At 43.9% G+C, this 72,089-nt stretch overlaps 1 protein-coding gene across 1 annotated transcript; it reads left to right on the forward strand.

The window, feature by feature from the left end:
* Window positions 1-27,214: 27,214 nt before the first annotated feature.
* Window positions 27,215-44,226, forward strand: LOC121540417 (beta-1,3-galactosyltransferase 2-like). The gene is made up of 2 exons (XM_041849271.2): window positions 27,215-27,932; window positions 41,708-44,226. Exon 2 carries the CDS (start codon window positions 42,187-42,189, stop codon window positions 43,486-43,488), a length of 1,302 nt encoding a protein of 433 aa, XP_041705205.1. The 5' UTR covers window positions 27,215-27,932; window positions 41,708-42,186; the 3' UTR covers window positions 43,489-44,226.
* Window positions 44,227-72,089: the final 27,863 nt, after the last annotated feature.

A 72,089-nucleotide genomic window follows, 5' to 3' on the forward strand; every position in this document is an offset into this window, starting at 1 on the left:
TACTAATTATTTTAAAACATTCCCTATCTTGAATGGTATAGTGTATTTGTAGTTTATTTCTTTATCAATTGTTGTATTTTTTGCAAATGTCTTCAATACTATTCTAGAAAATAATGCCTTTTTCAAAACTCTGAGAGGTAAAGGTAGATCGAATGACTGGTTCATTCCTGAATTATTCATAAGAGAAATGTTGCCTGGGTCAATGCCAGGAACGCATGCTTACGCCTTGCTTGGCAATCTATTAGGCAACTGAAGAATCAATGTGTAAGACTGATAAAAAAGGCTAAATCGGATTATTATGTAACCACTCTTCTGGAAAACTGTCAAATCTCTAAAGGGTTGCACTTCCTCCTCTCTGCCCCAACAAATTAATTCAGACTCTGGCCCCATTACGGACAATTGATGCACTTAATGATCATTTTACTTTAACTAGCTATCTTTTTGACAGTTTAACCCTTCAATCTTTAAGTGTGGGCTAAACGCTGATTTGGGAATTTTGCAGATTGACTCAGAAATTGGTAGTTAAGGTTTTGCATATTGGCAATTCGCAGAAAAATAAGTCCTTGATATTTAACTTGCTATAGATATGAAGAAATCCACAGGGGCTGACCAATTGGAGCCGGGTCTGCTCAAGTTTGCTGCCCCTCTCATTGCTGGCTCAGTAACCCATATCTTAAATCAAACGTTGTTTTCAGGAAATATTCAAAAAGTGTGGAAAACAGCTTCTGTGCTGCCACTCGGCGGTGACAGTAGTGATCTTGATAATTATTGTCCCATCTCCAGGCTTCCATGTCTACCCAACATTCTCAAATCTTTAGTAAATTAGCACCTTTGCTCTTTTTTATCTGAGCATGATTTTTTGAATATAAATCAAGTCCGAATTTCTTGAAGTACAGTGCATTCGGAAAGTATTCAGACCCCTGGACTTTTTCCACATTTTGTTACGTTACAGCCTTATTCTAAAGTTGATTAAATTGTTTTCTCCCCTCATTATTCTACACACTAATTTATATAAAATAAAACAACTGAAATATCACATTTACGTAAGTATTCAGACCCTTTACTCAGTACTTTGTTGAAGCACCTTTCACAGTGATTACAGCATCAAGTCTTCTTGGGTATGACGCTACAAGCTTGGCACACCTGTACTTGGGGAGTTTCTCCCATTCTTCTCTGCAGATCCTCTCAAGCTCTGTCAGGTTGGATGGGGAGCGTCGTTGTACAGCTATTTTCAGGCCTCTCCAGAGATGTTCGACCGGGTTCAAGTCCGGGCTCTAGCTATGCCATTCAAGGACATTCAGAGACTTGTCCTGAAGCCACTACTGTGTTGTCTTGGCTGTGTGCTTAGGGTCGTTGTCCTGTTGGAATGTGAACCTTCGCCCCAGTCTGAGGTCCTGAGCGCTCTGGAGCAGGTTTTCATCAAGGATCTCGCTGTGCTTTGCTCCATTCATCTTTGCCTCAAATCGTGACTAGTCTCCCAGTCCCTACTGCTGAAAAACATCCCCACAGCATGATGCCGCCACCACCATGCTTCACCGTAGGGATGGAGCTACGTTTCCTCCAGACGTGATGCTTGGCATTCAGGCCAAATAGTTAAATCTTGGTTTCGTCAGACCAGAGAATCTTATTTCTCATGAGAGTCTTTAGGTGCCTTTTGGCAAACTGCAAACGAGCTGTCATGTGCCTTTTACTGAGGAGTGGTTTCCGTCTGGCCACTCTATCATGAAGGCCTGCTTGGTGGAGTGATGCAGAGATGGTTGTCCTTCTGGAAGGTTCTCCCATCTCCACAGAGGAACTCTAGAGCTCTGTCAGAGTGACCATCCAGCTCTAGGAAGAGTCTTGATCGTTCCAAACTACATCCATTTAAGAATGATGGAGGCCAATGTGTTCTTGGGGACCTTCAATGCTGCAGAAATTATTTGGTACCATTCCCAAGATCTGTGCCTCGACACAATCCTGTCTCGGAGCTCTACAGACAATTTCTTCGACCTCATGGCTTGGTTTTTGCTCTGACATGCACTGTCAAATGTGGGACCTTATATAGAATTTACCACAGGTGGACTCCTATTAAGTTGTAGAAACATCTCAAGGACGATAAATGGAAACAGGATGCACCTGACCTCAATTTTGAGTCTAATAGGAAAGGGTCTGAATACTTATGTAAATAAGGCATTTCTGTTTTGATTTGTAATACATTTGCAAACATTTCTAAAAACCTGTTTTTGCTTTGTCATTATGGGGTATTGTGTGTAGATTTCTGATATATAAAAAAAAATACATTTTAGAATAAGGCAGTAATGTAACAAAATGTGAAAAAAGTCAAGGGGTCTGAATACTTTCCGAAGGCACTGTACGTAAAAGTATCGGCAGGGGTAGATACAAGGACCTGTTCTTTTCACTATTTATATAAATGCTATTGGTCAATCTGTCAAAATGTTTTAATTTAATCTGTATGAGGTTGACACTATTATGTACACAATTGCCCCAACTGCTGACCTGGCTGTGACATTGCTACAGTCCAATTTTGCAGTTGTGCAGGAAGTCCTTACTGATTTAAAACTCTTGCTTAACACGGGCAAAACTAAATACATGTTCTCGTAAGATTGACTTAGATGGATTATATCTTCACTCATCGGATGGTTCTATAATTGAGTCCCTGCATAAAAATACCTTGGTATTTGGATTGACAATGATTTATCATGTAAAAAAGATACGAATGATCTTGTTAAGAAACTAAGATTTAAAGTGGGCTTTTTTTTTTTACAGAAACAGATCTTGTCTCTCTCTAGTCAGCAGGAAGCAGATTGTGCAGTCAATCTTTCTACCTGTTCTTGATTACGGTGATACTATTTATCAAAGTGCAGCTGCCTCTACTCTTAAACCACTGGATGCCATTTTTCATAACACCCTTCGTTTTATTACAGAAGACAGTTTTAGTACACATTACTGTATTCTTTACCAAAAGGTGGGCTGGACCTCTTTGAAGTCACATAGATCACATCATTAACCTACTTTTGTTTACAAAGCCCTGCTCCACAAGCTTCCGACTGTTAAGATTTACAAGTTATCAAACCAGTTAACAGGGTTGGTTAACTCTGGAGACTCCTTTTGTGTCTAAACAGTTCGGTACGTCAGCCAAATGCATTTTCAATAGATGCGTTAGTGTCCCTAGGGCAGTTCAGGCAGAGGACAGAGGATTTGTATAATGAAGAATGTGTTTGTTTTAGTTGACTGTGTTTTGTGTATATTATGTATATTTATGTTTGCTGTGAAATATGTGTTGTGCTGGTGACTCCCTGATTAAATAAAGTTTTGAACGCTTTTTGGTTCCACATACAACCATTTTGGGTTCCATGTAGAACCCTGTGGAAACGGTCCTACATTGAACCCAAAAGGGTTTTACCTGGAACCCCCCCCAAAAAAATTCAAAGGGTTCTCCTATTTAGGTCTTAGATACCACTTTTTGAGTAGAATGTGTGACACCTAAAACATTTATGAATGCATGTTTTTTAATTAAGAACTCTTTAATTCGGACTATTGTTAGGTTCTGAACATACAGTGTAAAAACTCAAACGGACAACTAGAAAAAGCTCAAACCAAGTTCATTCACCCACTGGGTCATACAGCTGCAAAGACAAGGTATGATTACACAAGCACATATATTTATAACCTTCTAATAGGTGGGGTCAACTCCTTACACATCTAGCCAGCCGCATTCCACGCTCCTCCCTAGTTCCGCAGCTGGCCTGCCTTATCAGATACTACCTATTGTCATCTTCTTCCATGGCTTATGGGCCTGAAACTTATACTCACACTATACATACTCTTACTCCCCCCGACCCTATCTGCCATTACCCCTCCTGTTGTACAACTGATGATGACATTTCAGCTGGAACTTTTGACTTTCTCTTCGTCCTTCGGGTTCCTAAAGAGTGATAACAAAAGACTTGAAAAGCAAAAGAAAACAACAAAATATGACAAGTATTAGTAATGCGTTAAGCTATGCATAATGATATATGGCAAAAACCGAAGTTTGATAACATGACGATTCCCACTCTCCCTTAGACTGACTCTATACTTTTGGGATACTGTTCTGCTGGGGTCCACAAAAATGAAGGCTCTAAAAACACCAACTCATGCTTTTACCCAGACTTCCCCGTCAGGCTACAGGTGTACAAGAGGTGTTCCCACACCATATCATCCTCACTCCGCCCCCCGTCTCTTCCTTCTCCCTCCACAGCCACCCGATATACACGTGTAGTGGCCTTAATCAACTGTACCTCATCTTGAGGTAAAATAGGCACTGTATACACGTTTCAACAACAACGCCTTCAGGAGGTGATATCCCAGCAACGCTAACAAGGTAACCCCTGCTACCACTAACACTGCCCATGCTGCATACTTCAAAATACTCCTAATTTGCACCGTAGTCCAGTTCCATGCTGTTACTATAGCATCCTTTACCACTCCTACCGCTCCTTCAGTGGCTTTTCCTACAGCTACTGCCGTGAGAATAGCTATTGCATTGAATCTGTCTCCTGCGCCTGATCCCCCATTACCATAGTGGTTCGATAGATCTAAGACTGAATCTTTCAGATACTCCCTACCGGTTTCTCAACAGTCGATATCTGTGGATAATACTTCCCTGTGCTCAAGTTGGGTAACATCTCTCATCCCAAGGCCGAGATTAGTGGCGTGGGGAGAGTGTCCAACCGTACAAAACTCTGAGACACATGTTTCTTAATGACACTCTGCAGCAGATGTGCTGCGACTACCACAGCGAACTTCCCTTCCAGTGAGGTGGCTTCCTGTATACTAGGATCTGTGGCTAGTCTCTCAATAGTTGTGCCTTCTTCGCTGAACCCATTTACATTACATTTTATTCATTTGCAGACGCTCTTATCCAGAGTGACTTAAAGTTAGTGAGTGCATACATTATTTTTATTTTTCATACTGGCCCCCCGTGGGAATCGAACCCACAACCCTGCCGGACATTCCCTCCCCTCCCCTACCCTGGACATCGCTGGATTCGAACCAGGATCTCTAGTGGCACAGCTAGCACTGCGATGCAGTGCCTTAGACCACTGCACCACTGAACCCCTCACTTATCGTGGTATCCAACTGGTAGTTACAGTCTTGTCTCATCGCTGCATCTCCCGTACGGACTCGGGAGAGGCGAAAGTCGAGAGCAGTGCATCCTCCGGAACACAACCCAGCTGAGCCGCACTGCTTCTTGACACAATGCCCGCTTAACCCGGAAGCCAGCTGCACCAATGTGTTGGAGGAAACACTGTACACGAGGCGACCGTGTCAGCGTGCACTGCGCCCGGCCCACCACAGGAGTCGGTAGTGCGCGATGGGACAAGAACATCCCTGCCGGCCAAACCCTTCCCTAACCTGGACGATGCTGGGCTAATCGTGCGCCGCCCCATGGGTCTCTCGGTCGTGACCGGCTGCGACAGAGCCTGGACACGAACCAGGATCTCTAGTGGCACAGCTAGTTTGGTTAGGCCCCTATATCACACATTTTTTGACCCAGTGCCGGAATGTTCCCAACACCCCCTTTCCCCACCACATCGTGTTGAACTGAAAGTACATGTTCACCGCCGATTGATGTGTTGGTCCATGATACATTTCAGAGAGCGTAACATGTATCCCGCTTGGTGCTACGGGCCATCCAGTGGTAGTATTATACCACAAACCCTCAGTGTCTACTTGGCACCCATGTTCTAACCACTTTTTTAGACTTAGAATCCCAGCCTTGGTATTTACAATATTTACATGCGGTTCCTTAACACCTTCTCTTAACAAGGCTGCCGCCTTGGCCGCGTCATCTGCTCGGTGATTCCCTATGGCTATTTCATCTATACCACTCATTTGAGCTTCACATTTCACTACTGCTTATTATCTGGGTAACTGACATGCTTCTAATAATGCTTCTACTTCTTGTCAACATTATTTGGGTGTTCCTGTCGCCGTTAACATACCCCGCTGTGACCACAATGTACCGAAATTATGAACCACTCCAAATGCGTAACGAGAGTCCGTGTATATGGTAACATTTTCCCCTTCCGACAACCTACAAGCCTCTGCTAATGCATGTAACTCTGCCCCCCGGGCTGATACAGAGGCTGGCAGTGGGCCAGCATTCACTACTCCCCTGTCGTCACACACAGCGTACCCCGTTACTCTCTTCTCTTCTGTGGTCATGTAGCTAGAGTCATCTGTGTACAATACTTGTCCCGTTTTCAATTATGTCTCTTGCAAATCGGGCCGAGGCTTTGGAGTAATTTGATCTGGGTCACATATGTGCGATTCACCCTCCCCAGGCAACAGCATTAACGACATAGGATTCAAAGCACCAATTTTATGGAATTGTAGATTTTCCCCATTTAACGTTAATCCCATTTCGTCCATATCGTACTAGTAACATGTTGTGCTTTTGTGCTGTTAACTATGGTTGACCCATTGTATTCGAAGCAGTGTTATGCAAAACCATTTATCTCGCCTGTACTGCCCTTAGACACCATTCCTCTCGCCTCCGAGTCTAATGTTTTACTCCAATACATTACTGGTCTCTCTTTTCCCCCATGATTTTGCGTAACCACCGCACTACAATGCACATGAACAAAACATTTAAATGGTAATTTTAGGTTTGGCAACCCCAATGCTGGCACTTGACACAATTGCTTCTTTAGCTCGACAAACGCTTCCACTCCACTCTATTCTTTCATGGGGACCCTTCCCTCCTTTCGTCAATTCTGTAAGTGGCTCAGCAATTTCAGAATACGACTGAATAAAATGTCTCACAAAATGTAACATCCCTAGTGTTTTCCTGTGTGCGGGGAGTGTTTGGTCGTGCCATAGAATGCATTTTTTTCTACTCGATCGCGTGTAATGTGCTTCGCACCTTTTGAAATCGAAACCCCAAAATATGTTACTTCCTGTTTTGCAGTTGTGCTTTCTCATATGATGCTTTTGTGACCCTGCTCTGCCAAATAGTTTACTAATGTGGTAAGATCTTGCATATGAGTTTCTTCGTCTTTTGACACCAATAACAAATCATCCACGTACTGTACCAACACGGAGCATTCAAATGTACACCCTTTTAGCGATTATTTTAATGCGCCGTGATATATATTTATAAATCCCATTGGTGCCCTCGCCCACATATACTGCTCCCCCTGGCAACAAAACCAAACCAGTGTCGTGACTCTTCAGCCACCGGCACAGACCAAAATCTGTTTTTCATGTCAAGCACGCTGTACCATTCTGAGTATGAAGGTATAGATGCCAAAAGGTCTGCCAAATACGCTACCACGGTTGAGATTTTCACAGCATGTTTGTTTATGCCACAAAAATCCACCATAATACGCCATTTTAGCTCCTTTTTCACTGGGAATAAAGAGCTGTTGCACCGATCTGGTCCTCGTACCAATATGGCTCGTTCAAGTAATATTGGAAGATCCTCCGCCACTGACTTCTCAGCCTCCGGTTTAGTAGGGTATTGCTTCATCGGTGGCGGCTCTCCCTCCACCACAACAGGCTTGCAAACTTTAATCAGACCGCAATCTAATATGTCTTTTGCCCATAGTGGACGATCCTGAAACAACAATTGCTCGGCTTTCGCCGTTCGTACTGCCAATTTTAATTTGTTACCTTTTAAAATCCACTCCCCTGGCATTTCGCATAGATTATCCAACCCCAAAATTGATTCCACACCCGTCGCCATGTAAAATTATCTGGGTATTGTTATTGGTCCTATGGTCAAAGACATGGGTAGCAGTTGTATCGATTTGGATTCTAACCCTGTTACCCCGTTAAATGTAATACTTTTTCCTGTCACAAATGTAGCCAATTTCTCGTCATAAAGAATCAGTGATATTTGAGTGCCGGTATCTACAAATAAGTTGTGTGAGACGTGGCCTCCTACGTCTCCTTCCACATAGAAACCTTCATCTTGCCAAACCACAATCAACCGCACAGAGGCCAGAAACTCCTATGTTGAGCTCCCCTGCCCCCGCTGCCCTCAATAGGTCTGCTGCTGCTCTTTCGTTAGTGCGGCAAAAGCCTGCATCGCAGCATTCTCTCCAGAGGGAGCGGGTGCAGTAGGCTCCAGTGCAGCCATACACTTACTCCTCCAATGACCGATGGCCTCACACCTAAAACAGGGCTCTATCGCCCTGCGCCTTAGCATAGGTTCGTACTTGGGGCTGCACGCCATCGGGAATAGGATTGTCCTCCCCTGGTACTATTTGTCCCGGATAATATATAACTGGGGTCGCATGCGTTCACACTGGACGCACATCTCTATGATTACCTGGATCATGCTGATCCAATATCCAGCCCGGGACTACTATGTCCGAGCTCGTAATGTGTCCGTCCTCCCCATATCGCTCTTTTTCCTTTTTAAGAGAGGGGTATAATGGTGGTACATTAGATGTGACCTGTTTCACTTTGTAGCCTGGGGCGTATGGGAGAGGGGTGGCAATGGCATATACTCCTCCACAAGTATTTTGATACTGTTGAAGCGCAGCCATGAGTTGTTTTATTTGCTTTTGTCTATCCTCAAGGGCTCCCTCTAATTCCTGGTTTAGTTTTTGACTCTTTTCTAACACAATAGCCAATTCCTCTTTCTGTTCATCTGATCTATGCGCACCCACTTTGGATATGCCTAGTTTTTTATTTGTCACCTCGTTCTTGTCTACTGCCTGCTCAATTTTACCTCGCAGCTCTTTATATTTGGCCTTTTTCATCTTTATCCTTTACTGATAAAATGCTGTGGTTAGGATTCCTGCGTATTGTGGTCTGGACCGTTCTTTGATTTCAGTGTTCCATAATATGATGGCATCCATACACTCTTGGCTGGATTTAAACTGTCCATCTAGGGGATAATGAATAGCAATTTTGTCCATTTTGGATCATTTTCCCCACCACTTATTTGGTTCTTGGTGCTGTTCATATGCCTTTTTTTAGGGCCTCTAATGCTTTGGTAACATTTTCCTCTTCCACCCCACCAGCTCCGGGAGTCTCCTGGCCTCCTGAAGCCATATTAGTTATTATTGGCTCGGCGCCACCCCCGAAGGCATTTATGTTTCTGAACCCACGGTTCTACCACTCGCCCTCTATTAACAACTTTCCCCAGGTGTTGATACCCACTCCCCCGGAGAGTAGTAACAGTGTAAGCACTCAATAATTTTGTCAGTCGTCCATACACTTTTGGTGCTGGACCACACTGTAGTGTATGCCAATTCACCACAGGCGATTATGGACGACTAATGTGTAGCACGGGAAGAGGTTTTAGTCCAGTGTCTCGGCGTAAATCTCACTGTTGCCGACGACGCTCATTACCAAAATTACTCATAGTTGTCTTCCTATTTCCACATAATCTGTAACGGTTCCCCGTCCCAATAGGGCACAAACCAACCTCTCTCCTTATTGCTACTGCTAATACACACAAATCATTTTCAAACAACATTCTAATACCCTTTCGCTTCTCCAACCATGGAGAGGGCCTTCCTCCAGAACTTACAGGCAACCTTCTATCACTATCCACATTCCCACTCAATGTTTAATCTTTAAGCACAGATATTCTCAGATATCTCCTATTCTCCACAGTATGCACTTCCTTCCTTTGTCCTTCTACATGGACTACTTCTCTACAACCTATCGTACTAGTACACAAGCATGCCAATTTCTCCATACACTATGCAGGTAATAACAAATGATTAAACAGACATGTCGTAGGTGTGGCCACTTCCCCCTACCCTCCTAAGGGACTTCCACCCCCTAGTCTAACATTCTAATGGCTAAACCCCTCCTAGGCACAATGTGCCTAGTCAAACCTTCTGGTGGCTTAACCCCCTAGGGGCCCTCAACCCTTAGGTCTACCAGTAGTATTTACAGTGGGCCTACTGAATAACCTCAGGCTTTCCAGATCCGTATCCTTTAATTTGTATTCAACCTACGACTCTCGTCTCCCCAAGATGTCAGAATGAGTAGTAACAAGGGTAGGAACTTTGCCTACCTTGTTTTTATGTGCTGGCTCCAGTCCCACTGATTCAAACTCTCCAGTTCAACTATAAATTGTGGTAAATCCTGCCGACAATGCCAACTGTTAGGTTCTGAACAAACAGAGTAAAAACTCAAACGGACGACTAGAAAAATCTCAAACCAAGTTTATTCACCCACTGGGTCATACAGCTGCAAAGACAAGGTATGATTACACAAGCACATATATTTATGACCTTCTTTCTAATAGGCGGGGTTAACTCCTTACATATCTAGACAGCCAATACATCTCTGTTTTAATTGGTTTCCCTCAGTCATGGCCCTGCCTGATGCTAGAACCTTTGTGGGCATGGAAGTGTATGTGAGTGAGAGGACTGTAGTAGGAGGATCGTTGTGGTGGGCCCCTCTGGCCCCCCTCCCAGAGGTTTCTTCTCACTTCATCTTTTGACTTGACCTCGAGCCACATTCCTCGCTCCTCCCTAGTTCCGCAGCTGGCCTGCCTTATCAGAGACTAACTATTGTCCTTCGCCTCCCTCCTTAGAAACATGGAACAGAATATGAACTTTCTGCACTCAGTAACTTTCCATACACCCAGTCCATATCTACCCTTCAATGACCCCATCATATACACTCCTTATACATGTAAAGTAATCAATAAGTTCTAGTATGGTAACAGGAAGAAGTATATTTCAAGCTAGAATCCAACAAGAGGAAGAGGAAAATATAGCTGTTGATTACTTTTGAATAATATAGCACTTCTGTTAATGAAATAATTTTACTGTTGTATAACAAATGTATTATTTGAGTCTGCTTTGATGCTTGCTTTGCACTGCATTTATTCACTGCAGGTATTTCATCTCATCCAGTAATAAAAGACCAGAACCGGCAGCAGTGTGTCCAGTCAATCTATTTGCACCACAACACAATGCAGAACTGAAGCCAGAGTGCAGTAGCCAGCGCATTCACACACAGGTCCAGACCGGCTACACTAACAATAAATTAAGTTCCATTAACCCTCGGAAGACTGCTGGCCCAGACGGCATCCCTAGCCACCTCCTCAGAGCATGTGCAGACCAGCTGGCTGGAGTGTTTACAGACATATTCAATCTCTCCCTATCCCAGTCGGTTGTCCTCACTTGCTTCAAGATCTCCACCATTGTTCGTGTACTAATGAAAGCAAAGGTAACTAAACTAAATGACTATCACCCATAGCTCTCACTTCTGTTGTCATGAAGTGATTTAAGAGGCTAGTTAAGGATCATATCACCTCCACCTTACCCGACACCCTAGACCCAATATAATTCACATACTGCCCCAACAGATCTACGGACGATGCAATTGCCATTGCACTGCACACTGCCCTATCCAATCTGGACAAGAGGAATACCTATGTAAGAATTCAGTTCATCGACTACAGCTCAGCCTTCAACTCCATAGTGCCCTCCAAGCTCATGAATAAGGTCGGGGCCCTGGATATGAACCTCGCCCTGTGCAACTGGGTCCTAGTCTTCATAACAAGCCAACCCCAGGTGGTGAAGATAGGCAACAACACCTCCACTATGCTGATCCTCAACATGGGGGCCCCACAAGGGTGCGTGCTTAGCCCCCTCCTGTACTACTTATTCACCCATGACTGCATGGCCACGCACATCTCCAACTCAATCATCAAGTTTACAGACGACACAACAGTGGTAGGCCTGATTACCAACAATGACGAGACAGCCTACATGAAGGAGGTGAGGGCCCTGGCGGAGTGGTGCCAGGAAAATAACCTCTTCCTCAGGAGGCTGAAGATATTCGGCTTGGCCCCTAAGACCCTCACAAACTTCTACAGATGCACCATTGAGAGCATCATGTCGGGCTGGGACCGAGAGACTGAAAAACAGCTTCTACACTATATATGTGACCCGTTTCAGGAAACTAGGCGTATGTCGCAAGTCACGACTTCACAGGAGAGCCATTTGAACATTTATTGTTTTTTTTCAAAATGCGTTTTTTGGCAGAAATGCGTTCTGGAACACTTGAACTTTCATGTGCCTTAATAACAAACATGTATGCCATCTGTAAATTACGAATAAAGTTGTTAAATTAGAGCCTAGTCGGTTTAGCCACAGAAATAGACAGGAACCTTCCCTTTAAAAAAATATGTTATTTAAATTTTACCTTTATTTAACTAGGCAAGTCAGTTAAGAACAAATTCTTATTTACAATGACGGCCTAGCCATGATTAGCTGAGATAATGAGTGGGCTGGACATGCCAAGAGAGGAGTTTCAGATTGGTCTGCGGTGTAGCAGCTTGTATCTATAAAATGAGTTGCTCGTTATGCGTAGATACTCCTTTCTACTGCAGTTTAAAAAAAAAGATATATCGTTAGCCACGGAGAACCGCAAATATGTTTCTACTGCACTCAATAACATTGCTGCCCTGAATTTATCAGGCACTATCAACAAAGGTCAGTGGAGAAAATTTGTGATGGACTACTTTCTGGAGGACGATCATGCCATGCTGACTCTGACTCTGAAAATGAATCAGGTGATGAGGAAATCCCTGATTGAGGTCGAAACATTTTCATTGAAGAAGACATTGTAGTCTTCTGATGACAGTGATGGGGAAGAAATGGCAATCAACAGTGTTGTTGTCACGGAAGAAGTTGACTGAGTTTTGAAATCAGTGGAAGCAGAGTATGATAAGGAGATGAATATAATTCTGGCGTTTGATTACAAATGCAGAGGGAGTCGAAAAGAGAACACAGAAGGCTGATGATCGGATGATTCTTATGGCACTGCACACGGTCAGTGTGAACCAGAGTGACTTGACACAACGGGCCAAGCAAGCTGTACAAACAAAGCGGAAACGACACAGGACGTCTTATTGAATGGAAGGGGTTGCAGTCTGCCGTGAAGCGTTCATCCATGTATATGGGTAAGAGTCTAGCTACAGTTTCAGATATTATGCCATTTCACATTGCTCGTTATTGCCTAATGTTAGCTAGCTAACTAGCTAACATTTAACATATTTGGATAACTTTAGCTAGCTATGACAATTGGTTTGTATTGCTAGTACTCTATGGATTGGGATTATGGTTAATTGTTTAGCTAGCTAACTAGCTAGTCTAAACAAAAGACCCCAAGTTAAAGCTTACTGTTAACTAGCTAGCTGACCACCCATCAAGTTAGCCAGGTGTGTCTGGCGGGGATTACGGCCATCTATTGTATAATAATGCTAAAATATTTGTATCTGGAATTTGTCTTTCAACATCAGTAGAACACGCCTGACTCTCCTCCACCAGTCATACAAGGAGAATGGTCTAATGCCTCCCAGCAAAAAGAGAGCAGGCCCAAGCAAGCTCAGGTTACACCTGAAGCATGAGGACTTGCAGCGAGTGGTTAACTTCATCAACAACTACACAGAGGATAATGCAATAGTATTACCAGGACGCCACCCAGGACACAAACACTTTGGTGGAAAGCTCAGATCAAGCAGTACCAGCACTTCAGGTGAATATCATTTTAATTGAATTGTATGAGGTTATTCTACTTATCTAAACTTGGGAGGAGAATTGATGTTGAGCAAGGTTGTAATGTCTAATCAATTTTTATTGTTATTTCCTGTTTTACAGCTTCGACGCTCTGGAGCCTGGTGTTGTCGCCAAGGAGCGTTCGGACTCAGTCGGGACCAGGTTTCAGCTGCTGTGCAACGCTGACATCCTCCATCCCATAGATGGTCTGCCTGTACAAGCACCACCTGGACTGCACACAGCTAGACAAACTTATATTTTTGAGAAGATCAGGGAGTTTTGCGACAAAGAAGCTATGGACATCACTTGCCCTGCACCAAAGTCAAGGGCAGGACAGAAACAGGATCTCCGAGTATAGATTCCCTTGTTCATGCGTGGTTCGGACGGACCAGTCATCAGCGCCTCTATTTTTCAATTTTTCCATTTGTAGTAATTTATCAAGAGCGACTTACAGTTAGTGAGTGCATAAATTTTTCATACTTTCTATTCAAATGACTCTCTCCTAACATGCCATACATTGCTGCTACTATTATTAAATTTTTTATCCTGCTGCTCAGCCACTTTACCCCTGATTGTATGCATATAACTACCTCATCTATCACTGATATCGTTATTGATATTGTTCTTGTGAAAAACTTGACACTATTCGAAAAAAATTTCAACGCTGAATACAACAGGTGTAAAAAAAAAGAAAAGGAATAGCAAATAACTAACGAGCAGCAAAAACCTCCCCTCGATTTCCCCAACTCCACTGTCCTGTCCACCCAGTGAATGGAGAATCCATTGAGTTGGATAGCCATGGGGGGTATCTTGTCCGAGAGCCATGTTTCAGAAAATTAAATAATATTGCAATTTTGAGAGTCCTGTTGGTATCAAATCCGTGATTGGAGGTCATCCATCGTATTATCAAGTGACTGTACATTGGCCAGGAAAATGGAGGGAAGAGGTGGACGGTTTTCCCTATGAAATAATAGCGGATACATTTAGTGAAAATAAAGTAAAAATAAACTACAAAATGATCACAAAATAGCAACGTTGGGTCGGAGATTGCAAAACGGCGGCCATCCAGTACGGCGCCACTTATCAAGAATAGCCAACCAACCAAAGGACAATATTAGGAAGGTGTTCGTAATGTTTTGTACACTCAGTGTATATTTATATTCCGGACTCTGACATTGCACATTCTAATATTTATATATTTCTTAATTCCTTTCTTTTTGTCTTTGGGATTTGCATGTATTGTTTTGTATTGTTAAGTATTACTGCAATGTTGGAGCTAGGAACATAAGAATTTTGCTACACTAGCGAAAGCATCTGCAAAATATGTGTATACGACCAATAAAATATGATTTGATTTGATTTATGTGGGCCAACCTAAACACGTACCTTTTGGGTCATTGCTTTTAGCTGGGAAGTTACCTTTTCGTTGCTGTTTTGCTTCTATATTGTTTCTGATTACTTTCCTGTCGTTACCCAGTTATTTCAGCACTGTACTTAAGTAAATCATATGTACCTTACCTGTTACTTCATGTGTAGTTTTACATTTACATTTACATTTACGTCATTTAGCAGACGCTCTTATCCAGAGCGACTTACAAATTGGACCATAGTCTCAGTGTACTTATGGTGCCTTGACACTGTATTCTAAAGCAATGGTTTGTTCCTCTGATACAGTATAAATTGCCATTACTTTCTTCCTTCTTCCACCATAATTTCTGTCTAACTTCCTGTATAGTTTCAGTGTACCTATGGGGCCTTGGCACTGTATTCTAAAGCAAACATCTGTTCCACCGTTTCCATGTAAATTACTATTACTTTCTTAATAGTTTCACCATAGTTTATGTGTACCTTACTGTTACTTTCGTTATAACTTCACTTTTATGTATCATACTTAATTTCATGCAATTTCTCTCCAGACAGATGAACACAATCATAGGTAATTAAGCTACTATGTTCATTAATAAGATTAGCCTCTACCATTGAAAGTTATATACAGTGGGGAGAACAAGTATTTCATACACTACCGATTTTGCAGGTTTTCCTACTTACAAAGCATGTAGAGGTCTGTAATTTCAGAAATCCAGAAAATCACATTGTATGATTTTTAAGTAATTAATTTGCATTTTATTGCATGACATAAGTATTTGATACATCAGAAAAGCAGAACTTAATATTTGGTAATGAAACCTTTGTTTGCAATTACAGAGATCATACATTTCCTGTAGGTCTTGACCAGGTTTGCACACACTGCAGCAGGGATTTTGGCCCACTCCTCCATACAGACCTTCTCCAGATCCTTCAGGTTTCGGGGCTGTCGCTGGGCAATACGGACTTTCAGCTCCCTCCAAAGATTTTCTGTTGGGTTCAGGTCTGGAGACTGGCTAGGCCACTCCAGGACCTTGAGATGCTTCTTACGGAGCCACTCCTTACTTGCCCTGGCTGTGTGTTTCGGGTCGTTGTCATGCTGGAAGACCCAGCCACGACCCATCTTCAATGCTCTTACTGAGGGAAGGAGGTTGTTGGCCAAGATCTCGCGATACATGGCCCCATCCATCCTCCCCTTAATACGGTGCAGTCGTTCTGTCCCCTTTGCAGAAAAGCATCCCCAGACCGAGGGTGATTGACCGTCATCTTGAACTTCTTCCATTTTCTAATAATTGCACCAACAGTTGTTGCCTTCTCACCAAGCTGCTTGCCTATTGTCCTGTAGCCCATCCCAGCCTTGTGCAGGTCTACAATTTTATCCCTGATGTCCTTACACAGCTCTCTGGTCTTGGCCATTTGTGGAGAGGTTGGAGTCTGTTTGATTGAGTGTGTGGACAGGTGTCTTTTATACAGGTAACGAGTTCAAACAGGTGCAGTTAATACAGGTAATGAGTGGAGAACAGGAGGGCTTCTTAAAGAAAAACGAACAGGTCTGTGAGAGCCGGAATTCTTACTGGTTGGTAGGTGATCAAATACAATGTGATTTTCTGGATTTTTGTTTTAGATTCCGTCTCTCACAGTTGAAATGTACCTATGATAAAAATTACAGACCTCTACATGCTTTGTAAGTAGGAAAACCTGCAAAATCGGCAGTGTATCAAATACTTGTTCTCCCCACTGTATATATAGTTGTTTCTACATAACAACCATGAAAAAAAAAACATGGGAGGAGCGGACTGGAGCTTAGTGACTTCAGTGATAGAAGAATCAAGAGGAGTGGTTGCGATTGCATAGGATATTTCTAAGAGCTTCAATGAAAGCGTGTATCTTTGAAAATATGTGCTGTTTTCATTTCTAATTCATTAACACGACGTGTGTTGGCTTCAGAGCCCATACCCTTTCAAGCTAACACAAACTATTATTCTCCATCTCCCTCTCTTTCTCTCTCTCCCTCTCTTTCTCTCTCCCTTCCTTTCCCTCTCTTTCTCTCTCTCCCTCTCTTTCCCTCTCTCCCTCTCTTTCCCTCTCTCCCTCTCTTTCTCTCTCTCCCTCTCTTTCTCTCTCTCCCTCTCTTTCTCTCTCTCCCTCTCTCCCTCTCTTTCCCTCTCTTTCTCACATACAGGAGCAACTGTAGGAAAGGTGTTCTTATTTTTCCAAGCCTTGCCTCACCAACAAGCACATTTCAGATCAGAGGACCGATCTATTCGATCTGGATTACACCATGACATGACAACTAGGGGTGGGGGTTAACCTTCAGACAGGCCAAACATTGACCTTTGGTGCCAATCTTTAGGCAAAACAAACATGTTCTGCAAAATAAACATGCATAGCCCCGGGATTCAATCCAAGGCTGCAACGCCTTTGAATGAATCCCAGCCATAGATATGCAGCACAACATGAAGCACAAACTCTATACATAAACAGCAGGAATATATTTTCAAATGTCTTTAAATGTACACGGAAACATAAAAACATATAAAGTCTTAAACCTCTCAGATCCTCATTGATGCTCCACTTTCATGACCGTCTCTCTAAGAAATGCTTGGGTGACTAGATAAACCGAGATTCATTTCAACCCAGAGATTTGAAACATTTAAGGCATTTCTCTCACAACCGTAGCTTGGCAGGGCTATCCTCAGCTGTATAAAATTTCAAACGCATAAGTCTGTGTCTTTGGGTAAGATTCATTTTTTTTTTTGATTCAATATTGTCTGCTGTGAAGACTGGAATTTAAAGGGAAATAGCTGGATGTGCTAGTTTAGTCTGTCAATTGTCACATGTCGATAACAAATCGCATATAAACTAATCTCTGGCTTTTTCACTTGAACAGCTCCATTTCTTTCTTTATGTGTTTGGATAAGAGGCCATATACAAATCTATGAGTCAGTCTCTTGAATAAAATATGTGCACATGCCATGGAGTCAAACCTGTGGGGAGAAATGAAAGGCAGAAATTAAAAGGACTGTAGAGCGGTTTCAACAGTGAATTGAAAAGGGGAAATATGTGTACATTTTGCAGATATGAAAAAGAGCTTCCATCGTCAAAATGTACCATATCCCTTCAGCCTTCAAGTATCCTACTCTCTGTGGAATTTCTCTTGTAAGGGGGTTTTGAATGCGACAGTTTTGTGACTGTATTGGGTGTCTTCTTTATACACAGTTACATTCTAAATGTAATACATTGCATTGCACATATACAGTAATGATGATATGGTAATGGTGGTGATTATGTAGAATCTTCATTGCATATGATAATTATGATGGGGATGATGATGATGATGATGGTGTTGAAGATGATGATGTAATGTTGAGAGGAAAGTGTGGTGATGTTGATCAGATCTAGGCCTTGTTATCTTCACTAGTTAATGTAAGGTTAATGTAATGCTCCTTGCCAACATTATTATTTTCTCTAAACCCTGTGGATTTGAGTTAATGCAGGGAAAGTTAATTGCTAAAATCAATAAACCCCAAATTCAAGGCAAAAATGCATTCCATTTCAGCCTCTTTAACATGGTGAGTTAAATGTAATCCTTCACAGGGGAGGGGAAAAAAGCATTCCATTTGCCAGTGGAACACTTAGCGAGATGAAAAGCCTTCCTAGCAGCCTTGTTGCGGGGCTGCTCTGCCTGTATTAATGTCTTTGTAGATTACACCCAGTGAGGGGGCTGCAGGCGTCAGTGCCAGAAGCAGGTTAGTACAAGCAGCTTTCTGCCTGTGCCCTGCAGCCCAGAGCCCCGGCCCGGCCCGGCCCTGCCAAACAGCTGGCTCTACAGCGCGCCACTGGCCCTGGTGATTAAATAAAGTGCCCCTGTGCAGCTTTCGACTTCCTCAACTCTGACTGCCGTTCACAGAGCGTGTTTATGTGCCAGACAAACACTTGGCTGACGCAATAAAAAACAACCGGAAAAGAACCTGAACCTTAACCTCAACTCAGAGGTGGTGATAGATGCAAGCATGTCATCTCTCTAGTGCATCTCATCTCAGGATAGTGGAGGAGAGGGAAGAGAAAAGGAAAAGAACGTCAAGAGGAGATGAGAGGAAACGTAAGGGGCAACACTTCTCAACAACACTTTAACACTTTGCTCAGAGGTCTGATGTTATGTGGTAAGAGTGAGGCAGCTGAAAATGTTTCATTCAAGGCAAACAGGAATAACTAATTGTACATTTCGAATGCAAAGCCTTAGGCAGGGAGGGTTGCGTGTAAAAGGATTTAGACGTCTGTTCCACGGAGGGAAGCCAATGCATCGGCTTGCCAAGCCGTAGCTCTCTCTCTCTCTCTCTCATCAGACACGGAAGCAAAACAAAATGATAAAATGGGAACCATTATGTTCATCTCCCAGAGGCATGCAGAGTCTGATAATACCTAAGTGCCATGGCACGTAAGCAGCCTCATGTGAAGGGAATCGTACTGTAGCCCTTCTCACACACAGCCACGGCAGCCAAAATACTGGGAGACATTTAAATGTCACTGTATTGTCACACACACAGTGCTATATTTTTCATGCTCACTCTAAACTGGAAAAGGAACTGTAATACCCTCATTATTTTTTAGTAGTATTACAGGCTCCATTATGAGGTCATATAGAGTAGTATGGCCTGTCGCTGTCGGAAGTTATTCTCTTAGCCCCTTACTCCTAGACACTCCTGGTAGATCTGAGAGGATCAGATATTGCTGGCACTATAATTCTGTCAGGTAAAATAAATCTCCAGAACATGCTAATCTGCAGTTCTATCCAGGTCTAGGAACCAGGTCTCTGTCCTTTTTCACTCCCTGATGACGTTCAATGACGAAACGCATCAGATTGTTTATTCAGTTCATTTGAGCTTGGCTATATCAATAAAAACATGTTAACCTACAGTAGCTGTCTATTCGATTTCAGTGTTGATAGACTGAAACAGGCCAGACAGGTGCTACATCCTCTGAGACACCTTGGGTGGTAATTGGGTGCACCTGTGTGTTTTTTTCTTTGAGGAGAGCAGTCACACCTCTATGTAAACCTTTATGGTCTATCGACCAAAATGTTGGGTTTAAGATCCTTAAAATAAAACGCTGTGGAAAATAGAAAAATGCCAGTGTGTTAGTGAGTTTCTTTTTCATAACAGATGGGATCCTGTGAAACACTAGCCAGCTAGCTCAGTAGTGGATGCTGATAGACTGAGAAGGGATCAGGAGGCTGTGCTGTGTGTATACACACTACAGTATGATTGTTTTACCTTCCAGAGACGAGAACCAGATACATGGAACAGCCAGGGGATACATTCCCTTTAATATTGAAGAATTCAGTCCATGGTCTCCCTCCCTACCTCCCGCAGAATTCACACAGGGAACCTGAATTTCAAAGCCATTGGAAATTGATTAATGTATTCTCTTTGAAGGCCAGTATTAAACAAGGGCTATTTGCACCAATATCTATTTTTAGACGCAAGCCTAGCTAGCTACGGTACTGTAAAGGGCCCAGTCACCAATTTATGCAGATTGAATGGGATGGATGGATATGTAAAGCTTGCATAATTTCTGTGACAACATCAGACATGGTTTGAGAAGGAGGATGAGGAGAGAACATGAAGTACAAAGCTGCATGTGGTGACAGACACACTCCCGTCAGCATAATTATATCGTAAGTGATGAACTCTAAAGTATGGCATGTTTAGAACCATTTCAGGGCGTATGTAAATGTTCTCCTATGAATTAACCATTTCTGTTTAGTGTAAGACTGATTTGTGTTAACATACATATTCATTTTCACCTTGAATAATGTCAAAACACTTGTGTTGATTTTGTACAATATTGACAGTGCAATTTAGTGTTGGAAAAGTGGAAAAGTACAGGTACAGTACTGAATAGACAATGAGATATTTTGCTCCCCAGAGCAACAAAAGAAAAAGGAATCTCATTGGAAAAGAAAGAGCTAACATTGAACAAAAAGACAAATGAAGAAGCAAAACTGTTCAGATTAAAATAGTAGGCCATTGTATACAGTGGGGAGAACAAGTATTTGATACACTGCCGATTTTGCAGGTTGTCCTACTTACAAAGCATGTAGAGGTCTGTCATTTTTATCATAGGTACACTTCAACTGTGAGAGACGGAATCTAAAACAAAAATCCAGAACATCACATTGTATGATTTTTAAGTAATTAATTTGCATTTTATTGCATGACATAAGTATTTGATCACCTACCAACCAGTAAGAATTCCGGCTCTCACAGACCTGTTAGTTTTTCATTAAAAATACTTCCTGTTCTCCACTCATTACCTGTATTAACTGCACCCGTTTGAACTTGTTACCTGTATAAACGACACCTGTCCACACACTCAATCAAACAGACTCCAACCTCTCCACAATGGCCAAGACCAGAGAGCTGTGTAAGGACATCAGGGATAACATTGTAGACCTGCACAAGGCTGGGATGGGCTATAGGACAATAGGCAAGCAGCTTGGTGAGAAGGCAACAACTGTTGGCGCAATTATTAGAAAATGGAAGAAGTTCAAGATGACGGTCAATCACCCTCAGTCTGGGGCTCCATGCAAGATCTCACCTCGTGGGGCATCAATGATCATGAGGAAGGTGAGGGATCAGCCCAGAACTACACGGCAGGACCTGGTCAATGACCTGAAGAGAGCTGGGACCACAGTCTCAAAGAAAACCATTAGTAACACACTACGCCGTCATGGATTAAAATCCTGCAGCGCACACAAGGTCCCCCTTCTCAAGCCAGCGCATGTCCAGGCCCGTCTGAAGTTTGCCAATGACCATCTGGATGATCCAGAGGAGGAATGGGAGAAGGTCATGTGGTCTGATGAGATAAAAATAGAGCTTTTTGGTCTAAACTCCACTCGCCGTGTTTGGAGGAAGAAGAAGGATGAGTACAACCCCAAGAACACCATCCCAACCGTGAAGCATGGAGGTGGAAACATCATTCTTTGGGGATGCTTTTCTGCAAAGGGGACAGGACGACTGCACCGTATTGAGGGGAGGATGGATGGGGCCATGTATCGCGAGATCTTGGCCAACAACCTCCTTCCCTCAGTAAGAGCATTGAAGATGGGTCGTGGCTGGGTCTTCCAGCATGACAATGACCCGAAACACACAGCCAGGGCAACTAAGGAGTGGCTCCGTAAGAAGCATCTCAAGGTCCTGGAGTGGCCTAGCCAGTCTCCAGACCTGAACCCAACAGAAAATCTTTGGAGGGAGCTGAAAGTCCGTATTGCCCAGCGACAGCCCCAAAACCTGAAGGATCTGGAGAAGGTCTGTATGGAGGAGTGGGCCAAAATCCCTGCTGCAGTGTGTGCAAACCTGGTCAAGACCTACAGGAAACGTATGATCTCTGTAATTGCAAACAAAGGTTTCTGTACCAAATATTAAGTTCTGCTTTTCTGATGTATCAAATACTTATGTCATGCAATAACATGCAAATTAATTACTTAAAAATCATACAATGTGATTTTCTGGATTTTTGTTTTAGATTCCGTCTCTCACAGTTGAAGTGTACCTATGATAAAAATGACAGACCTCTACATGCTTTGTAAGTAGGAAAACCTGCAAAATCGGCAGTGTATCAAATACTTGTTCTCCCCGCTGTATTTTCACGTTGAGTGAAGTTTACCTACAGTACATTTAGCAAAGGATTATCCTTATAGTTAGAAAAATGTGAGACAAAGTCAATAATCCACCATGATATAGGTGCACCTGTGTGTTTTTTTCTTTGAGGAGAGCAGTCACACCTTGCCATCTGAGAGAACATTTAAATAAAGTATTTTTCTCTCAAGGCACAGAAGTGCCCTCCTGCCCAGCCCTGACCGTCTTAGTTGGATCCATTTCATAAATGTTGGGTAAGACCACCTCTATCCATCCTACTCCAGCCAGACACAACCCACAGACACAAAACCCCAAAACCCACCCAGACAATAGGGAGGGAAGTAAAATGCTTACTAAGGCAGTAAGTGTGGTGGGACTATAACAGTATAGATTTCACAGAGTAGCAGCGGTCCGTTCAGGAGATGCCCAAGCAGGTTTTATGTTGATTCATTACTCTATTAAGGCCCATGACAGAGATAAGGACCAGCATGTTTCAAAGTGATAGCTGACCTCTGCGTTCTTCCCATCACGCCACAACCACACCTAAGGAGAGGGCTCCGTTAGTCAGACACCCAGAACACTGCTCTGTTTATCTGCCCACCCCCCCTTCTTCTCAAGTCAATTACCAATAAAATGGATTTCCTTCATCGTCTCACAAAGAAATGGGAGAGAAAGAGATAGACTGGTTTGGAGAGTGTGGTAATGGTGAAACTGAGAAACTGAAAATATATCCTGTGAGGCCATTGCAAGTGTTATGAAGTGTAACTTCTAACACATTGTGTACCTTTCCCAATATATTGTTTTTCGGAAACATATAATGAGTGATGGGGACTGCAGTAACAGGAAACATGAGTCTGCGATTCCTCTAAAAGGAAGTTGAGAAATGGTTGAGCAAGAAATAAGAAAAAGCAAGTAAAGAAAACATAAATCCCAGTGCTGACAGATATTTAGGGATTTGTTTGATTTGAAATGAGAAAAATATGGATTCTACATTATGACTAGGGAAAAGTCAATAATAATAAAAAAATACCATTTATTTAATCATATCAACAAATACAAATGACCACGATACACTACCTCTGGGATATAGTCAAAAGTCTGAGAAAAGGGAGAAAAGGATTTGTCACATTGATACCGCCATACAATAGTGTTGTGGACGTGTTATTGTATCAGCCTGCTAACACTATGAGTTGCTGGCACCCGCCCACCCGACTAGAATCACTACTCACTACTCTCGACGGGTCTGACCTTGAGTATAAGGACAACTACAAATACCTAGGTGTTTGGTTAGACTGTAAACTCTCCTTCCGGACTCACATTAAGCACCTCCAATCCAAAGTTAAATCCAGAATCGGCTTCCTATTTCGCAACAAAGCCTCCTTCACTCATGCTGCCAAACATGCCCTCATAAAACTGACTATCCTACCGATCCTTGACTTCGGCGATGTCATTTACAAAATAGCCTCCAACACTCTACTCAGCAAATTGGATGTAGTCTATCAGAGTGCCATCTGTTTTGTCACCAAAGCCCCATATACTACCCACCATTGTGACCTGTACGCTCTTGTTGGCTGGTCCTCACTACATATTCGTCGCCAAACCCACTGGCTCCAGGCCATCTATAAATCACTGCTAGGCAAATCCCCGCCTTATCTTAGCTCATTGGTCACCATAGCAACACCCACCCATAGTCTGCGCTCCAGCAGGCATACCTCACTGGTCATCCCCAAAGCCATCACCGCCTTTGGCCGCCATTCCTTCCAGTTCTCTGCTGCCAATGACTGGAACGAACTGCAAAAATCTCTGAAGCTGGAGACTCTTATCTCCCTCACTAACTTTAAGCATCAGTTGTCAGAGCACCTTACCGATCACTGCACCTGTACACAGCCCATCTGAAATTAGCCCACCCAACTACCTCATTCCCATATTGTTATTTATTTTGCTCATTTGCACCCCAGTAGCTCTATTTACACATCATCTCTTGCACATCTATCATTCCAGTGTTAATACTAATTGTAATTATTTTGCACTATGGCCTATTTATTGCCTTACCTCCATAACTTACTACATTCGTACACACTGTATATATATTTTCTATTGTATTTTTGACTATATATTTTGTTTTACCCCATATGTAACTCTGTGTTGTTGTTTTTATCGCACTGCTTTTCTTTATCTTGGCCAGGTCGCAGTTGTAAATGACAACTTGTTCTCAACTGGCTTACCTGTTTAAATAAAGGTGAAATAAAAATGAGATGTGGTGCTGCACTGTGTTCTGTCCTGCATCTGCACATGTTTCTATTTGTATAATATAGTCTATCTGTCTTCTTTCATCTCTTCTCTTGATGTTAAAAACCCCCATGTGACAGAGACTGAAAGGAAGGTAGAGGTGGGGAATAAAAGAATGCAGTCCATAGAATTGACAGCAGATAGCTACAAATACTGATCCAATATGTTTTTCAACACTTGCTATTGATATACACATCCTATAGTACCGTTTATTTTTTAAATCAATATCCAGACAACAGTAGCAGTTTGAATGGTTCTGAAGCCAGACATATAAATCATTGTGGATTTGCTACGATAACATACATTAATTAATTTTCACCAAAGAACCCAGGTACCGAATCCACACAACGCACCTGGAAGCTTTGAAACTCCAGCCAATTAGTGTATGATTATGGTTGAAAAAGGGGTTTCTGTATAATTAAAGACTCAAATCTGGATATTTTCTAAGAATTTACATAGACTTTATTCCTCTTGAGTCACTGTATTATTTCGCAAAACAAACATTGGTTTATTGATTAGGCTAAATTAATCAAATTTACATTTTGCAAGAGAACATTTTTAAACGTTTTCTCTTGCATGGCAATGCTCAAGTAGGGTTTCTGATTAAGAATCTACAGTAAGGCATACATCTGAGGACACAGAGATTCTGAGACATCACCATACTTGAGGCTGTGCTACAGGATATTGCTTCTGCACTCAGAGGGAATAGATAACATCTCCCATTTCATCTGCAACTGCACCTCCTGAAAGCCCTAGCATGGAGATGAGATAATTGTCTTTGGTCCTTAGGCAATGTCTGACATAGAGAGAAACAAACTGAATTCATGTAAAGTTTATTTTTAAAAATACAATAAAAATAAAGGCACTTTGGAATTAAAACAAGACAACAATTGAAAAATACAAATTGGGCAAAATGTCAATGTACTGTATAAAAAAATAAATAGGTCGCTAGAAAAAAGTCATCATTCGCTGTGTCATTGGACAGTCCTTTTCAGCCTTCACCAATATGGAGAATGGGCTATGACAGAAAGCATAGAAATGAGAAATTATTCAAATGGAAAGGTGCTTTCAGATTTCTATGCTAATGTGGGGGCTATTTGAACTTATTGCTTTGCACAGAAAAGGAATGGCTGTGACTGAAACAAGTATTTAAAAAACAGATGTGTCTATATGTGAACTGTTTGTGAACTAGCTATAACATTTGGTCCCTGGCTGGCGCTACTTTTTTTTTTATTGACAGTGTGGGGCCTTATTGTCTGAACTGAGCCAAAGCACACCTACTTTTACCTTCTGTTAGTAAACACTATGTTGCTGCTTCTACACAGCAAGACACAAGGCTTAAACAGAGCTCCACAGGAAGATAACACTAAAACAAGAACTGAATCCTACTAAAAGCTATTGTATCTATGGTTCTTCATACAATCCCTCAGAGGTGCTAAAGTGGTCAGAGTTCAGTATTCAACTACATTAAGACATTTTTCAATCTAGATTAACTGTAGATTCACTTTAGCTAATTGTAGATACTGCATAATGCACATTTAAATATGTAGGCTAATGTTGATTGTAACTGAGGCAGCTTCATATGTATTTTTTATGATAAGATCAATCATTCAATCAAATCAATGACCATAGCCTCTGCAGAGTTGGTGTGTCTTCCAATCTACAATATGTGAGGGTTTATGTGAAAGACACAAGGGATAAATAAAGTGAGCGAGAGAGAGAACCTGTGAGTGAGTATACTCCCCCAGCGCCGACAATTAATGATGACAATTTTAATTTTTATATGCTAGCTGTTCCTTTGGCCAGCCAGGCCTGATGCGTCCAGGAAGTCACCTATCTAATAGATGCCACATGATATTAATGTGCCGATGCACCGCCTGTAACCTGGCAGCTGTGGGTGAATCAATCAAGTACTCAGCGTTACTTTCTACTAACATATACTCTCTCCCTGGCCTAGTAGCCGAGGTAATGGCCTCAAAAGCAGTTCTGTCAACCAGAGGCCTCCTATTAATTATGTAGTCCCTCACCTGTGCCGCGGAGATACCTTCCAATGTTTACAGTGTTCCTCTGGCCCAGCGGCTCCGCAGGAGGCTGCTCCTAGTGGCCTAATGTCCCTCTGGCAGCTCAGTCACTTTACATGGAGAGGACCCCATCTGCATCACATAGCTCTAGTCAGCTAGTAGGCTACTTTACTGAACCATAGAGTTACTGTACATGAAGAATCAGACACAGGGGTTTCATTCAAAAAATATGTGTTCATCCACTAAGCCCACACAGAGTTAAATCCCTTTAGGTGAGGAGGGGAGGATGGTAGAGGAGGAGGGGGAGTGAATCTAAATGGGTCACGTGGACCCCCCCCACTAAGTATGCAGTGACGTTTGAGAGCTCAGTCAGTGTAGCGGTGCCTGTCAGCCTGCCTGCCTCTGCCTCTGCTTCCACGCTATAGCTGCTGCTTCTCCTCCCGCTACAGAACAACGGAGCCCAGCCGAGAGGTGAGGAGCTGGACAGAGAGAGGGAGATAGAGAAAGAAAAAGAGGGATGAGTGCTTTCTCCTCGAGACTCAGGATCATGTTCCTCTGCAGCTATCCTCAGAAACCCTGAGTGGAGGGGTTTTTCTCTTTCCCTTTCCCCCTCTCTCAGTCAGACTGCCTAGCAACATGAGGGACTAGACGCAACACTACCACCACAGCTCGGCACAGTGAAGGCTTCTATTTTATTTTCGGACACATTGCATAAGGAAAGTGGGGACAGGAGGAGAGAGAGAGAGAGACCGTTGGAGAGATAGGAAATGAGAGACGGGGGGGGGGGGGGCTGTAGTGCTGAGACAAGGGTTGAAAAGAGGGGAGAAAGAAACCTGAAGTCTTGGTGAGGCAGAGGAGGAGAGGAGAAGACACAGGCTGTGGAACGCACTGTGACAGATGGACGGGTGTGACGCCAACAATAATACATCCAGACCCGGGCGAGGGGGATGTGTGTTGCGTGATTAGGCAGACAGGGTGGAAGTGGACATAACCCCAGATTTCGGAGGAGTGGAGCAGTGATGGCGTGCCGATTGTGTCGACAGACGGCACCAGTGATCACACAGTCCGTTTGCCAGCCACAGGAGGAGGTACAGTACTATATGTCTCATCAGCTCTTGCACTCAACCTCCCCCATGCTCATTATTAATTTACCCACCCCTCCATTCTCCTCTTTCCATCATCCTCCTCTCTCTCTCCCATCCTCCTCTCTTGCTTCACAGAAAATGTGTGGGTGTTAAAATCTCAGTATTGAGGTAAAAAGTGTTGTGAGCGTTATATCTGAGTGTTGATTCCAGTGGGATTGAAATTGACGCCACCTGCGGTGAATAACTGTAGCTCAGTTGGTAGAGCATGGCGCTTGCAATGCCAGGGTTGTGGGTTCGATTCCCACGGGGGGCCAGTATGAAAAAATGTGTGCACTCACTAACTGTAAGTCGCTCTGGATAAGAGTGTCTGCTAAATGACTAAAATGTAAAATGTAATAAATGAAATGTTATTTGAATCAAAGCGGAATACTCGACTGTATTGTGTTAATTTCCATTAACTCCCTGAGTGAAAAATACATGGGAGAGGCCTCATTATTATATTTGCAGGTTGCTTTTTAGAATAGTTTTTTGGTGTATGTTTCTGCTGGACATTGATTGATTAATTGATCTTATACTACACAAAGTAACACTACACCGAATAACATACACTTTTCTAAACTAATCCAATCTGTAAGTGATTGAACTTATTTCACTAATCATTGAGATGGTTTCTCCAGTTTAGATGGTTTAGGTAGTCTCATTTATCATTCCCTACCTTGGTAGTCATTCTAACTGCAGATTGCAGGTGATTAAAAGTTCCAATTGTTAGATAACCTATAGGAATTATATAACACTTTGCAAGCCAGCATTATGTGACTTGTCAATGTGGCCTGCAAACCAGGAGTTTCAGGCTACTGTGTTAGGGTAGAACTAGGCTGTCGAAGTATGGTATTGACAAAATAAGTTATGTATTGTCATAAATAATGTAACTTTAGTTGGTAAACGCTACAGGACTGAAAGCCATCAAATGCAACAAGCTTGTCTCTGTCACTAGCAAACACAGTCATGGGGTGGTACTGGTACCTCTAAAATTCACTTGAAAGGCACCCTGGCAAATAAATATGCAAATAAGGCTTTACACCCTATAATGTTAAAACAACACCCAAAAAGTAGTTACTGTAACACCCCAGGTGTTAATTCCCTGACAATGAGAAAGTGTAAGCATCAGCTCTAATAAAGTGTTAATTTAAGTCAGAATTTGCAACACCCACGTTTTGGACGAAACACTCCTGGGGTGTTAGTTTATCAACACTTTTAAAAGTTTTAGTTTAACACTATTTGAGATTGTCACATATAATTTCTAAGAAAGTGTTACATTGAAAACTGTGGGTGTTAAAATCCCGATAGCAAATTTGCTGTGTTCTATTCCTCCATCCATCTATACAGTGAGGGAAAAAAGTATTTGATCCCCTGCTGATTTAGTACGTTTGCCCACTGACAAAGAAATGATCAGTCTATAATTTTAATGGTAGGTTTATTTGAACAGTGAGAGACAGAATACCAACAAAAAAATCCAGAAAAACGCATGTCAAAAATGTTATTAATTGATTTGCATTTTAATGAAGGAAATAAGTATTTGACCCCCTCTCAATCAGAAAGATTTCTGGCTCCCAGGTGTCTTTTATACAGGTAACGAGCTGAGATTAGGAGCACACTCTTAAAGGGAGTGCTCCTAATCTCAGCTTGTTACCTGTATAAAAGACACCTGTCCACAGAAGCAATCAATCAATCAGATTCCAAACTCTCCACCATGGCCAAGACCAAAGAGCTCTCCAAGGATGTCAGGGACAATATTGTAGACCTACACAAGGCTGGAATGGGCTACAAGACCATTGCCAAGCAGCTTGGTGAGAAGGTGACAACAGTTGGTGTGATTATTCGCAAATGGAAGAAACACAAAATAACTGTAAATCTCCCTCGCCCTGGGGCTCCTTGCAAGATCTCACCTCGTGGAGTTGCAATGATCATGAGAACGGTGAGGAATCAGCCCAGAACTACACGGGAGGATCTTGTCAATGATCTCAAGGCAGCTGGGACCATAGTCACCAAGAAAACAATTGGTAACACACTATGCCGTGAAGGACTGAAATCCTGCAACGCCCGCAAGGTCCCCCTGCTCAAAAAAACACATATACAGGACCGTCTGAAGTTTGCCAATGAACATCTGAATGATTCAGAGGAGAACTGGGTGAAAGTGTTGTGATCAGATGAGATCAAAATCAAGCTCTTTGGCATCAACTCAACTCGCCGTGTTTGGAGGAGGAGGAATGCTGCCTATGACCCCAAGAACACCATCCCCACCATCAAACATGGAGGTGGAAACATTATGCTTGGGGGTGTTTTTCTGCTAAGGGGACAGGACAACTTCACCACATCAAAGGGACGATGGACGGGGCCATGTACCGTCAAATCTTGGGTGAGAACCTCCTTCCCTCAGCCAGGGCATTGAAAATGAGTCAAATAATTATTTCCCTCATAAAAATGCAAATCAATTTATAACATTTTTGACATGCGTTTTTCTGGATTTGTTGGTTGTTATTCTGTCTCTCACTGTTCAAATAAACCTACCATTAAAATGATAGACTGATCATGTCTTTGTCAGTGGGCAAACGTACAAAATCAGCAGGGGATTAAATACTTTTTTCCCTCACTGTATATCCTCTTCCCTCAGTATAGCCAGGCTCACAGCTCTGTCGTTTACAGCCCTCTCAGACCTCTCAAAAACATGACCTGCCTGATCCAGTGATTCATGCTGGCACGCCAGGCAGATCTCATTGATCCAATTCAATTAACACTGGCTCTATCCCCATGCATCATGTCCATCCCACTGACTGGGGAAATTGGCACACTGGCCCAGATGCTTAGGGACAGCTAATTGCTGAGGTGTCCATTTAAAATGCATGGGGTTTGGCTCTTCATCTGGACCTGTACTAAGAAACTTAAATAGGATCACATTTGTTAAGCACCTCATAATTTATTGCAGCAGATTAACCTGCGAGCACACACAAAACCCAACACAGCAGCTTAACCGATGAGACACACACACAACCCAGCACAATGACTTAATGCACAAGATACACACACAACCCAACATAGTGAATTCACCTACGACACACACTCAGACACAACTTAATACAGTGACTCAACTTATGACACACACACAACCCAACACAGCAGCTTCATCGTCAACAAAGATCACTTATTCTCTTTTATTGAAACTATTCTTACCAAGCTGCACCCATTCTGAGGGTTTGCTGAATATCTCACAAATACTAACACAGTATCTGAAAATGCCTCTGAGTTGCTACGCCTGAATGTGATTCGCAGGCATCAGATATGGCTGTGTGTACATCAGATATGGGTTTGTGTACAAGGGGTCTCGGGTGGCCTAAAGTTGACCAGCGCCTAGGCGATGAAATGAAGAAACACCCCGTCAATCCAGTAACATTAGCCCATACACACACAATTTTTCAAGGCCTGCCTTTCCTGCTTGTACTCAAGATTATCCAGATAGACATAGACCAAACAAGCCACAATTGAATCGAGAGAGTGAGAAAGAAAGAAAGAAAGAAAGAAAGAAAGAAAGAAAGAAAGAAAGAAAGAAAGAAAGAAAGAAAGAAAGAAAGAAAGAAAGAAAGAAAGAAAGAAAGAGAAGGTGTACGTTTACCAGAAACCAATGTACAAATAGGCTGGACACATGAAATCTTTAAAAACTCTTTTTCAGATAAAAACTAGTTAATTGCATCCGCCGTGGAGCCCAGTTTCATAATATTACCATATGTCCCAGCTGCTTGCCGTAGTTTTGAAGTAATCACGAAAAAACTGGCCTTATTTTAGGGCATTTTTCACCCTCAGCTCCTATTAGTTCTATTGAGCACCGTGGCACCAACTCGTCTTCCGAATGTTTTATTCCCAGCCCATTGTTCTACGTCACAATGCCTGCTTCGCTATTGATGGCAATGAGACCTGCCCAGGATGAACCAATTGCTGGTAGTTAAAACATCAACAACAACAAAAAATTACTCATGGAACTCTGAGGTCGTCCCATTGTTTCCTATAGGGGAAATATAGGTATGTCTCTATATTTCACCAAATATCTCGCAATGTGTATATTTTATTTTTTTCAAGTCGGGCACCATTTTAATAATGAGAATCTCCTCTTTCTAATCATGTGTCCAGCCTATTTGTATATTGGTTTCTGGTAAACGTACACCTTCCCTCCTCTTTCTTTCTTGGGAGCAATTTCCAAACGCCTGAAGGTACCACGTTCATCTGTATAAACAATATTCGCAAGTATAAACACCATGGGACCACGCAGCCATCAGGCCGCTTAGCAAGGAAGAAGCCACTGCTCCAAAACCGCCATAAAAAAACCAGACTACGGTTTGCAACTGCACATGGGGACAAAGATCATACTTTTTGGAGAAATGTTCTCTGGTGTGATTAAACAAAAATAGAACTGTTTGGCCATAATTACCATCGTTATGTTTGGAGGAAAAGGGGGACGCTTGCAAGCCGAAAAACACCATCCCAACCATGAAGCACGGGGGTGGCAGCTTCATGCTGTGGGGGTGCTTTGCTGCAGGAGGGACTGGTGCACTTCACAAAATAGATGGCATCATGAGGAAGGAAAATGATGCAGATATATTGAAGCAACATCTCAAGACATCAGTCAGGAAGTTAAAGCTTGGTCGTAAATGGGTCTTCCAAATGGACAATGACCCCAAGCATACTTCCAAAGTTGTGGCAAAATGGCATAAGGACAACAAAGTCAAGGTATTGGAGTGGCCATCACAAAGCCCTGACCTCAATCCTGTAGAAAATTTGTGGGCAGAACTGAAGAAGCGTGTGCGAGCAAGGAGGCCTACAAACCTGACTCAATTACACCAGCTCTGTCAGGAGTAATAGGCCAAAATTCACCCAACTTATTGTGGGAAGCTTGTGAAGGCTACCCAAAACGTTTGACCCAAGTTAAACAATTTAAAGGCAATGCTACCAAATAATAATTGAGTGTATGTAAACTTCTGACCAACCGGGAATGTGATGAAATAAATAAAAGCTGAAATAAATCATTCTCTCTACTATTATTCTGACATTTCACATTCTTAAAATAAAGTGGTGATCCAAACAAATTGTCAGGAATTGTGAAAAACCAAGTTTAAATGTATTTGGCAAAGGTGTATGTAAACTTCCAACTTCAACTGTGTATGTGTATATATACAGTGGGGGAAAAAGTATTTAGTCAGCCACCAATTGTGCAAGTTCTCCCACTTAAAAAGATGAGAGAGGCCTGTAATTTTCATCATAGGTACACGTCAACTATGACAGACAAATTGAGAAGAAAAAAAAATCAGAAAATCACATTATAGGATTTTTTATGAATTTATTTGCAAATTATGGTGGAAAATAAGTATTCGGTCACCTACAAACAAGCAAGATTTCTGGCTCTCACAGACCTGTAACAACTTCTTTAAGAGGCTCCTCTGTCCTCCACTCGTTACCTGTATTAATGGCACCTGTTTGAACTTGTTATCAGTATAAAAGACACCTGTCCACAACCTCAAACAGTCACACTCCAAACTCCACTATGGCCAAGACCAAAGAGCTGTCAAATGACACCAGAAACAAAATTGTAGACCTGCACCAGGCTGGGAAGACTGAATCTGCAATAGGTAAGCAGCTTGGTTTGAAGAAATCAACTGTGGGAGCAATTATTAGGAAATGGAAGACATACAAGACCACTGATAATCTCCCTCGATCTGGGGCTCCACGCAAGATCTCACCCCGTGGGGTCAAAATGATCACAAGAACGGTGAGCAAAAATCCCAGAACCACACGGGGGGACCTAGTGAATGACCTGCAGAGAGCTGGGACCAAAGTAACAAAGCCTACCATCAGTAACACACTACGCCGCCAGGGACTCAAATCCTGCAGTGCAGACGTGTCCCCCTGCTTAAGTCAGTACATGTCCAGGCCCGTCTGAAGTTTGCTAGAGTGCATTTGGATGATCCAAAAGAGGATTGGGAGAATGTCATATGGTCAGATGAAACCAAAATATAACTTTTTGGTAAAACTCAACTCGTCGTGTTTGGCGGACAAAGAATGCTGAATTGCATCCAAAGAACACCATACCTACTGTGAAGCATGGGGGTGGAAACATCATGCTTTGGGGCAGTTTTTCTGCAAAGGGACCAGGACGACTGATCAGTGTAAAGGAAAAAATGAATGGGGCCATGTGTCGTGAGATTTTGAGTAAAAAACCTCCTTCCATCAGCAAGGGCATTGAAGATGAAACGTGGCTGGGTCTTTCAGCATGACAATGATCCCAAACACACCGCCCGGGCAACGAAGGAGTGGCTTCGTAAGAAGCATTTCAAGGTCCTGGAGTGGCCTAGCCAGTCTCCAGATCTCAACCTCATAGAAAATCTTTGGAGGGAGTTGAAAGTCCGTGTTGCCCAGCGACAGCCCCAAAACATCACTGCTCTAGAGGAGATCTGCATGGAGGAATGGGCCAAAATACCAGCAACAGTGTGTGAAAACCTTGTGAAGATTTACAGAAAACGTTTGACCTGTGTCATTGCCAACAAAGGGTATATAACAAAGTATTGAGAAACTTTTGTTATTGACCAAATACTTATTTTCCACCATAATTTGCAAATAAATTCATTAAAAATCCTACAATGTGATTTTCTGGAGAAAAAAAATCTCGTTTTGTCTGTCATAGTTGACGTGTACCTATGATGAAAATTACAGGCCTCTCTCATCTTTTTAAGTGGGAGAACTTGCACAATTGGTGGCTGACTAAATACTTTTTTCCCCCTCTGTATATATATATATATATATATATATATATATATATATATATATATATACATACATACACATACATATCCTTAAAAAAAATATATTTCCCTCTATTACTTTCCAACTCCACCACCCCTTCCCTAATTGGAGTAAACTAGTGAACAACAATGCTTAGGCCTCTACTTCCAGCTTATACATACTATATACATTTTATGGACACAGTCAATTTTACAATAATTATATTTTGTTTGTATTTACTCCTGAACTTCCTCTACCCTCAACCTCTCCGCTCATTTTCATGATGTCCATCCGGTTTGCTTCTATATACCATATCTTTCTAACTGTGTTCTTTCACAAAAGCTCTCAACCTATAACCTACAGTATGTACTTATTATGGACACAGTATGCTTACATTATTAGTTAGGCAAGTTTATTGCTTCTTTAATCAGCACAATCGTTTTCAGCTGGCTAACATAAATGGTTTTCTAATGATCAATTAGCCTTTTAAAATGATACACTTGGATTAGAAACACAACGTGCCATTGGAACACAGGACTGATGGTTGCTGATAATGGGCCTTTGTACGTCTATGTAGATATTCCATGAAAAATCTGCCATTTCCAGCTACAATAGCCATTTACAACATTAACAATGTCTACACTGTATTTCTGATCAATTTTATGTTATTTTAATGGCTAACAAAATTGCTTTTCTTTCGAAAACAAGGACATTTCTAAGTGACCCCAAACTTTTGAAAGGTAGTGTATATATTGTTTAGCTGGAATTGAATGTTCTTATACTGTATATTTGACTGTGATATGTGGTTGTCTCACCTCGCTCTGGATAAGAGCAACTACTAAATGAATAAACAGAAATACTTTATTTACATAAGTATTCAGACCCTTTGCTATGACACTCAAAATTGAGCTCAGTTGCATCCTGTTTCCATTGGTCATCTTTTGAGATCTTTCTACAACTTGACTGGAGTCCACCTGTGGTAAATACAATTGATTGGACGTGATTTGGAAAGGCACAAACCTGTCTATATAAGGTCCCACAGTTGACAGTGCATGTCAGAGCAAAATACAAGCCATGAAGTCGAATGAATTGTCCTTAGAGCTCCGAGACAGGATTGTGTCGAGGCACAGATCTTGGGAAGGGTAACAAAAGATTTCTGTAGCATTGAAGGTCCCCAAGAACACAGTGGCCTCCATCATTCTTAAATGGGAGAAGTTTGGAACCACCAAGACTTTTCCTAGAGCTGGCTGCCCGGCCAAACTGAGCAATAGGGGGAGAAGGGCCTTGGTCTGGGAGGTGACCAAGAACCCGATGGTCACTCTGACAGAGCTCTAGAGTTCTGTGGAGATGGGAGAACTTCCAGAGGACAACCATCTCTGCAACACTCCACCAATCAGGCCATAATGGTAGAATGGCCAGATGGATGCCACTCCTCAGAAAAAAGCCACATGATAGCCCACTTGGAGTTTGCTAAAATGCACCTAAAGGACTTTCAGACCATGAGAAACAAGATTCTCTGGTCTGATGAAACCAAGATGCCAAGCATCACGTTTGGAGGAAACCTGGCACCATCCCTTCGGTGAAGCATGGTTGTGGCAGCATCATGCTGTGGGGATGTTTTTCAGCGGCAGGGACTGGGAGACTAGTCAGGATTGAGGGAAAGATGAACGGAGCAAAGTACAGAGAGATCCTTGATAGAAACCTGCTCCAGAGCGCTCAGGACCTAAGACTGGGGTGAAGGTTCACCTTCCAACAGGACAATGACCCAAGCATACAGCCAAGACAATGCAGGAGTGGCTTTGGGACAAGTCTCTGAATGTCCTTGAGTGGCCCAGCCAGAGCCCGCACTTGAACCCGATCGAACATCTCTAGAGATTCTGAAAAAAGCTTTGCAGCAACGCTCCCCATCCAACCTGACAGAGCTTGAGTGGATCTGCAGAGAAGAATGGGAGAAACTCCCCAAATACAGGTGGTCCAAGCTTGTAGCGTCATACAAAATAAATATTGAGGCTGTAATCGCTGCAAAAGGTGCATCAACAAAGTACTGAGTAAAGGGTCTGAATACTTATGTACAGAGGCTTGCGAAATTATTCACCGCCCTTGGTATTTTTCCCATTTTGTTGCCTTACAACCTGCCTTGAGGGGGGTTGTATCATTTGATTTACACAACATGCCTACCACTTTGAAGATGCAAAATATTTTTTATTGTGGAACAAACAAGAAATAAGACAAAAAAACATACAACTTGAGCGTGCATAACTATTTACCCCCACAAAGTCAATACTTTCTAGATCCACCTTTTGCAGCAATTACAGCTGCAAATCTCTTGGGGTATGTCGCTATAATCTTGGCACATCTAGCCACTAGGATTTTTGCCCATTCATCAAGACAACACTGCTCCAGCTCCTTCAAGTTGGATGGGTTCCGCTGGTGTACAGCAATCTTTAAGTCATACCACAGATTCTCAATTGGATTGAGGTCTGGGCTTTAACTAGGCCATTCCAAGACATTTAAATGTTTCCCCTTAAACCACTCGAGTGTTGCTTTAGCAGTATGCTTAGGGTCATTGTCCTTCTGGAAGGGGATTCTCCGTCCCAGTCTCAAATCTCTGGAAGACTGAAACAGGTTTCCCTCTTGAGAATTTCCCTGTATTTAGCGAAACAAGTTATTCTTTTCATTTCACTTCACCAATTTGGACTATTTTGTGTATGTTCATTACATGAAATCCAAATAAAAATCAATTTAAATTACAGGTTGTAATGCAACAAAATAGGAGAAATGCCAAGGGGGATGAGTACTTTTGGAAGGCACTGTAAATGTAATATTTCCGCTTTTTATTTTTAATAAATTTTAGTAAAAAATCTAAAAACCTATTTTTGCTTTGTCATTATGAGGTATTGTGTGAAGATTATTGAAGGAAAAAAATGATTTAACGCATTTTAGAATAAGGCTGTAACGTAACAAAATGTGTAAAAAGTCAAGGGGTCTGAATACTTTCCGAATGCACTGTATATAGTATTTTGCAAACATGATTATTTGTCTCTCTGAAATGAAATTATCAAGTGATAGATTTCAAACAAATACATGTCTGTCATTGAACAACCCCATGCAATGATTAGATACTGATAAAACATCACCAATCTTTAAACAATAAAAGCTAATTTACCTACATTTCAGAAAATTTAGATATAGTGGTTTGGAAAGAAACTCTTCATTGAGACATTTAGGCCTTGGTGTTCTATTAGATATCACCATTTAATGGTGTCTATCATTAGGTGTGATTTGAGGCGCATCAGTCGTTAGCTGGATTCAAATATTCTCATGCAGTCTTTGATATTTTTCACTGCGGTGGAACTACTGGGGCCTCAAATAGCACCACTGTAACTAATTGGCTGGTGTGGAAGTGACAGTGATGGGAGACAAGGAAATACATTAATGAAGCACCACGTTCGGCAGAATCACTGAAATATCAAAAGGGATGCCGGCCTGATACCTAATCCGACGGTGTGAAATTGTCACTTGATTAGACAACAGTGTAATCATACCACATACAACACGTCAACATCTCCTCTCCTGCAGATAAACTACATGTGTCTGCATGTGTGTGCGCTCCCATGTGTGCATACTGCACTAGACTTACGAGCATTGGATTTGCTCTGATGTAAAGTGTGTTAACCTTTAAAGCAAAGCCAGCCTTGGCCTCTCTCATTCTGCTGTAATTGCCTGCCCAGGGTAAGCACATTCTGCTCAAAAGGTTAGCATGCTCCCATCCAGTTGTCGTAACGAATGAGTAAACACTCTCTCCCTCTCTCTCCCCCTCTCTCACTCACTCACCAACTCACTCACAGCATTACACATCATAACACAAAATAACACACTGCATTTTTTGTTGTGCCGGAACACAACAAGCGCTAATAAACAAACAAACAAACAAACTGAAAATAAGACAGAAAGAAAGGGAAGAAGAATTTCAGGAACTGAGCTGTTTTGTCTCAATTATATGGAGAGAAATGTAGCCACCTCAGCCTGCCAATATCTGTCAGCATGTTTGTGTGTGTGAGTGTGTGTATATGCCTGTGTATTTGTGTGTACACAGAGAGAGAGAGCTGGCAGGGTGGCCTCTCTCCAGGCAGGCAGAGAGGCAGGCAGGCTAGGTATTGATAAGCTGGAGGCGCAAGGTGAATGGCGGATGAAGGCTGATATCACCGGCGGCTGGCTGGGTCTCCTGCAACAGTGCTTGCTGGGGCCTGAAAATTCATTTTGACAGATGCATCTCCGCCCCGGCTGATGAGGCATGGAGTGGCAGGGGGCTGATGGCACATGCTCACCAGAGCGGCGTAGAGCGGAGTTAGCCAACGTCATGTTGTGCTAACCTGCAATTTATACTTCCGCCCCTGGCATTAAAGCAGGCTGATGATATGCAAGAGGCGCCCCCTACCATCCTACCATCCCATTCTACCTCCATCATCACCAGCCCACAAGCCCTAAGGAGTTTACATACAGTACTAGAAACAGACATATGCTTCATTTTACTGCCCTGCTATACACGATATATACAAAAGTATGTGGACACCACTTCAATGTAGTGGAATCGGCTATTTCAGCCACACCCATTGCTGACAGGTATATAAAATTGAGCACATAGCCATGCATTCTCCATAGACAAACATTGGCAGTAGAATGGCCTTACTGAAGAGCTCAGTGACTTTCAACGTGGCACCGTCATAGGATGCCACCTTTCCAACAAGTCAGTTACTCAAATTTCTGCCCTGCTAGAGCTGACCCGGTCAACTGTAAGTGCTGTTATTGTGAAGTGGAAACGTCTAGGAGCAACAAAGGTTCAGCCGCGAAGTGGTAGGCCACATAAGATCTCAGAGCGGATCGCTGAGTGCGAAGTGCGTAGCGCGTAAAAATCGCCTGTCCTCAGTTGTAACACTCACTACCGAGTTCCAAATTGCCTCTGGAAGCAACATCAGCACAAGAACTGTTCGTCAGAAAAGATTTGCTTACAATTCCGTAGCATTATTTTATATTAATTTTATAGTATGAAGAATACCATTGAACATAGCTGAATAAAATAGAAAGGATATTTTCTCCAAACGATTTGAGGGAGTGCGCACATGCAGCTATTCTGTGTTGAGCGGTTAACAAAGAAACAGGTACTCCTATATGCTTAATTTAGAGTTATTTATGTAACTTCAGTTGTGATATAAATGTTGGGCTATATGTTTAGATTTTTAATACATTCTAAGGCTATGATGATTTGAAAAAAGTTGCGTGAAAGGCATGAGCTCTTCTTTGTTTTTTGCGCAGGCTGTACAGTCTTCATCACAATTTGACAAGCACTTGATAATGCCTCGGATTTCCCAGCAGCATCCCCTTTGTGTGGCCATAATCCCCCTAGAAAACCAATGCCTTTTGTGTCCAGCGGCCGTTATGCCCTTGGACTGAATTTATAATTCCCTTCTCCCCGCTGCATGCCGAAGCACCTCTCACTCACATGGCTCTCAGTCCCGTGATCGGGTCTTCCTCACAGGATACAAGTGAAGACAGACACATCTGCGACTCAGCTGCACACGTCCTTATCCAATTCCGAGGAGCATATTGACCATATTGGAAGAATTGTCCACATTTACTTTTCGTCAGCCAACAAGATGAGTAGGCTTAACGAACAGCAAAAGCACTATCCTATGTCAATCTACCATACCCCATAGTTAAACAATTGACCTATTCTGTGCGATAAATAAATATTCCAAACATAGTCCAGGACAGTTGTGGGATGCGATCCCAAATTAATACAACCACTAGCATCAAAAAACCTGTTTTAAGCAATAAGCCTGACGCAACAGATGAGACAGTTTAGCTTAAAATGTTGATGAACTATTAGGCTATTTCTTCACATTATACGCGTAGCAATGCACAAACGGCAGTAGGCTATAAGCCAGAATGTTCCATTAGCAGGAAAACACCATTATCAAAAGTGACCACAAATGCGATTATGCATTTAATGCTTATATTGGTGCATTTTTATGGTGAAAATGAACTGCGACGTGATTCTCCGCCCATGTAGGCAGCCTAGTGTATTTAAATGAGACAACACATACTAGGTGCACTTGAACGTTCACACCCAACTGGAGAGTAGAGGTAGGTTACTGAAGTTGATGTTGACATGCTTTTTATGCTACTGAGACAGTTTGTGGAGACAATGGCCTTGTTGGGTCGGCTGTTAATATGTAAGAGCCTCCCTACCACCTAACTCTACTTTCACCATCCCTTTTCACCAGTCTAGCTCTCTGGAGTTTTCACGCATAAAGCTATGCTTTGTTTCACAGTCCTGCTCAGTTGTTGGTTACCTAGTTATTGAGAAATTACATAATAACAAAGTAGTTGGTTCTTCAAACAATTCAGCATAATAGAGAACTAATTGATGTCGAATGGAACATAGCACTGGTTGTTTAAATGACTCCCAAAGAAAGAGGACAGCTGGTCATTACGTAATTGTTAAGTAATTACTGTTTTACCGTGCAATTTTTACTATGGGCATACCAGGAAGTAGACTGCAAAGCAAAACACAACTGACATAAAATTCTCAGAAGGCCCCTGCATAACATTATACTGTAGACATAGAAATATAATATATTCTATTGGATTCTATTTCTTTGACTGTACATTACTCATGCAGTGCAGCAGAGGGGTTTCATATTTGAATAGATTAGTCATTCTGATTTAATTTGATCATCCGCCACTAAGAATAGATGGAAAATGCAAAGAAACAACAAAACACAAATTCAAAGCTGAATAATTTTAAATAACCTTTGCTCCTCCTCATGAGGATATAGTAAAATCTCTACAATTTAAACAGTTGACATACAAATGGCTCAACGCCATACAATTCCACAGTAGTAGACAAAATTCTGAAAAATTTCCAAGCCTGTTTCTCTGTTCTGTCTTCCCAGATAAGAGAGGTGATCCACTGAGGAGGCGACTCCAGTCTCTGATCTGAAGGAGCCCGTACCTGGAGCATGATCCTTGGTGTGTCTGCAGAGCCAGTGAAGAGCCTGGGACCTGCCTCTATGGCCACTGAGTCAGCACCCTCCTAGCTCTGCCAGGGGACCCAAGAATCCCCCTGCGGGACGCAAGAATCCCCCTGCTAGCTCCGCAAGGGGGCTCACATATCACCCTACTAGCTCTGCCAGAGGGCTCAACCATCCCACTCCTAGCTCTGTGTGGGGCCTCAAGCAACCCCTTTCTAGCTCTGCCAGGGAGCCTTGTACATCCCCTACTAGGTCCGCCAGGGGGCTCACTCCCACCCGTCTGCCAGCTCAGATAACCCTCTTGCTGTTGGCAAACACATGTTTGACGTGATCGAATGTGACCGCCGCCGCACCATCCAGAGCAGCAGCAGCCCTCTGATCCCCCTGCCAGCTGATCCACCATGCAGTGGAGACGGCGACACTGCTGCCCCATCAAGATGACCTGGACCATGAAGCGCTCGCTCTTCCGGACCCATGTGGCAGGTCTCCTGTCCCTGGCCCTCCTCTTCACCCTCTTCCTCTTCTTCAGCCACCAGGACTGGCTGCCGGGCCGGACCGGGCCCCGTGACAACCCCCTGGCCTACACCGTTAGGGGCTTCCGCACGGCCAAGGCCGAGGCAAACCAGAGCCTGAGTCTGAAGAGCCTGTGGAGGGAGACAGGTTTTGTGCCTCCCAAGCCCCAGCTTAACCTCAGCTCCCAGCAGGCTGAGGGTGGCGGTGGTGGGGGAGCCATGGTGGGCGTAACGGGTCTGGAGAACTCGATGAGCGCCAACAACAGTTTACAGCAGGAGATGGGCGTGGGAGGGAGGCTCAATGCCCAGCCCTACCGCTACATCCTCAACGAGCCCTTCAAGTGCCGGGACAGCACCCCGTTCTTGGTGCTGCTGATCGCTGCAGAGCCAGGCCAGGCAGACGCCAGGAACGCCATTCGGCAGACATGGAGCAACGAGAGCGTGGCCATGGGCCTAGGTTTCGTCCGACTCTTCATGCTGGGTCTAGGGCGGAGCTCGGACAGGTACACCCAGACCGCCATCGAGGAGGAGAGCCGGGTCTACCATGACATCATCCAGCAGGACTATCAGGACACATACTACAACCTCACCATCAAAACCCTGATGGGCATGAACTGGGTGGCCTGCCACTGCCCGCAGGCACACTACGTCATGAAGACAGACAGTGACATGTTTGTCAACACAGAGTATCTCATCCAGAAGTTGCTGAAGCCCGAGCTCCCGCCCAGACAGAGCTACTTCACTGGCTATCTAATGAGGGGCTACGCGCCCAACCGCAACAAGGACAGCAAGTGGTACATGCCTCCAGAGCTGTACCCTAGTGAGAGGTACCCCATCTTCTGCTCGGGAACCGGGTATGTGTTCTCTGGGGACATGGCGGAGAGGATCTATCAGGCGTCTCTGAGCATACGGAGGCTGCACCTGGAGGACGTTTACGTGGGCATCTGCCTGGCCAAGCTCCGCATCGACCCCACGCCGCCGCCCAACGAGTTCCTCTTCAACCACTGGAGGGTGTCCTACTCCAGCTGTAAGTACAGCCACCTCATCACCTCCCACCAGTTCCAGCCCAACGAACTGGTCAAGTACTGGAACCACCTGCAGACCAACAAGCACAACGCGTGCATCAACATGGCCAAGGAAAGGAACGGGAGGTATAGACACAGGAAGTATCATGCAGAGACACCTCAGTGATGCTAACTCTACTTACTGTTGGAAGTCTGGACAGGAAGACAAAATGGAAAGGAAGCAGACTAGAGGAAGGGCTGGATCTAGAAAGGGCATGTTAAGAGAGCTCAGCACTATACACTGTCTGGGAAAGAGCACAGTGTTTTTGGTATTGTGTACAGTCGATTAAAACTATTTTTTTAATTTGAGAGAGATGTTATTTATTGTAAACCTGTTAAACTCTTTTTAAAAGGGCAGTGATGTTCCATGTTTACGTGCAATATGAAGCATGCACACAAAAAAAATCTAAAAAACAAAGTGGGGATTCTGCCACTTTCAGGTGCAAATACAATGATCAGAAGAGACATGGCCAGTGGTTGATGAGGTTTTGTTACACAACAGGTAGGTCACTAACTGTGGGGACAATTCTATCAAAGAACTATAAACAATTAATAATATAAAGACTATTTACATGGGATGGGAAAAGCGAAAGAGAAAAATGTATCACTACCTACAAAAAATTATGAATATATTTATGATGTGGACCAGTAATGCTGCCCTTATTCTCAATGTTTACTTTACAGAATTATCATAAAATATGAATTAAAAGGGTTTAACTGTCAGTATATTTTATTTACAACCAAGTTGAAAGCACTCAGAATCACAGCTGAGATTGTATTTTCTAAAGCTTTACATTGATTATGACGAGTCTGCACATGAGCAGATGTGCAATGAAATGAATAACAATTAAATGTATTGAATTTTTCAGGTTTCTTTTGCTTTTGTTGTTTGTAATTTTGGGCCTCACTTGAAGCGGTCTATCTTCCATTCAACATTATACACCAACTCCTAATTTTGCCATTCCGCAGTCACCATCCATTTGACAGATACAGTGCAAAATGTGAGTCAAAACTTTCCAGGATCTGAATCAGACGGGATATGTGAAAACCTACTCACTGATGAGAGAGAAATATATGAGTACCATACTGTTTTCTCTCACACGGAGGGAATGATGAAAAAAGTTTGAGTGATAACACTTTGATTAGATTTTAATTAGAAATTAATTCTCATAACTTTGAAGGGTTGTTTAGTGTTTACTCCAGATGGGCCAGAACTGTGCGATGTTCTGTGGGGTTTGTTATGTATTAAATGTCTTCACACTCCACTGCTCAGGGTCAGCAGTTAAAAGATCATACATAACTGGTTGAATTGGTGGACGATTCGGAATGGCCCCGTATAACTACACAGTAATCAAATTGAATTTATGCATAGCGAACTGGAGCCACTATATCGGCAAAGTTTATTGCACATCTGTCCTTCTCGTTTTAATCAGCCATACATTTGGGTCATTTTGTTTATTGAGCTGTGTAAAAGTTAAAAGTTCACAACGCAACATACATACAGTGGGGGAAAAAAATATTTAGTCAGCCACCAATTGTGCAAGTTCTCCCACTTAAAAAGATGAGAGAGGCCTGTAACTTTCATCATAGGTACACGTCAACTATGTACGAAAAAATCCAGAAAATCACATTGTAGATTTTTATGAATTTTTTTGCAAATTATGGTGGAAAATAAGTATTTGGTCACCTACAAACAAGCAAGATTTCTGGCTCTCACAGACCTGTAACTTCTTCTTTAAGAGGCTCCTCTGTCCTCCACTCGTTATCTGTATTAATGGCACATGTTTGAACTTATCAGTATAAAAGACACCTGTCCACAACCTCAAACAGTCACACTCCAAACTCCACTATGGCCAAGACCAAAGAGCTGTCAAAGGACACCAGAAACAAAATTGTAGACCTGCACCAGGCTGGGAAGACTGAATCTGCAAAAGGTAAGCAGCTTGGTTTGAAGAGATCAACTGTGGGAGCAATTATTAGGAAATGGAAGACATACAAGATCACTGATAATCTCCCTCGATCTGGGGCTCCACGCAAGATCTCACCCCGTGGGGTCAAAATGATCACAAGAACGGTGAGCAAAAAGGACGACTGATCCGTGTAAAGGAAAGAATGAATGGGGCCATGTATCGTGAGATTTTGAGTGAAAACCTCCTTCCATCAGCAAGGAAATTGAAGATGAAACGTGGCTGGGTCTTTCAGCATGACAATGATCCCAAACACACCGCCCGGGCAACGAAGGAGTGGCTTCGTGAGAAGCATTTCAAGGTCCTGGAGTGGCCTAGCCAGTCTCCAGATCTCAACCCCATAGAAAATCTTTGGAGGGAGTTGAAAGTCCGTGTTGCCCAGCGACAGCCCCAAAACATCACTGCTCTAGAGGAGATCTGCATGGAGGAATGGGCCAAAATACCAGCAACAGTGTGTGAAAACCTTGTGAAGACTTACAGAAAACGTTTGACCTGTGCTTAAGATTTAAAGTATTGAGAAATTTTGTTATTGACAAATACTTATTTTCCACCTTAATTTGCATACAATGTGATTTTCTGGAGAAAAAAAATTTTACCTAGATGACAATTACAGGCCTCTCATCTTTTAAGTGGGAGAACTTGCACAATTGGTGGCTGACTAAATACTTTTTTCCCCAGTGTACGTTGGGGTCCGAAATGATTGACAAATAAAGATGAGTAATAATGACTATATAAAATAAATACATCAAATAATGTATGCTCAAAAAAAATGGGAAATTATATTATTTTATAAAAACATTAATTTTGTTTAGCAAGTAATACTTTATTTTGTTTTTTTAAAGGTAGGGGTCAAAATCATTGACATCCTTAAAGATTCTTATAAATAAAATAGTCAAAAGTGTAGTATTTTGTCCCATATTCTTAGCATGCAATGAACACATCAAGCTTGTGACTCTTGAAACTTGTTGGATGCATTTGCAGTTCGTTTTGGTTGTGTTTCAGATTATTTTGTGTCCTATAGAAATGAATAGTAAATAATGTATTGTGTCATTTTGGAGTCACTTTTATTATAAATAAGAAAATAATCTGTTTCGAAACACTTCTACATTAATGTGGATGCTATCATAATTATGCATAATCCTGGATGAATCGTGAATAATGGTGAGTGAGAAAGTTGCAGAGTGTAAATGATCATACCCCCAAGACATGCTATCCTCTCACCATTACCAGTAACATGGGAGGTTAGCATGTCTTGGGGGTATGATCTACAAATGCATCCAACAATTTTGTAGAGTCACAAGCTTGATGTAGTCATTGCATGCTACGAATATGGGACCAAATACTAAACGTCTGACTACTTTATTCACAAGAATCTTGAGAAAAAAAAGTATTACTTGTTAAATAAAATCTCTTACTGTATTGTATTAGTATAAAATAATATAATGTCCCTTTTATTTGTATATAACATATCTAATATATTGAATTATTACTGTAATTCCTGACCCCACTGTATGTAATAATAATGTTTTTTATTTTAAGTTAAGTAATGTTAAGTAATGTCACCAATAAAACCATGTTTAAACAGAAATCCTAATTCTGATCATAACGGGAAAAAAATTGTGCATATTTGGTGGTCACTGCATCCAGAATTAATTAGCTATATACTAATCGTACAAGACATCTGATCACCTGGTATGTATATGTTTGTAAACAAATGTGTTGTAAACCAGCTACAATATCACACACGAAAGACAACATATAACGCATCATGATATTAAACATCATTCCCTTACAGATTCTTGTGACCTGCAGAATGCCTGAGCAACAATTAAAAGCAGCCGTCCTTTGAGCTGGCACAATAGACAAGAAAGACCATCCTCATCTTAGAAAGCATGTCATACCATTGCTGTGCAATTCCTTAAACACTCAATTGGCCTAAAGTACTCATCAGCCTCAATTAATAATAATGAAAGTCATGGCTCAAAGCTAGAGGATATTGGGATCCAGGTCTGCTCTCATTCATCCATGGCCAAGGCAATCAAACAGTCCAGATTACCAGTATCTGGTGGCACTTCTCCCCTCTGAAAATATGATGAGGCAGAGAGGGGGAGGGAGAAGAGGGGAAGGGAAGACAAAAAGGTAGAGAGAGGGATTAGAGGAGAAAAAAAGGGGGTAGAAAAGGAAGGAGAGGGATAAGTGAGGGCTGAGACAGTCAGAGGGGGAGGCAGAACAAGCAAGAGGAAGGAGGGCAGAAGGGTTTGGGGAGAGGAGGAGGAAGAGAGGGGAAAGAGAAGAGTAGAAGAAAGGAGCTGGTGATGAATGAAAAGGAAAGATGCTGTGACTGATCAGTATTGAAAATCTGTGATGCCGTAAACGTGGTAGAAGTGAACCGGGGGAACGAATTGAGATGTCAGCCATGATGAAGTGGGGGCTGTGGCCTCAGCCTGGACTCTACCACCGCAGCTCAGCACTACCACAGAAACCAGAGAAGTAAAATACACTTGAGGAGGAGACATAATTCCTGACCTTTCCCCGGCAGAGTTGTAGTAGACCTCCTGAGTAATGCCTCTCCCTGATGGGCTTAAATGTACTAAGATGAATTCTAAGTTAAAGCTTGAGCATGGTATGTTCTCTGTTAATAATGAAAACACAGTAAATGGCATTCATTACAAGAAAAAGGTTGTGAAAAGGTTTCATTCTTTTCTAGGACATCCTGAAAATATAACAGGGGACTTCTCTCCCATCATGCAGGCCAATAGCTAAATCTCAGTCAAATCGGCCTATGTTGTATTGATTTCATTTAAACAGCAGCATATTGTTGTTGTTGCTTTTAATGATGTAGACAGCAGTGGTATATTAATAAAGCGTCATTGCCTGAGTCCCCTCAATATCCTTTTTTGTTATCAATTTCCTGAGCTGCGGTCTATCATCAGACACAGATCTCATTAACGTCTTCTAACAGATGGTGGATTCCAACCAAGCCTCAAGGACTCAACAATGGGGAGCAGATAGCATCGAGCCAAAATCTATTTATAAACATAATTTGAGGGTGACAACAATCCTGAATGGCCCATACAGGAGGAGCGGTTGGACATCCCGCTGCCAGCTCTCAGTTAACAAACCTTACCATCATATCAACACCAACCCTGAGCCCCTCTTCAGCCATGTAGGGGCAAAGTGAGGGCTGTAAAAAAAATTTTTACATTTACGTCATTTAGCAGACGCTCTTATCCAGAGCGACTTACAGGTGCAATTAGGGTTAAGTGCCTTGCTCAAGGGCACATCGACAGATTTTTCACCTAGTCAGCTCGGGGATTAGAACCAGCGACCTTTCGGTTACTGGCACAACGCTCTTAACCACTAAGCTACCTGCCGCCCCAAGAGCAGTCAAGGGTGATGTGATGTCAGCCATTTTGTCGAAAGCAAAACAAATCCAAGAGGTCACGGAGGATGTGGCTAAGCTAGGGCCACACAGATTTTTTAACAACTCCTCAGAAATCTATTAAAATGAATAAATACCTAGTGCGTGTAGAACTGATTTACATTATAATAAACCAAATATTGATAGACCATTTTGGTAGGCTCTTGTATCAGTTCAATATGCAGATAACGCTCTTCAGGTATTTGTTAGAAAACGTTCCCATAACACATAAACCAGATAACCTTTGACCCCAGTCATGTGTGCATACAGTACATACTGTAGGTAGAGGAGTCCTGACCATTGTACTGCAACAATGTCTAGGGTCAACAGAAATAGCATCAAACTTTTTTTACAGTGCATTAATCCTCTATAAATCGATACCTGGGGCAGTAATTATCCTCTCCCACGTTGTCCACCTTTTGTGATACGCAGTGTGGTGTGTAAAACTGATTCAACTCCTCCGGCATGGGATCACCTTTCAGCGCAGTTGACAAACGAGGACAAATCGCAGCCCAGGAGTGCATTAGCAATTGTATAACATGTTGGTAAAATACACACCTGACAAAAAACTTTATCCTGCACAATCTCAGAGGTGTCACAGAAAAGGTGTCTAACACATATGGGGAGGCGGGGCATCTAAAGTAATAAGGGTATGGGGTTTAGACGCACATGTGGATTTTCAATATGGACAGTTCATTATTGCCCCATAATTGTAAGACTTCAAAAGAAAAGGAGATTATTGTAATGAATACTTAGGGAGAAAAAGGTGTAGATTCACACGCAGAGCATGGTAGGTGTTTATTTCACGTTCGCAAAAGGCAGGAATCGCTGTCACAGGCAGGAGAATCAAAAACAAGGACTGAAGGCTATAACTGGTTCTCACAAACGTGCTATAAAAAGGCTTGGTAGAGTGAAAACAAACAATATCTCACAAGGCACAAACAGAATGAACTGAACTAAATAAGGAGCTGATGAGACCAGGTGAGTAACTAACACAGGTGAAATCAATGATCAAAAATGAAAGACAGGGCTACGTTCAAGAACACAAAGAAACAGGGCTACGTACAAGAACAAAAGGTGAACTAAGAAAACAAATACAGAACCTCACAATTATATGTGCTTTCTGTGAGTTTGTTCAGTCAAAATAATATACTGAAGAAAAATATAAACGCAACATGCAACAATTTCAACGATTTTACTGAGTTACAGTCATATAAGGAAATCAGTCAATTGAAATAAATAAATTAGGCCCTAATCAATGGATTTCACATGATTGGGCAAGGGCACATCCATGGGTGGGTTTAGGAGGGCATAGGCCCACCCAATTGGGAGCCAGGTCCAGCCAATCAGAATGTGTTTTTCCCCACAAAAGGGCTTTATTACAGACAGAAATACTCCTGAGTTTCATCAGTTGCCTGGGTGGCTGGTCTCAGACGATCCCGCAGGTGAAGAAGCCAGATGTGGAGGTCCTGGGCTGCCGTGGTTACACGTGGCCTGCAGTTGTGAGGCAGTTTAGACGTACTGCCAAATTCTCTAAAACAATGTTGGAGGTGGCTTATGTTAGAGAAATGAACTTTAAATTATCTGGTGACAGCTCTGGTAGACATTCCTGCAGTCAGCATGCCAATTGCATGCTTCCTCAAAACTTGAGACATCTGTGGCATTGTGTTGTGTGACAAAACTGCACATTTTAGAGTGGCCTTTAATTGTCCCCAGAACAAGGTGCAGCTGTGTAATGATCATGCTGTTTAATCAGCTTCCTTATATGCCACACCTGTCTTGGAAATGGAGCAATAATCACTAACAGTGATGTAAACAAATTTGTGCAAAAAATTTGTAGACAAATGTGCTTTTTGTGCAAATATTTTAGGGATCTTTCATTTCAGCTCATGAAAAATGGGACCAACACTTTACATGTTGCGTTTATATTTTTGTTCAGTATATAATCGATGCATTTTTCATGGGAAATTGTTATGTGCCACTTCCGTCTCAACACACAATACAATTTAATATAAATTCACATACAGCTGTGGAAAAAATTAAGAGACCACTGCAAAATTATCAGATTCTCTGGTTTTACTATTTATAGGTATGTGTTTGGGTAAAAATAAAACTTTTTGTTTTATTCTATAAACTACTGACAACGTTTCACCCAAATTCCAAATAAAAATTATTGTCATTTAGAGCATTATTTGCAGAAAATGACAACTGGTCAAAAGAACAAAAAATATGCAGTGTTGTCAGACCTCGAATAATGCAAAGAAAATAAGTTAATGTTCATTTTTAAACAACACAATACTAATGTTTTAACTTAGGAAGAGTTCAGAAATCAATATTTGGTAGAATAACCCTGATTTTCAATCACAGCTTTCATGCGTCTTGGCATGCTCTCCACCAGTCTTTCACATTGATATTGGGTGACTTTATGCCACTCCTGCTGCAAAAGGTCAAGCAGCTCGGCTTTGTTTGATGGCTTGAGACCATCCATCTTCCTCTTGTTCACATTAAATACGTTTTCAATGGGGTTCAGGTCTGGAGATTGGGCTGGCCATGACAGGGTCTTGATATGGTGGTCCTCCATCCACACCTTGATTGACCTGGCTGTGTGGCATGGCGCAGTGTCCTGCTGGAAAAGACAATCCTCAGAGTTGGGGAACAATGTCAGAGCAAAAGGAAGCAAGTTTTCTTCCAGGACAACCTTGTACGTGGCATGATTCATGCATCCTTCACAAAGACAAATCTGCCTGATTCCAGCCTTGCTGAAGCACCCCCAGATCATCACCGATCCTCCAACAAATTTCACAGTGGGTGCGAGACACTGTGGCTTGTGGGCCTCTCCAGGTCTCCGTCTAACCATTAGACGACGAGGTGTTGGGCAAAGCTGAAAATTGGACTCATCAGAGAAGATGACCTTACTCCAGTCCTCTACTGTCCAATCCTTATGGTCTTTTGCAAACCTCAGCCTGGCTCTTCTTTGCTTCTCATTGATGAAGGGCTTTTTTCTAGCTTTGCACGACTTCAGCCCTGCCCCTAGGAGCCTGTTTCGAACCGTCCTCGCCGTGCACTTCACCCCAGCTGCCGTTTGCCATTCTTTTTGTAGGTCACTTGATGTCATCCTACGGTTGTTGAGTGACTTTTTTTTTAAAATCCAAGATGGCGTAGTAGTGCAGTTCTGTTTTTGTCGTGTGTCTGTAAATAGCCTGTAAATACCCTGTTTTTTATTTATTTTTCGTACATATTTCCCTATCAGACTTTTCATCCTTCTACAAAATATACTTTCCTGCAACCCGCCTCACTCAATGTGGAACGGATTCTATTATTGACTTACCTTTTATCTAGAATCTCCAGTTGAAACTAGCTAGCCAGCTAACTAGCTACTTGCTATTAGCCACAGTTAGCGGTATTTCACCCAGAACATTGGATTTTTTTTTCTGCGGGATTAATTTAATCACTGGACATTAATCACCGGATCGCAACTAGCTAGCCACAACCGAATGGATGTTGCTGTCTGGCTGCCCCCGATGCAAGCACCAGTTAGCCTCGAGCTAGCCTAGATCCAGGCTCATATCTACCTCTAGGTCTACCGGACGGGAGTGGCCAGCTAACTAGCAACTTGCTATCAGCTACCGTTAGTGGTTTTTCACCATTGTCCGTGGCCTGCACCACTCACCAGCCAGCTCTAGTCTGGACTATTATTCGGCCAGTCTGCACAGCGCGTTATCGACCCAGAACATACAGTGGGGAAAAAAAGTATTTAGTCAGCCACCAATTGTGCAAGTTCTCCCACTTAAAAAGATGAGAGAGGCCTGTAATTTTCATCATTGGTACACGTCAACTATGACAGACAAATTGAGGAAAAAAAATCCAGAAAATCACATTGTAGGATTTATAATGAATTTATTTGCAAATTATGGTGGAAAATAAGTATTTGGTCACCTACAAACAAGCAAGATTTTTGGCTCTCACAGACCTGTAACTTCTTCTTTAAGAGGCTCCTCTGTCCTCCACTCGTTACCTGTATTAATGGCACCTGTTTGAACTTGTTATCAGTATAAAAGACACCTGTCCACAACCTCAAACAGTCACACTCCAAACTCCACTATGGCCAAGACCAAAGAGCTGTCAAAGGACACCAGAAACAAAATTGTAGACCTGCACCAGGCTGGGAAGACTGAATCTGCAATATGTAATCAGCTTGGTTTGAAGAAATCAACTGTGGGAGCAATTATTAGGAAATGGAAGACATACAAGACCACTGATAATCTCCCTCGATCTGGGGCTCCACGCAAGATCTCACCCCGTGGGGTCAAAATGATCACAAGAACGGTGAGCAAAAAATCCCAGAACCACACGGGGGGACCTAGTGAATGACCTGCAGAGAGCTGGGACCAAAGTAACAAAGCCTACCATCAGTAACACACTACGCCACCAGGGACTCAAATCCTGCAGTGCCAGACGTGTCCCCCTGCTTAAGCCAGTACATGTCCAGGCCCGTCTGAAGTTTGCTAGAGTGCATTTGGATGATCCAGAAGAGGATTGGGAGAATGTCATATGGTCAGATGAAACCAAAATATAACTTTTTGGTAAAAACTCAACTCGTCGTGTTTGGAGGACAAAGAATGCTGAGTTGCATCCAAAGAACACCATACCTACTGTGAAGCATGGGGGTGGAAACATCATGCTTTGGGGCAATTTTTCTGCAAAGGGACCAGGACGACTGATCCGTGTAAAGGAAAGAATGAATGGGGCCATGTATCGTGAGATTTTGAGTGAAAACCTCCTTCCATCAGCAAGGGCATTGAAGATGAAACGTGGCTGGGTCTTTCATCATGACAAACACACCGCCCGGGCAACGAAGGAGTGGCTTCGTAAGAAGCATTTCAATGTCCTGGAGTGGCCTAGCCAGTCTCCAGATCTCAACCCCATAGAAAATCTTTGGAGGGAGTTGAAAGTCCGTGTTGCCCAGCGACAGCCCCAAAACATCACTGCTCTAGAGGAGATCTGCATGGAGGAATGGGCCAAAATACCAGCAACAGTGTGTGAAAATCTTGTGAAGACTTACAGAAAACGTTTGACCTGTGTCATTGCCAACAAAGGGTATATAACAAAGTATTGAGAAACTTTTGTTATTGACCAAATACTTATTTTCCACCATAATTTGCAAATAAATTCATTAAAAATCCTACAATGTGATTTTCTGCATATTTTTTTCTCATTTTGTCTGTCATAGTTGACGTGTACCTATGATGAAAATTACAGGCCTCTCTCATCTTTTTTAGTGGGAGAACTTGCACAATTGGTGGCTGACTAAATACTTTTTTCCCCCACTGTATCAGTTTTTCTGCTGGAATCACTGAATCACTGGACCTTTAACTCCGGATTCATCGCTACCAGCTTGCTGCAACAAAATGGACGCTGTGGTCTGGCTAATCATCCTGAGCTAGGCCCATCTCCCGGCTATCTACCTCTCTGTCAACCGGACGGGAACACCTAGTGTTGACACGGAGCCCCGCTCGATCCTACACGACTGGTCTGCCGACGAAATGCGTCTGATGTGGTTACGACGTCGACCACGAAGATTCCATCTGCTAGCCCCGGCCCGCTAGCACACGCTAGCCGTGGCCTCTTACTCGCTAGTGCTTTAGCAGCCTCCGAACTATCCTATTGCTGTTCACCGGACCTTATGATAACTCAGCTATACAGCTGATGTCTGCTGGACTGTTCCTTTTTACGGTACTACATCCTGTTTATGTTTAGCCTCAGCCCAAACATGGTTAGTTATTGTTGTTTCGGTTATTTCTAATTGTACTATTTCACTGTAGATCCCCCAGCCCAGCTAAACCTGCATTAGATAACTCCTTTGTCCCACCCCCCATACACGCGGAGACCGACTCAATTGGTGCATCCAGTGATGCTATCTCTTTCATTGTTACCCAACGCTTAGGTTTACCTCCACTGTACTCATATCCTTCCATATCCTTGTCTGTACATAATGCCCTGAATCTTTTCTACAACCACCGGAAATTTGCCCCCTTTATTCTATGTACCCAACGCACTAGAAGACCAGTTCTTAAAGCCTTTAGTCGTATCCTTATTCTAGTCCTCCTCTGTTCCTCTGGTGATGTAGAGGCTAACCCAGGCCCTGCAGCCCTCAGTATCACTCCTACTCCCCAGGCGCTATCATTTGCTGACTTCTGTAATCGCAAAAGTCTTGGTTTCTTGCACGTAAATATCAGAAGTCTACTTCCTAAGTTTGAGTTATTCACTGCGTTAGCACACTCTGCCAACCCTGATGTTCTAGCAGTGTCTGAATCCTGGCTCAGGAAGGCCACCAAAAATTCTGAAATTTCCATCCCCAACTATAACATTTTCCGTCTAGATAGAACTGCCAAAGGGGGTGGAGTTGCAATCTACTGTAGAGATAGCCTGCAGAGCTCTATCATACTATCCAGGTCTGTGCCCAAACAGTTTGAGCTTCTACTTCTAAAAATCCACCTTTCCAGAAATAAGTCTCTCAGTATTGCCGCTTGCTACAGACCCCCTCATCCCCCAGCTGTGCCCTGGACACCATATGTGAATTGATTGCCCCCATTTATCCTCAGAGTTCGTACTGCTTGGTGACCCTAAATTGGGATATGCTTAATACCCCGGCCATCCTACAATCCAAACTAGATGCCCTCAATCTCACGCAAAATATCAATGAACCTACCAGGTACAACCCTAAATCCGTAAACATGGGTACCCTCATAGATATCATCCTGACTAACATACCCTCTAAATACACCTCAGCTGTCTTCAACCAGGATCTCAGCGATCACTGCCTCATTGCCTGCGTCCGTAATCGGGTCCGCGGTCAAACGACCACCCCTCATCACTGTCAAACGCTCCTAAAACACTTTAGCGAGCAGGCCTTCCTAATTGACTGGCCCAGGTATCCTGGATGGATATAGATCTCATTCCGTCAGTAGAGGATGCCTGGTTGTTCCTTAAAAGTAATTTCCTCTCAATCTTATACATAAGCATGCCCCATTCAAAAAATACAGAACTAAGAATCAATATAGCCCCTGGTTCTCCTCAGACTTGACTGCCCTTGACCAGCACAAAAATATCCTGTGGCGTACTGCATTAGCATCAAATAGCCCCGCGATATGCAACTTTTCAGGGAAGTTAGGAACCAATATACACAAGCAGTCAGGAAAGCAAAGGCTAACTTTTTCAAACAGAAATTTGCATCCTGTAGCACTAACTCCAAAAAAGTTTTGGGACACTGTAAAGTCCATGGAGAATAAGAGCACTTCCTCCCAGTTGCCCACTGCACTGAGGCTAGGAAACACTATCACCACCGATAAATCTACAATAATCGAGAATTTCAACAAGCATTTTGCTACGGCTGGCCATGCTTTCCATCTGGCTACCACTACCCCGGCCACCAACTCTGCACCCTCCGCTGCAACTTGCCCATGCCCCCCGCTTCTCCTTCACACAAATTCAGACAGCTGATGTTCTGAAAGAGCTGCAAAATCTGGACCCCTACAAATCAGCTGGGCTAGACAATCTGGACCCTTTCTTTCTAAAACTAGCCGAAATTGTCGCAACCCCCTATTACTAGTCTGTTCAACCTCTCAATTCATAACGCCTGAGATCCCCAGAGATTGGAAAGCTGCCGCGGTCATCCCCCTCTTCATGGGGGTGACACTCTATATCCAAACTGCTACAGACCTATATCCATCCTGCCCTGCCTTTCGAAAGTATTTGAAAGCCAAGTTAACAAACAGATCACCCGACCATTTCGAATACCACCGTACCTTCTCCGCTATGCAATCCGGTTTCGAGCTGGTCATGGGTGCACTTCAGCCACGCTCAAGGTCCCAAACGATATTATAACCGCGATTGATAATAGACAGTACTGTGCAGCCGTCTTCATCGACCTGGCCAAGGCTTTCGACTCTGTCAACCACCGCATTCTTATTGGCAGACTAAATAGCCTTGGTTTCTCAAATGACTGCCTCGCCTGGTTCACCAACTACTTCTCAGATAGATTTCAGTGTGTCAAATCGGAGGGCCTGTTGTCTGGACCTATGGCAGTCTCTATGGGGGTGCCACAGGGTTCAATTCTTGGGCCGACACTTTTCTCCGTGTTTATCAATGATGTCGCTCTTGCTGCTGGTTACTCTCAGATCCACCTCTACGCAGACGACACCATTTTGTATACATCTGGCCCTTCATTGGACACTGTGTTAACAAACCTCCAAACGAGCTTCAATGCCATACAACACTCCTTCAGTAGCCTCCAACTGCTCTTAAACACTAGTAAAACTAAATGCATGCTTTTCAATCGAACGCTGCTGGCACCCGCCCACCCGACTAGAATCACTACTCTCGGCGGGTCTGACTTAGAATATGTGGACAACTACAAATACCTAGGTGTAAACTCTCCTTCCAGACTCACATTAAACATATCCAATCCAAAGTTAAATCTAGAATCTGCTTCCTATTTCGCAACAAAGCCTCCTTCACTCATGCTGCCAAACATGCCCTCGTAAAACTGACTATCCTACCGATCCTTGACTTCGACGATGTCATTTACAAAATAGCCTCCAACACTCTACTCAGCAAATTGGATGTAGTCTATCACAGTGCCATCCGTTTTGTCTCCAAAGCCCCATACACTACCCACCACTGTGACCTGTACGCTCTTGTTGGCTGGTCCTCACTACATGTTCGTCGTCAAACCCACTGGCTCCAGGCCATCTGTAAATCACTGCTAGGCAAATCCCCGCCTTATCTTAGCTCATTGGTCACCATAGCAGCACCCACCCGTAGTCTGCGCTCCAGCAGGTATATCTCACTGGTCATTCCCAAAGCCAACACCTCCTTTGGCCACCATTCCTTCCAGTTCTCTGCTGCCAATGACTGGAACGAATTGCAAAAATCTCTGAAGCTGGAGACTCTTATCTCCCTCACTAACTTTAAGCATCAGTTGTCAGAGCACCTTACCGATCACTGCACCTGTACACAGCCCATCTGAAATTAGCCCACCCAACTACCTCATCCCTATATTGTTATTTATTTTGCTCTTTTGCACCCCAGTATCTCTATTTGCACATAATCTCTTGCACATCTAGCATTCCAGTGTTAATACTATTGTAATTATTTTGCACTATAGCCTATTTATTGCCTTACCTCGATAACTTGCTACATTTGCACACACTGTATATATATTTTCTGTTGTATTTTTGACTTTATGTTTTTTTACCCCATATGTAACTCTGTGTTGTTTTTATCGCACTGCTTTGCTTTATCTTGGCCAGGTCGCAGTTGTAAATGAGAACTTGTTCTCAACTGGCTTACCTGGTTAAATAAAGGTTAAATAAAAAAATTAAAAAACATTTGAATTAGTTGGCGGTCATCCCAGTCAGTAGAGAGTTGTTTCGCCCTCTGCCGGTCTATAGCTTTGTTGTCCCCAATGTCTGCTGTTTGACCTTGTTCTTATGAACCGCCGTCTTTGAAATTTTAAGGATGGAAGCAACCTCACTGTATCCCTCTGCCAGTAAAGCCAGAATTCAACCCTTCTTTTCCTCACTCAAAACATTCCTTTTCAACTCTTTTGGCATGGTCAATAGTTATTTTTTGATTAATATTACTTATGAGGTACTATTAGCACTGTTTTTGCCATCCAGCTGGTCCTATTGCAAGAGGATAGTGATGACCACAGCAGTGGTTTTTATACTTTTCCTCATTAAATAACATATGGTTCAGGTGATCACCTAATCAGTACCAAATTCAGTAGAATGAGGTGTGCCTGTGTTGGAATTCAACAGACACTGGAATGGAATGGCTGTCATACATGTAGAGATGCTGATTTAAGAACAATTTGCAGTGGTCTCTTAATTTTATCTACAGCTGTATATTACCATTTGATACTTTTTCTCAATCAGAATACCTCCATCCCAGCAGGGAAATCAACAGTGTATCTCTAAGACATTTATAATACAGTAGGAGGTTTCATTTGTGTCAAATGAAGAAAGTAAGCACACTGTGATCAGGAATGTTGGCCACCATCACTACTAGCATTAGTTGTTCGATCAGGTCCCAATGCTGCTTTCCCTTTGGCAACAAGTCTCTCTCTCTCACACACACACGCACATACACACACATTTTATCTCTCTCTCTACCTTTGCACTCTTTCGCTCCTTCCCTCTCTCCCTCCCACCCCCTACCGTAGCTTTAATATTGTCTCCGAGACCCCTACAAGGCCTTGCTGGTGGGAACTGATTGCTGTATGGAACAGAACAGAGAGGGTTGCAGTCATCTGCACAAATCCAGATATATGACAAAGGCTAGGGATTGTGACAAGGCACCTTGCAGATGGCAGACAGGTCTGGAAATATCACAATGAGGTGCTAGTCCCTGCATAGGGAATGACCTTGGCACGCAGGGAACAGAGAGAAAGACACATGCAGGCGGACATAACCTTGCCAGGAAATGGGTTGTATAGCTAGGCTGGAGAAAATGTTAATCAATGGCAGGAGTACATTATGTAATCTCTGTAGAACAATTATAACTATGATTGTAATTATTACTGTAAGTCATGAAATGCCAAGAAACAGTGTTTTTGAACTTCCTGTGTACAAAGGAAATTGAAGGACGACTTGTAATTCTAATCCATTTGTTTTGTATGCTTCTTCACTTAATCTTGTGGGTTTTAAAGTGATGTTGAATGCACGCCACGCACACACACACACACACACACACACACACACACACACACACACACACACACACACACACACACACACCCTTTTGGCTAATAGAAGTGATTGATGTCGTGGGCTAACTTGTAATGTCCATGTTTCATTAAAACAAAATGCAGGAATCAAGATAAAGGGAATGAAAGCCTAAATAAAAGTGACAGGACTGAAATTGGAACAGATATATAACCTGATTCTTAATTCCTAAAACAGTCCATTTGAAAAAAGCCACAAATTCTTGAGGCCTTCGTCGGTTGCCATTATAATTACTTTGGTATTATCAATTGGCAGGAGGAAAGACAGGACTCCTGATCATTAGCGCAGGCTATTTCTACTGCAGGACAATCTATGAGCTTCAAGGCCCAATTCAATGTGCTTTAAATGTCTTATTTATTAACATCTCTTTACTCATCATGTTCAATTGCAAACAGCAGGCTACCTAAACGTGGCTTCAGATAATTCATACACAAAGATGTCAAAAGGGACCTGTAGTATACATACAGGACATGTGTCAGATGAACCGATGTGGATGTGGTGGAGGAGTCAGGCGCAGGACACAGAGGCTTCGTCCAACAGACTTTACTAGTCAAAAGTGCAAAAATACAATACACGGCCTCGAAACAAACAGAGGCGAGTGAATGCGTAAACCATGCGTAAACACTAAACAAACAAACAGAGCGTCAACACGCATCTCCGAAATACAGGCAGACAACAACACACAATCTAACCTACAAAACAGGGAACTTATAAGACACGTAATCAGAACACAAACAGACACAGGTGTACAAGACAGACCAAAGCAATCACACCACGAAACATTCAACGGTGGCAGCTAGTACTCCGGGGACGGCGAACGCCGAAGCCTGCCCGAACCAGGAGGAGGAAACCGTGACAGTACCCCCCCCCCTTGACGCGCGGCCCTAGCCGTGCGCCGACCACCGGCCTCGGGGACGGCCAGGAGGACGCGGATCCAGGGCGCGTGGGATGCCGACGGTGGAACTCAGTCAGGAGGGATGGATCTAGGATGTCCCTCCTAGGCACCCAGCACCGTTCCTCCGGACCGTACCCCTCCCACTCCACGAGATACTGGAGACCACTCATCCGGCACCTCGAGACCAAGATGGTCCGGACCCTGTACGCCGGGGCCCCCTCGATGTCCAAAGGGGGCGGAGGGGTCTCTCCTATCTCATCTTCTTGGAGTGGGCTAGCTACCACCAGCCTGAGAAGAGACACATGGAACGAGGGGTTAATATTCTTGTACTCAATAGGCAGTTGTAACCTGTAACACACCTCGTTCAATCTTCTCAGGACTTTAAAGGGCCCCACAAACCGCCGACCCAGCTTCCGGCAGGGCAGGCGGAGGGGCAGGTTTCGAGTCGAGAGCCAGACTCGATCTCCCGGTGCGTACACCGGTCCCTCACTGCGGTGGCGATCGGCGCTTGCCTTTTGTTGACGGATGGCCCGCTGCAGATGGACATGGGCAGCGTCCCACGTCTCCTCCGAGCGCCGAATCCACTCGTCCACCGCAGGGGCCTCGATCTGGCTCTCGTGCCACGGTGCCAGGACCGGCTGATACCCTAAAACACACTGGAAAGGTGTTAAATTGGTGGAGGAGTGGCGGAGAGAGTTCTGGGCCATCTCTGCCCAGGGGATATACCTGGACCACTCCTACGGCCGGTCCCGGCAATAGGACCTCAGAAACCTACCCACATCCTGGTTGACTCGTTCAACCTGCCCATTGCTCTCTGGGTGGTACCCCGAGGTAAGGCTCACCGAGACCCCCAAGCATTCCATGAATGCCCCCCAGACTCTGGAGGTGAACTGGGGACCTCGGTCAGACACAATATCCTCGGGGACCCCATAGTGCCGGAACACGTGGGTAAATAGGGCCTCGGCGGTCTGTAGGGCAGTAGGGAGACCCGGCATTGGGAGGAGACGACAGGACTTGGAGAACCGATCCACAACGACCAAAATGGTGGTATTCCCCTGGGAAGGGGGTAGGTCGGTTACAAAATCCACCGAGAGGTGGGACCATGGTCGTTGTGGAACGGGCAGGGGATGTAACTTACCCCCTGGGCAAATGTCTAGGCGCCTTACACTGGGCGCACACCGAGCAGGAGGAGACATAAACCCTCACATCCTTAGCTAACGTTGGCCACCAGTATTTCACGCTAAGGCAGTGCACTGTCCGGCCAATACCTGGATGTCCAGAGGAGGGTGATGTATGAGCCCAATAAATAAGACGATCACGAACCTCGAGCGGAACGTACGTCCGCCCCACAGGACACTCGGGGGAGTATGGTCGGTACGCAGTGCCCGCTCGATTTCCGCATCGACCTCCCATACCACCGGAGCCACCAGACAAGACTCCGGCAGTATGTAAGTAGGCTCAATGGCCCTCTCCTCTGTGTTATACCGCCGGGACAGGGCGTCTGCCTTACCGTTCTGGGACCCTGGGATGTATGTGATCTTAAAAACAAACCGGGTCAGGAACATGTTCCACCTAGCCTGACGAGGGTTCAATCTCCTAGCTGCCCGGATGTACTCCAGGTTACGGTGATAATTCAGAATGAGGAAAGGGTGTTGAGCCCCCTCAAGCCAATGCCTCCACACCTTTAGGGCCTGGACTACAGCTAACAGCTCCCTGTCCCCAACGTCATAATTGCGCTCCGCCGAGCTGAGCTTCTTGGAGTAGAACGCACAGGGGCGGAGCTTAGGTGGCGTGCCGGACCGTTGTGACAGGACTGCCCCAATACCGGTCTCGGACATGTCTACCTCTACTTGGAATGGTAAAGAGGGATCCGGATGCGCCAGAACCGGGGCCGAGGTGAACAGGTTCTTCAGTTTGACAAATGCCCTGTCCGCCTCAGCTGACCACTGCAAACGAACCGGACCCCCCTTTAGCAGGGACGTAATGGGAGCTGCAACCTGTCCAAAGCCCCGGATAAACCTCCGGTAGTAATTAGCAAAACCCAAGAACTGCTGCACCTCTTTTACAGTGGTTGGAGTTTGCCAATTACGCACGGCCGACACACGGTCTACCTCTATCTCCACACCAGACGCGGACAACCGATAACCCAAAAAGGAGACGGACTCCTGGAAGAACAGGCATTTCTCTGTCTTGACATACAAGTCATGCTCCAACAGCCTTCTCAACACTCGGCGCATCAGGGCTACATGCTCGGCTCGTGTAGAAGAGTACACTAGGATGTCGTCGATGTACACTACCACACCCTGCCCATGCATGTCCCGGAAAATCTCGTCATCAAAGGATTGGAAGACTGAAGGAGCATTCATTAACCCGTATGGCATGACGAGATACTCGTAATGACCCGAGGTGGTGCTAAATGCCGTTTTCCATTCATCCCCCTCCCTAATGCGCACCAGATTGTACGCGCTCCTGAGATCCAACTTTGTGAAGAACTGCGCTCCGCGTAATGATTCTGTCATAGTCGCAATCAGTGGAAGAGGGTAACTGTACTTAACCGTGATCTGATTGAGACTACGGTAATCAATACACGGGCGCAAACCCCCGTCCTTCTTCTTCACAAAGAAGAAACTCAAGGAAACCGGGGAAGTGGAGGACCGTATGTATCCCTGTGCCAAGGACTTGGCTATGTAAGTCTCCATAGCCGCAGTCTCCTCTTGAGACAGGGGATACACACGGCTCCGCGGAAGTGCCGCTCCTGTTTGGAGATTTATCGCACAGTCCCCCTGTCTATGAGGTGGTAGCAGTGTTGCCCTCGTTTTGCTGAACACAAGTGCTAAGTCCTCATACTCAGGGGGAATGCGCATTGCGGGCACTTGGTTCGGACTCTCTACCGAGGTCGCCCCTAAGGAAACACCTAGACATTTCCCTACACACTGGGCAGACCACTCCATAAGAGCCCTCTGTTGCCACGCAATGGTAGGATCATGGGCGCTTAATCAGGGAAGCCCCAGCACCACGGGGTACGCAGGAGAGTCAATCAGATAAAACTGAATGATCTCCTCATGACCCCCCTGCGTCGTCATCTTAAGTGGTGTTGTGACTTCTCTGATCAGCCCCGACCCCAACGGCCGGCTGTCTAGGGCGTGGACAGGAAAGGGGGCTTCTACCGGCCGAAGGGGAATTCCTAACCTATAACAAAATGCACGATCAATAAAATTCCCAGCTGCGCCTGAATCTACTAGCGCCTTATGCTGGGAATGAGGTGCCACCTGTGGAATTCTCACAGGAATACTCATGTGACCAACAGAGAGCTCTGGGTAAGTGGGGCGCCTACTCACCTGAAATGACTCCCCAGTGCGTGACCTGTTGTCCCCTGTCCCAGGAGACCCTCCCCAGCACCTGGCCGTGGTGTGTCCTCCACGGCCACAGTTGGTGCAGGGGATGGCCCCCCTCGGGTTCTCTCTCCTCCTCTCTCTAGCGCCAGCACCCCCGAGCTCCATGGGAATCGGCTCGGAGGTGCTGGAGGGTGGAATGGACGACCCCCATTCGGGACGTCCGCGGGTAGCCAGCAGGGTGTCGAGACGGATGGAGATGTCTACCAACTGGTCGAAGGATAGGTTGGTGTCCCTGCAGGCCAGCTGACGACGAACGTCCTCTCGTAGGCTACACCGGTAATGGTCGATGAGGGCCCTCTCATTCCACCCCGCATCCGCCGCTAGAGTCCGGAACTCCAGGGCGAACTCCTGTGCGCTCCTCTTCCCCTGTCGGAGGTGGAACAGACGCTCCCCCGCCGCCTTTCCCTCAGGTGGGTGATCGAAGACAGCCCTGAAGCGGCGGGAGAATTCCGCGTAGGTGATGGTAGCGGCGTCTATTCCCCTCCATTCGGCGTTGGCCCACTCCAACGCCTTGCCGGATAGACAGGAGATGAGGGCGGAGACGCTCTCGTATCCCGAGGGCGCTGGGTGTAGGGTAGCCAGGTAAAGTTCCACCTGCAGGTGGAACCCCTGACACCCGGCTGCAGAACCGTCACATGCCCTCGGGAGCGAGAGCCGAATGCCCCTGGGTTCCGGTGCTGAGAGAGGAGGACTGGCCGTTGGTGATGGGATGGTGTAAGAAGACGTGGGCACCTCCCCAGTAACCAACCGGCGCAGAGTGTTGGACACCTCGTCCATGGCGGACCCAAGTTGCCGGATCATGGTGTCCTGATAGCTGACCCATTCCTCCAGCGACTTGGGTGTCGCAGCTGCTCCTGCTGACTCCATGGTTGGTGTGTTGTTCTGTCAGATGAACCGATGTGGATGTGGTGGAGGAGTCAGGCGCAGGACACAGAGGCTTCGTCCAACAGACTTTACTAGTCAAAAGTGCAAAAATACAATACACGGCCTCGAAACAAACAGAGGCGAGTGAATACGTAAACCATGCGTAAACACTAAACAAACAAACAGAGCGTCAACACGCAGCTCCGAAATACAGGCAGACAACAACACACAATCTAACCTATACAAAACAGGGAACTTATAGGACACGTAATCAGAACACAAACAGACACAGGTGTACAAGACAGACCAAAGCAATCACACCACGAAACATTCAACGGTGGCAGCTAGTACTCCGGGGACAGTGAACGCCGAAGCCTGCCCGAACCAGGAGGAGGAGCAGTCTCGGCCGAAACCGTGACAACATGCAGCATAAACGTTGTTGTTGTTCAAATACATGGTAAAAAATATATTCAGTAGCTAGGTTTCAATCCCATTAGCGACGGATTTTCATGCAAATATTCTAATATATGCATGAAGAAAATATGCGGGAAACATTTTCCCACCAATGGTGTGTTTCTACCAAACTGATTTGTTGCGGATAGAAAGCAGTGCATGATGACGTAGTACACATAAAATATACTTTTTCGCTTAAGTTTTCATGCACCTAATAAAAACTAATGTTCAATGTGTTTCCATCACATTTACAACTCCATCAATGGTTTTGTCACAAAAACTAAAATAGTAAATGTGCCCACTCTGGTCTTGGCACATGCGCTCTAGCTAACAGCTTGCAGATACATTACGGGTAGGCTAGCCTACATGATGAGATTATTATGAGTAAGAGCGAGATTATTATCATCACCGTGTAATTTCACCACTCTCTTTAAAGTTCATCATAACTTATTTCATCTGTAGCCTAATAAACGTAATGCTTTCCCGAGTCGTAGTGGAAGGACCACACAACATAGCCTAGCATCGCGGGACTCCAAGTTTACTTTAATATGATGGTTATTATATCAATATTTGTGCATAAAAGCGTTTCCACCGCCATTTCTCGCTAAATTAATTTTACAGACACAAAAAGATCCCACCATGTCGAACGAACAAATTGTCATTTGACATTTATGAAACTGTACCGAAATGTCCTGTTTTCATCAGCCCGGCCGTGACTTTTTTTTAATGCGTCAGGTAATTAATCCGCATGAAATGGAAACCTGGTTAGTGTCGCGCTTCTAGTGACAATTGCCAGTTTTGCATATTATTTTGGCATTAATAAGTGTCACATATCAGTTTGCAAACAATGTAAAACATAAATAATTGAGGTAATAAAGGTAATAATTGAGGTAATAAAGCTGCATACAAACATGGTCTGTTTTTTGCTTTCTTGAGTAAGGCAGCTCCAAAATGCAGGTGTTTCAGCATAGCTCAGTGCTTTCTGTGGTGGTGGGGCAGCCAGCAGAAAATGCGGAGCGTAGGTGTTGGTAATGTTCTCTAGTTGCGCCGTGATTGGCTCAGTGTTCTGTCAATCATGGGGACACTACGTCCCCGCAATCTACGGGTAGAGCTCTAAAATTCAATCTCCTTGGGTAGATAGATTTACATTAGACGTGCCCATCCAAGAAGGCTCAAGGTCATTTGCCACAGATAAAATGACGTCAAATCACGTTATATCTCCCTTAGCTTTGATTGGACTGATCATGTCAACATCATACTTCCAAAATCTAAACACGGAACTGGGAAATCTCAGACTTCAGTGAGTTCAAGACAACTGGGAACTCAGAAAAAATTTAGTTCCGAATGGGAAAATATGTTTCGAACGGTCATCCAACTCGGAATTCCAAGTCGGGAACTCGGGCCTCTATCTAGAGCTCTGACCTAAAGATCACTGACGTCATCATGATTCGACCTTGTTTTTTTCCAGAGTTCCCAGTTGTCTTGAAAGCACCATAAATCCAGAGAATGCCAGACTTTGATGACAAAGTTTGATGACAAAATTTGCCCACAAGAAGGACCACCGCGCAACCTTCCTGTTCAAGTGAGCACAGCACAACAAGGTGAGTCCAAAAATGTATTGTATACGGCTGCATAAATGATGTAATATACCAGGGAGATATGTATACTGTAGCTAAGAAAATAATACTAAGTGTATGTTGTGTAGTAAGCAGTTCGTAGCCCATGTGCCTCACCCTAATAATTTGGTCCCTTTCCCACTCACAACTTGGTTGGTGGTGAACATGTAGCCTATAGCCTGTTTTAGAGAAATGTCATCATCGAATATTGTAAGAGATTTCATTGTCTGCTTATATGCCCCCTTTATTTATCCTACGGTTCTGACTTGGTGTACAGGGAGAATACTGTCAGAACGGCCCATGTTCTGAATTCCTTAACAAATAGTTATATTGACTACGTCCGTCTTAGCTCGCTCATTAATGTCTTAATCGAAATTACGGATTGCCTCTTATCAGCTCATCTTTCTCTTATGCCATAGTTTGTACATCTCAATTGTCAGTAGAAACCACAGTTATTTAAGCAAGTCAGCCATATCACCTATGTTTTTTTTTTTTATTAAATGAGGCTGAATGAACTGTTTCGCTGCCAGACAAGGCTCCGCTGATAGCCAGGTGTAGCGGTGGTAAGGATTCACGCCATGGTGCTGAAAAGAAAGCTCTGCTGTTGGGACAGCTTTATGTAGGCCCTAACAGTTTGTGAGCACCGTTTGTCCCTGTTACAGTGCAATTAATGTATTGTTTAGTGTTGTGTTTGCCCCACCAAGATGTACATGCTAAAATCGCCACTGCAAATGTAACTATGACATGATGCACCAAAACACATACATTACAGTCACTCCACAGGTCAGTGCACACTGCAACATAATGTTGTTTGTTTACTTTTTCTGGCAGGTCAAATAGGAACTGTACATTCTCAGGATGCAATGAGTGAACTCAGGGGAATCTAAATACTGAGACAAACAGAAGGTCTCTTTTCTGGGCTAAACCAAAAACAACCTCTGTTCTTCTGCAGAAGACTGGGATGAGGGAAGGGATGTGTTGACTTGACATGCTTTCAGGCACTGTGGAGGTGGCTATAGTCATACTGCTAGCTAGCGAGATTATGTGTATTTGTCAAACGGCAGGTGTCATGAGGGCAACAAAAGTCCTAGCCTTCCCTACACCACTCAGTGGATATTCAGTCACACCTTGTACCTGGCAATGCTGCAGGTAAGACAAAATGACATATTCTGATTAATAAACCTATGCACTCAAATTCCACTGAACAACAGTTAATGCTAAATAACTAATTTCTTCTGGACAGACACCACCTTTCTGCATCTGTAAGACATAGAACTGTATTAGTATTTTTTTTTTTTACTTTGCAAAATAATAATTTCTCATGCGCCCAATCTGAAGTGCTACACTTTTCTGGGTACATGGGGAACATGGGAAATGCGTTCTATTAAAAACTAAGGCTGGAGATTTCTGAACATCCTCTGAGGTAAAACAGTCCATCTGAAAATGATAAGAATGCAACTACATCAAATCAAATTGTATTTGTCACATGCGCAGCCCGGTCGTGAAATGCTTACTTACAAGCCCTTAACCAACAATGCAGTTTTAAGAAAAATAAGTGTTCAGTAAAAAATACATAAGTATTTTTTAAAACAAAATTAAAGAAAAAGAAAAGACAAAGGAACTAAAATAAATATTTAAAAAATTAGAAAAATGCCTAATAATTAAAGAGCAGTAGTATAATAACAGTATCAAGGCTATATACAGGGGGTACCGGTACAGAGTCAATGTGTGGGGGCACAGGTTAGTCAAGGTAATTGAGGTAATATGTACAGTACATGCAGGTAGAGGTAAAGTGACTATGCATACATAATAAACAGAGCAGCGTAAAAGAGGGGGTGGAGACAATGCAAATAGTCTGGTTAGCCATTTGATTAGCTGTTCAGGAGTCTTATGGCTTGGGGGTAGAAGCTGTTAAGAAGCCTTTTGGACCTAGACTTGGCACTCCGGTAAAGTTTGCCGTGCGGTAACAGAGAGAACATTCTATGACTAGGGTGGCTGGAGTCTTTGACCATTTTTAGGGCCTTCCTCTGACACTGCCTGCTATAGAGGTCCTGTATGGCAGGAAATTTGGCCCCAGTGATATACTGGGCCGTACGCACTACCCTCTGTATCGGAGGCCGAGCAGTTGTCATACCAGGCAGTGATGCAACCAGTCAGGACGCTCTCGATAGTGCAGCTGTAGAAGTTTTGAGGATCTGAGGACCCATGCCAAATCTTTTCAGTCTCCTGAGGGGGAATAGGCTTTGTCGTGCCCTCTTCACGACTGTCTTGGTGTGTTTGGACCATGATAGTTTGTTGGTGATATGGACACCAAGGAACTTGAAGCTCTCAACCTGCTCTACTACAGCCCTGTCGATGAGAATGGGGGCATGCTCTGTCCTCCTTTTCCTGTAGTCCACCATCATCTCCTTTGTCTTGATCACGTTGAGGGAGATGATTTTTTCCTGGCACCACACGGCCAGGTCTCTGACCTCCTCCCTATAGGCTGTCTCATCGTTGTCGGTGATCAGGCCCACCACTGTTGTGTCGTCGGCAAAGTTAATGATGGAGTTGGAGTTGTGCTTGGCCATGCAGTCATGGGTGAACAGTGAGTACAGGAGGGGCCTGAGCATACACCCCTGAGGGGCCCCCGTGTTATGAGGATCAGCATTGCAGATGTGTTGTTACCTACCCTTACCACCTGGGGGCAGCCCGTCAGGATGTCCAGGAAACAGTTGCAAAGGGAGGTGTTTAGTCCCTGGGTCCTTAGCTTAGTGATGAGCTTTGATGGCACTATGGTGTTGAATGCTGAGCTGTAGTCAATGAATAGCATTCTCACGTAGGTGTTCCTCTTGTCCAGGTGGGAAAGGGCAGTGTGGAGTGCAATAGAGATTGCATCATCTGTGGATCTGTTGGGGCGGTATGCAAATTGGAGTGGGTCTAGGGTTTCTTGGATAATGTGAGCCATGACCAGCCTTTCAAAGCACTTCATGGCTACAGATGTTAGTGCTATGGGTTGGTAGTCATTTAGGCAGGTTACCTTAGTGTTCTTGGGCACAGGGACTATGGTGGTCTGCTTGAAACATGTTGGTATTACAGACTCATGAAAAAGAAAAGGAAAGCTGCACACTCTAGGAGCTCAGATGCAATAACCAACGTTTCAACAGACAAGCTGTCTTCATCAGGGTATTACAGACTCAGTCTGGGACAGTTTGAAAATGTCAGTGAAGACACTTGCCAGTTGGTCAGCGCATGCTCGGAGTACACGTCCTGCAAATGGAGGGCAAGGGAGAGCTTTGTACGCGTCTCTGTGTGTGGAGTAAAGATGGTCTAGAGTTTTTTTTCCTCTGGTTGCACATTTAACATGCTGGTAGAAATTAGGTCAAATGGATTTAAGTTTCATGCAGTAAAGTCCCCCGCCACATGCTTATGGTATTATACAGTGGAAGTCCCGAAATTGGTTGGGGTGCAGAACGTCCCCATTCAGAACCCAGCTCCTCTCCTCAGGACCATACCCCTCCCACTCCACCAAGTAACGGAGCCGTCCCCCACGGAACCTGGAGTCCAGCAGCTCCCTCACCGTATACGCCTGACTCCCATCAATGTCCAGAGGCGGAGGGGGCATACCCCGAGGGACGGCATCCGCCAGAGGACCAGGAACCACCGCCCTGAGGAGAGACACATGAAAAGTGGGTGAGACACGGTAGTGAGGGGGAAGGAGCAGCCAGTACGATACCTAATTTCTCCGCCGGATGACCTTAAACGGCTCAGTTTCTTGCAGGGCAGGCGGAGAGGGAGGTTTTTAGTGGCCAGCCAGACACGATCACCAGGCTGGAATACGGGGGCCTCACTGCGGTTGCAGTCGGCTTGGTCCTTCTGCCGACTAATGGCCCTCTGGAAATGGACAGACCTGTCCGGCCCTGTGGAACCACTTGTTCGACAGCGGGCGCATCTGTCTGGCTGGGTGTCCAAGGGGCCAGGGCCGGCTGGTACCCCAGGACGCACTGTAAGGGAGTGAGCCCCGTGGAGGAGTGAACGAGGGAGTTCTTTGCATATTCTGCCCAGGGAAGAAACCTCGCCCACTCACCCTGCCGGTCCTGACAGTGGCAACAAAGAAACCTCCCCAGCTCCTGGTTCATGCGCTCCACCTGCCCATTAAACTGAGGCCTATACCCGGAAGTGAGGCTGGCCGTGGCCCTGATCTTCTCCAGGAAAGCCTTCCACACTCAGGAGGTTAATTGGCGACCACGGTCCGAGACGATGTCCTCCGGAAGGCCATAATGCCGGAAGACCTGTTGGAACAGGACCTCAGCGACCTGGAGAGCAGAAGGAAGACCAGTTAGATGCAAAAAACGGCATGATTTGGAGAACTGATCTACGACCACCAGGACTGTGGTGCAGCCGTCAGAACGTGGGAGGTCCGTGACAAAGTCTATGGACAGGTGTGACCAAGGTTGCTGAGGCACTGGGAGAGGAACTAGTTTGCCTGCTGGGGTGTTCCGAGGTGTCTTCGTTTGGGCACATACGGAACATGAGTTGATATAGCGGGAGACATCAGTAGCCAAGGTGGGCCACCAGTATTTTTGTGAGAGAGAATGTAGGGTGCGCGTAAAACCGGAGTGCCCTGCCGTAAGGGTGGTGTGCGTACCCTGGTGGGTATATACACGCGCCCCGGAGGGGCGTTGGCAGGTGCTGGGTTCTCCTGAGCCACCAGGCGGATGTCTTCATCCACATCCCAAACGACAGGTGCCACGATGAAAGACGGTGGCAGGATCCCCCAGATCCTTCCTTTCTCCTGTATGGTGCATCCTGGAGAGTGCGTCGGCTTACACATTCTGGGATCCTGGGCGGTAGTACAGAATAAACTGAAAGCGAGTAAGAAATTGGGCCCACCTGGTTTGACGTGAGTTCATCCGTTTCGCTGTCCATATGTGCTCCAAATTCCGGTGGTCAGTGAGAATCCAGAATGGATGGACTGCGCCCTCCAGCCAGTGTCTCCATTCCTCCAGAGCGAGGACCACCGCCAACAGCTCCCTGTCTCCAACTCCATAGTTCCTCTATGCGGGGGTAAGCTTTTTCGAGAAAAAGGCACAGGGATACATTTTTTCTGGCTAACCTTGCCGCTGGGAGAGGACCCCTCTCACGCCCTCCTCAGATGCGTCCACCTCCAGGTTGAAAGGACGAGCTGGATCTGGGTGTTTTAGGAGGGGTGCTGTGGTGAACCACTCCTTCAGCCTCTTGAAGGCAGCATCAGCATCAGGGTTCCAGGCCAGCTTCTGTGGCCGTAAAAGCATTGTTTTTTTGCATGTTAATATCAGAAGCCTCCTCGCTAAGTTTGAGTTATTCACTGC

Source organism: Coregonus clupeaformis, chromosome 26 (assembly GCF_020615455.1).
Source record: "Coregonus clupeaformis isolate EN_2021a chromosome 26, ASM2061545v1, whole genome shotgun sequence".
Taxonomy (NCBI): Eukaryota; Metazoa; Chordata; class Actinopteri; order Salmoniformes; family Salmonidae; genus Coregonus; species Coregonus clupeaformis.

Excerpts from the sequence above, each read along its gene's own strand:
- LOC121540417 (XM_041849271.2), top strand. The coding sequence starts at position 42,187 with ATGCAGTGGAGACGGCGACACTGCTGCCCCATCAAGATGACCTGGACC.